The sequence below is a fragment of the Papaver somniferum genome, chromosome 6 (genome assembly GCF_003573695.1).
Source record: "Papaver somniferum cultivar HN1 chromosome 6, ASM357369v1, whole genome shotgun sequence".
NCBI classification, from domain to species: Eukaryota; Viridiplantae; Streptophyta; class Magnoliopsida; order Ranunculales; family Papaveraceae; genus Papaver; species Papaver somniferum.
Window position 1 is genome coordinate 119389921 of NC_039363.1, and position 72089 is coordinate 119462009.

Consider the following 72089-nt stretch of genomic DNA (forward strand, 5'->3'; position numbering starts at 1 on the left):
CATAAACAACTCTCTTTCATCTAATAGCACCATGCTATTCTCCGCGGGTCCCACGACCCACTTATTCGAGACATCAACCATGTCACAAACTGGGGGATGCTTACTAGGGTATTCGTCTGGCGGTTTACAACGTGCATCGTGCAACACGTCCACTACGAGAACGTGTCAGGAAAGATGGTCGGTTAACAATAGTGAGAGTGATGGAAGAACGTATGATCAGTTTTCCCTCATAACGGAAATGCGATGATCGCCACCTTCCGCACAAACCCACTCCTCCACTACTTCAGTTCCTCCACTTCCAAAGAGATCAGGGTGCTTGCGCTCAATGACTTGTATAAATAGATTTTTAATCTATTTCTAAAAGGGACAAGTGTTGTTAACACAATATCCAGAAAACACCCAGAACGGATAGCTTGCATTATGCAAGCCAGTTCCACATTCTGATACAAGTCATAAATAGCCACACCTTCAAAAATTCAACATTTTTGATCTCAACACCTTCTTCGCTTCCCTCCCTAAGATCAACCCTTCTCCTTCACTTTGTGACCGAAGCAAGTCTGGAACGACCATTTCTTGGTTTAGGCCAGAATTGTATAGATTGATCTATCGAATCTAAAGTATTCATGTGCAGTGCATTTGTTTAGGGTTTAGATTCGTTTCTCATCAACACACCCAAATTTACCCAAAATAGCAGAATCAGTTTTCACCCACAAACAGGTACATGTACCGGGTATGTGTATCCTTAAGACAAAAATGAGTTCAGGAACTCACAGAACTTTTCCGGTTTGTGTACCGGGTATGGATACCACTCCGGTTTAAAAACTAACAGTTCCTTTATGGTATGCATACTAAGTATGCGTACTGGTTCACGAGCAACAGACTTTTTATGGTATGGATACCGGGTATGCGTACAAAAAAATCGATGCCGAACTATAGCTACGCTGGTACATATACTGCGGCTCCATACCTATAACAGTTTTCCCAGTATGTGTAACTGGTATGCATGCTGTCCTGTATCCAGATTTACAGTAGTTATATATTTCTCTCTAAATCAATTCGAAACATTCTCAAATAACATCAATGACACATATCACTATTCGAGGTTATTTTCGAATGATATTTTTGAATCACGATCTAGTTTATGAACAATAAATTGTTCTTAACCGAAATTCATCAAGTATGAAAAAATGTTTATTAAGCTTAGTCATATATATTTCGAGAATGATATTACCAAGATAAACTTGACTTGAAATTCTTGATATGCTTGCAATAGTCTAATTAGTCATGCGACATAGTCTCATAGATAGAAAGACAAATATAACTTTATAAATAGGTGGTTCATTGTTCACTTACCTTTTGTTAAAGAAGTTCTCCAAAAGCTTCGGTTGATCTTCGCCTTCAAATGATAGAACGCGGTGATGTCTGATTCTCAACTACACACTTCTATCCTAATCCGAGACTTGACTAATTGTATACTAGAAATCAAGATATAGTTTTGATCAAATAAATTTGACAACAATCTTGATATAGCAACACTTGTAAGTTCGACCAATCAATGCTCTAAAAATACATGTATCTTAAACCCTAAAAGGATATGGAATTCTAGGTTAGCTAACCCGAATAAATACAAATGTAATGCATATATCAATGAAATCTCTCCCAACGGGATGGATTCCATCCGTGGACGTTGGCATCATTTTCAGAACCACCTTAAATTCTTGTCTCCTTTATTTATCTTTAATATGTAACCTAACCCTAGTTTATATCATCATCACCAAATCAATTGTGTTTTTTTTCTTAAAAGTAATTTTGGTACAAAAAAGTGTAAACAAAATAGACTTCCTTAATTAGGCCTTATATAAATGCAGTTGCGAAGCTATTAAAAGTTGACATCAAGACAATTGTTTTTGGATGACCACATCTGATCGGTTAGGTTCAACTATATCAACCGCTGAGGTTTCAAATTTCACCGGTGTCACATATGGCATATGACATATAATCATGATGCATCTCAGTTCAATTTGGTCCCAAAAATAAATAAAATGAAACCATCCTGTAGTATGCCAGCATTGAAAGAATAATATAATACTGATACATTACTAATCAGGGTTAAAAGTAGGTGTTCTTGTCCACTAATTCACAACCTAGAGGTGATTATATTGTTTTTTTCTAACACAGAATCAAGCATCTATTAAACAAACAACTTTGATACATTAAAATTTGTGTAAGGATTTAACAAGTCAAGTGGTTGATACCATTAATCTCCACATAAATAAAGTTTAGGAGATGCTTTAGCTAAGGCATCTGCAACTTTATAACAACTTCTATACACAAACTTACACGACCACGAAAAATTAATTATATATATTAACACACCTTCTAAGAAGAGTAGTGCTTTGCCATTAAGAAATAGAAAAAATGTTGTTGTAAGTTCAAACTAATACCTAAGTTATATGTTTCGAATATAAGATAAGTCCAACCATTTTCTGTCGCCATTAGCATAGCTTCAAACATTTCCCAGGCTTTAGCTTGTTGTGCATTAATATCCCGTCTTACAGTTCCCCTTCCCATAACATATGCTGATGCAGACTTTCTAGTTATAATTCCAAAACCAGGTAACATGGAATTATTGTTATAAGAAGCATCGATTTTGATTTTCAATAAGTGTGTAGATGTGGTACCCAAGGAAGATTCAATAAGTGACTAACTATAATAGCATGATTATGAGCAACATGAAAGTTATCAAAATGATGATATGAAACATATGAATTTACTTGATGAATGACAAAGCTAAAGTTGGGGTTGACGTTGTCAAAAAAAAAAAAAAAAAACATCTACGTCTATGTTTCTAAACAAAATGCATAATTCAAATAATTAAGTGTATGAAATGAGGAGTCTTTAGTATGTCGCAGATAAAATCCGAAAATTGCCAAGTATGAACCCAACTTTTTTTTGTAGAATGTTGCATCATAGAAGTAAACTGTTGAGGGGAAAAGTTCTCCCAAATTGATTGAGAGAAAGGACATTGAAGTAACATATGGTCCAGATCTTCACTCTAATTCAAATTACATAACACACAAATTCGATTAGAGGTATTCATGTGTTTAAAGATTTTAGCTTTGGCATGAATTGCATTACAAATACCTTTCCACAGAAAAATCTGATATTTGTAAGAAATTTTCAGTTTACAAAAATCCAACCAAAATTTAGAAGATAAACTGCTAAACATATCAATATTCAAATCCTTATAAAAAAAACTTGTAAGTTGATGCAGTCGTAAAGATACCAACATTTATAAATGGCCAAACCAATTTATCCTCTTGATTTAATTGAATATGTATAATTAGAATAGAGTTCACCTGATCTGTAGACAATAATTTTCGAAGAAGAGGAATATTCCACTGCTCAGTGTGAGGATTAATGAGTTTAAAAACCCATCGATAATCAAATATTCAAATCATTCCACTGATGAATAGCATGTTGCATAAAAAAGTATCCAATTATCTTTCTAGATATTGATACAAGTACCATTACCCACTTGCCATTTAGTATTTTCTAAAATTATAGCAAGACAAAACATAAATTTTTCTACAATCAGCTAGAATTATAATTTGTCTGTGGAGGGAAAAATTGCAGATCATTATGAGAGAAGTATTTACCTTTCAAAATCTTCGCCCATAACTCCTCTTGGCTATGTATAAGTTTCCAATCTAGTTTTGCAAGAAAAGCTAAGTTGTAATTCTTTAAGTTCTTTAGACCTAAGCCACCAATTCTTTTAGGTAAACATACCCTTTTCCAAGTAATGAAGTTCTAAGAATGATGATCGTTGAAATTGTTCGACCAATATCTTCTCTGAATGTTTCTCATTTCATGAATAGTAGAAGAACTAAGCACAACATCAACTTGAGTAGTTCTACCTGCTTGATTGAAAATTTTACTCTGCCAACCTTACTACGTATTATCATCAATGATACCTTGATAGTTCTTTTGTATTGATCTATGTGATAGAAGAGGTATGCCCAAGTGATTTTCACCAAGATCCATCATTTTCATATTCAGAGTACTTGTGATACTAGATCTGTGAGCATTTAAAGTGTGCTTACCAAAAAGGGTACAATAAATCACGATAAATAACTTTTGTACTAAATAAAATTATTATTTTAGCAAAATTACTAATTTATCGAGTTAAAATTTAGCTTACACAAACTTGTTTGGGACCAAATTTTTTTATTATTTTAGCAGATAATTAATTTATCGAAGCTCTACTGTAATTGACTTCTGCATGTTTACCACCCGACTTGAAGCTTGACCATAGATATAAATTAAGTGTTGGAGATGCCTCGTATGCGAAGGATTTGCTTGAAAGAACAACAAACAATGGTGTTACTTTCGGAAGAACATAATAAAACAAAAGTTGATTGTTGGTTTCTTCCTATTAAGCAGGAAAATGTTTCTTTTAAGTTAAAATAGATACTACATAATAATTGTGCATTTTAAAGTGTTATTGTTGCAAGCAGGCGCGCCGTACACAGACACATGATATCTAGGCGACCGCCTAGGGCCTGTAGATGAATGGAGATCCCAAATATGTAATGTTATTTGTACAAATTATTGCATTGTGTATTTCATAATTATCACCACCAGTTACTTTTTAACAATTTTGACACAATACATTTTTAACAGTTTTATATGTGATACATGTGATTTCGTATATATATCCTGAAATAATTTTTTTTCTTGTTATTATATATTGGAATGAAATGATGTCTATTATAACAAATCGCCTTATTTATTTACCGAAGCTGAAAAAATATCATGTAAAAAAAGAAAATTCCTTAAAAGAAATGAATTGATGAAAAAACAATAATTTTAGGTAGTTTTTAATTTTTTCAACAATCTGATATGAATTCACTTATATTAATTTTTTCTATGAAACAATATGATAATATATTTTTAGATCCCTTTTTTGGTGTTTCACTTAGAACCCTTTAAAATTTTGGTACATCTTTGGTTGCTATATAAAAAAAAGACTATAATATCTACTCATGGAGAAAAAAAATGACTTAAAAGCATTGGGGTGTTAGTATTTAGAAAGAATTCAATTTTGTGCACCCCTTAAAAACCGGGGTGCACATTCCGGCTATTACTATTGGTCCAAATGACGTAAAATTTTAATAAATAGTTTTATCTTCCATTTTATTTGGCAGTGACTAAATACAACCCACGCTATAAATAAGTACAACCCTTCTAATATAACTTAAACCTTATTTAACATGAGGAAACAAAACTCAACTCACCTTTGTTTGATCTTTCCATTTTCTACGTTGTTTTAGTTTTAACCTACATTTGTTTTCAATGACTATATATAGAGAATCAAAATAATTATATCATCATGATCATGATCACTAGTTGGAAATCATATACACTAAAATCAGCAATGGTATTGATCTAAGATGTTCCCCTAAATTTCAACCATATGTGTTAATTAAAATATACATTTTATTCTTGCAAACAAGTAACTATAATACACTAATTATAATATACTTTTTATTCTTGCAAACAAGTAATTATAATACACTATTTTTGATCCTAACATATGATCGACAATAGGAATAAATAAAAAGATTACTGGGAGGATGATAATCTGTTAAGACCCTTTACTTTAGGAACCTAATGTAGAGATTTGTTGGGGATTAAGGTTATGGTTGATTAAGACCGGTGGTTATGGAGATATAGGACAAAACTAAGACAAAGTGAAAATAAGAAGATGATGAAGGTGAGTTTGTTTTTTCCTGCGACAATAGTTTAGAACGGTTGCATTTAGTTATAGTGTAGGTTGTGTTTAATGTTCTCATTTTATTTTTGTTTATTTTTTACTTATAGTACACTGGAAAAATAAAAGATAGTTTTCCACGATTTCCTAATCCCCAACAACTGTGAATATCTGAATTTTGTTTTTTCTTTCGCTCATTTTGTGTCTCCATTATCTTTAGATGTGCTATATGCTGTTTAATAATAGAAAGTGGATAGGTAAAATCAAATAATAAACCGGAAAAAGCTTACATATTTTTCAATGATGTTTTCTTGTTTTGGTTATTAATTTCCAAAGTAAATGGCAACCGAAACAGAGTAAAACCTATAATCAAACTAACTAGTAAATCACCATAATGTATTAGTATTATTGGTGGATGTTTGAATTTAATATGGCAATGATGAAATAAGAATTGATGCCCAAGGTGGACTTGGTGGTTGTGTTGGTTATAAATTGCTGGTTTAGATTAAAAACTAGCATCAATTAGATTTTATGTCTCATCAATATCTGATTGTGATGATGGATGTGGTGGTGCCGTATCATTATGAGGATTTTTTCTCTTTCCTAATGCTAGATTTAACATTTTCGATTTAGAAAATAAATTACTAATAAAGGTATGATTGGATGAAGAAGTTGTGGTTCGTTTCTTAAAATTTAGTATTCATTGAGATGAGTTTTGAAGGAAACTCCGTAGAGGAGAGAGGGATAGAAAAAGAAGTTATTAACAAAAGTTTACCAAATTTAGGGATGTCAATGAAACTTATCAAAACGGAAACTGGATCAGCCGGTTCCTTTGCGATAACTTCTATCGGATATCCGATAACTCTTGACGAAATTCTAAAATTTCTAGTTGGACCCGTTTCGTTAAGCTTATCGGATATCAGATATTTGTCCGATGAATTTTATAAACGTCTCGACAAACAACCAGTTTCAGATGGATGATGAAGATGAAAACTTCAATCATCAAATCCATATTCAATAACGACCCATCTCTTGAAACATTGATTAGGGAAAAAAATTCAACAACTCAATAAATTTTAAATGAAATCATACCCATAATCTGAAATCTCCAATCATCAAATCCATATTCAGTTATTAACAATACGAGATTAATAAAAACGTATCTTTTACTGATTTTTATCTGATTTTGATGCATCTAATAAAATAATAATAGTTCACATACTCCTAAAATTATGCATCCCAAAACCAGTGTACGATCAGAGGGAACATGATAAATCGATACATTCTCTTTTCTCCATCTTCAAAATCTCTGAAAAACCAATAATTACCAGATAGGTTTTGATATATGGTTGATTAACCACTCAGAGAGGTATTATTTTCTGATTTTGTTGAGAGAAAATACTCTAATTGTTGACACGGATATTTTGGATTAACGATGGAAGTGATGAAGTTATGTTCATGAGTTTTTTTGGAGGGTTCAAGCTTGGAAAAAGAAGAAAAATAACGAATATGAAGGAATATGACAATGTAACTGGGGTTTCAGACTCAACAGTGAAGAATATTCAAAAGAATAATGAAAAGCCATCAGCTTCTTCTAGATATAACGGTATCAGAACTTATCGAAATGGAATGCGACTCCTCCAGTTTCGTTTCGATAACCCAATAATTTCCGATAAAATTCCATTTCCGAAATCCGATATCAGCTATGTTGTATAATATCCTGTAGGGTTCCGGATTGTCATAACGAATGTTGGTTTTTCGGAGATGGATTTATAATCCTATCCAAATTTATTTTTATTTACTCTTTCTCAAGGAATTTTAGGAATTTTTTTTAAAACCAATTAGTAAAAATTTCAACCAAAAACAGAATGCCGGAACGTGCATCCCGGATTTTAGGGTGCCCAAACTTTGACTCTTTTGGAAAGATCTTCTAGGAAATGCATCTAAACACAATTATCTTGGTGCACCAGCAGTCACATTTACATTCCCGTTTGTACCCAAAATTACTTTTAGGCGCTGAACACGATGATTTGATGATGATTGCGTGAATTAGGGCTAGAAGACGATAGAAAATAAATAAGAAGACAACAAATTAAAGGTGGTTTGGAAAGTTGTTCCTACATCCACGGAGGAACGGGAGATATTTTGTAAATGTTTTTGATACAAAATATTTTCTCCGGGTTAGCTAACCTAAAATTCTATATCCCTTTAGGGTTTATGATACATGTATTTATATAGTTTCTGCAACCATAATTCTAACATAACTTGATGTGCAAGCAACTTGGGCAACAAGATTTCTGGAAACTTCTGTCACGGGCCGGCTAGACGGGCTTGATTACGGGCTCTCCGTCTATAAAATACACGGTACAAACATCGCCCCCTCTTAACCTACAACTTGTTGGGGGTTAAGAAGTTTGTTTTTCCTTCTGCGTCGACCATTGATGCCGTAACTCGCCACCAAACGTGAGTAGAGATATTTCCAAGACGCCCCCAACTGTGATAACCTGCAATGAAGTTTTCTCACGTGCTAGGCGAGACTTTTTGCCACATAATGTACTTTTGTTGCTCGAGATCTAGTCGAGTCTTGAGAGGAATGTAGTGTGCTTGCGGCTGGGGCAAGACTTTTTGCTCGCAACGTAACAAGGATGAAGCGCTCGCTGCTCGGGCAGGCTGGCAGTTGCTTGTGTTGAGTACGAGTCTTTTGACCAATATTGGGCATTGGGCTCGTGGTTCGACGAGAATTTGGACCAACATCGAGCGTTGGGATTGTGGTTTAGATGAGACTTTGTGCTTGCAAAGGTGCAAGTCTTTATACTCGCGTGCAAGGTGAGATTTTATGCTTACGATAAGAGCAAGACCTATGTGCTCACGTGCAAGGTCAGGATTTAGGTGCTTGCGATGTGATGCAATGCTACATATTGAAGGGTCTAAGCAATCCTCGTCTCGAACTCTATCATGTCGCTATCCGCGAACCTCGAACTCATGTCGCTATCCGCGAACCTCGAACTCATATCGCTATCCACGAACCTCGAACTCGGTCATGTTGCTGCTCCAAGTGCACATCAAAGTTTCTCGAACACTGGAATTTTTGATTCAATATTGTAGGGAATTAAAAGACTATTCCAATGAGCCAAAATTCACTCAATTCATACTTAAAACGAAGAATTTATTGACGAAACAAGTTTTCAACTAATCGCGCATGTTGTTGCATACATTGCAGTGTTGACTGGATCAAAAGGCTGACATGGCATTGTCGACAGGGACGGCGTCGCTGACGTGGCACCCGAAAGTTGTTGACGTGGCAACATGAAACAAAACAGTCCCTACATATTGCTGACGTGGCAGTTATGCCGACTAGACAATGGTATCTGATGACTGTACATTCGCTGCTGATGTGTCATTCGCTAATTGGTTCTCTGGTTCTGACGTGGCAAATGGCAACGACACGTGTCGTTTTTGGATTAACTAGACTTGATTGAACCAGATCATTGATCTGACAGACGAGATTGGCTAGATCTGAAGGTGTACATGAGGCTGGATGAAACAAAACTTTCGGCAAAGGTTGCTGCAATTTTTATCGCCACACTTTCTTCAACTGTTTCGCAACAGTTTCTTCATCTTCACAACGATTTCTTCAACGGTTTCGCAACAGTTTCTTCAACCTTCGTAACGGTTTCTTCAACTATTTCGCAACAGCTTTTCTGAACCTTAACTTTTACTTTTTTGGCTGATTTTTAGATGAAATCGCGTGCACGATTTCTGCCCCACTTTTCTCAATGACAATTGGCTGATTTTTAGATGGAATCTCGTGCACGATTTCTGCTCCACTTTTCTCAATGATAAAACATGATTGTTTTACACGAATCCCCTTAGTCGGCACCAATGTTTGTACCCAAAATTACTTGTAGGCACTAAACACGATGATTGGATGATGATTATGTGAATTAGGACTAGAAGACGATTGAAAATAAATAAGAAGACAAGAATTTAACGTGGTTCGGCAAGTTGTGCCTACATCCACGGAGGAACAGAGAGATATTTTATAGATGTATTTGATACAATAGATTTTCTCCGGGTTAGCTAACCTAAAATTCTATATCCCTTTAGAGTTTATGATACATGTATTTATATAATTTATGTAATTCTAATTCTAATATAAACTTGATGTGCAAGCAACTTGAGCAACAAAATTTCTGGAAACTTTTGGAATCTTCTGTCACGTGCCGGCTAGACGGGCTTGATTATGGACTCTCCGTGTATAAAGTACACGGTACAAAGAATTCCTACGGCTGCATATGGGTCATTCGGTCAAGGTACTCCCAAGGCGACTAATACAAGACCGTGCAGCGCATAGGTATGCCACTAGTTAATATTATCCGGCTATGAAGTTTGTTTTACAACTCCATCCCACGAGCTACACGTTTATTAGTGTTCATGGATATCCCACGCGCTTTTTGCTTGAATTCTTGATTAAGAGGGCGAATGTTTAACGTTAAACAAGTCGAAAATGTTAATACCTAACCCCAAGCTCATAATTTACGGTAATACCACTCATTTTCGATGAAAATTGATACAGTATTAACCTACTTCCACATAATCTCCAAAAGACAAACCTTTATGAAAAGCGATCTAAAAATCAAATAAATATGGAATCCAGGGTACTGCCTTTGAACATATATTGAAAAGATTACCCCAAAATACAATCAATCAGGGACTTAACAAGGCTTCAAAATGTACTCTAAAACTATCATAATGTGCAATTAATTCTTTAGATATCGCATAATCTTTCACAAAATTAACATAGTAGACGGATAAAAAAAAATAGATCAATTAAGTTAAATTGATTGGACAAAAAATAAAAAAACATGCAAACGGGACTGAAGACATCGGATTTGACGATTTTGGGCAGCAAACTTCACTTAGTTGTGAGATTAGGTATCACCGATTCCACCCCACGCCGGTAAAAAGTCAGGGTGGAAAGTAGTCACGTGGATGATGGAACCATGAATTCCCAAATCAAAGGGTGATACTGTAATTACAGTCGACTGATTTCTTTCTTTATAAAAACACAATGACGTTAAGACACTGATATAAAAAAGGAACTGAATTACAGTACAGAGTCATCCGAGAACTGAGAAGAAATGGATCAAGTAAAACATTTTGTCTCCACAGCCACAACACCCGATCAACTAAAACTCCATGTCGCTACCGCAACAACATTCATCTCATCACTTCCTCCCACAACAATTGCAGCAATTATAACATCCACACTAGCAGTTTTCCTACTCAAAATCATATTCCGTCGCAGAAACTGGAGAAATTCACCACCAGGACCAATCGGATGGCCAATTTTGGGATATCTACCATACCTTACCGATCGTCTTCACGAAGATCTATTCAAATTATCGAAAATTCACGGCCCAATTTACAGTCTGAAAATGGGTCAGAAAGCAGCCATAGTCGTCTCATCACCTGAGATCACAAAAGAGATTCTTAAACACCAGGATACGACGTTCTCCAGCCGTACAATCACTGAAGCTGTACGGTGCGTTACTTATGATGCGACGTCTTTGGTGTTTGTGCCGTATGGCGCCAGATGGCGTCTTCTCCGCAAAATTCTCACCACTGAACTTTTCTCTACTCGTGCTCTCGAGCTCTTCCAACCTGCTCGCAAGCAACAGGTATTTTTCTGAAATTCTGTGACATTTCATCTCTGAATCTTACACTTTGCATCTGAATTGATTGTTCTTGTTGACCGGAAAAATAGATTCTACAGATTCTTGTTTTAATTATTGGTGTGTTTTTGTCGAGTCACGTGCGTAGTAGGTGAACGGGGTCCTTAAATTTGTTGCTGACTTTTTTTTCCGGCTTTGAATTGTAAACATTTAATAGCAATCCGGTGACGGATTTGTAATTAATGCATTGCCGTGGGTGTCATTCTGAGGATCATACTTGGTTTTTTTTTTGATGAATGTTTTCAGGTGAACAAATTGTTGCTTTCACTGTATTCAGCATCAAAGACAAAAACCAAAGTGAACTTAGCAGATTCAACATTTGTGGTATCAGCAAATCTCATAAGCAATCTTGTCTGTTCAAAGAATTTGTTTGATCCTACCAAGAAAGAAGGAAGGGAAGTAAAACAGATGGTTTGGGAAATTCTAGAAGTTGTGGGTGCACCGAATTTAGCCGATTTAATACCATTCTTGAAACTACTTGATCCACAGGGACTCAAAAAAAGGGTTTCTAAAGTTGTGCAAAGATTTGATGATTTCTTTGAGAAATTAATTGATGAGAGATTGGATGAGAGGAAGAGAGGGTTGAAGATGAACGAAAATGGGAGGCTAGATATGTTGGATGTGTTCTTGGATTATAAGAGTGATAAAAAAGATGATGGATTGAAAGAGTTCTCCAGGGTTGATATCAAAGGCATGCTCTCTGTAAGTTCCCACTAACTTGACCATCTTAAACTACTTTAAAATTGGCACAGAAGGTTGATTCTGAATCTGAACTGAGCTCTTTTTGTTTGTGCAGGACATGTTTGTTGCAGGAACAGACACTTCTTCCAGTACTGTGGAATGGGGTATGACTGAAATCCTAAGAAAGCCAGAAGTTTACAAGAAAATACTAGCTGAGCTAGACGAAGTTGTTGGTAAAAACCGGTTTGTAGAAGAATCTGATATCTCTAAATTGACTTATTTCCAAGCTGCCGTAAAAGAAACCTTCAGGCTACACCCAGGTGTTCCTCTCTTGATCCCTCGCCGAACAAATGAAGCAACTGATATATGCGGTTATCATGTGCCAAAACATGCAATAGTTTTTGTCAATGTATGGGGAATGGCTAGGGATGAAAAAGTATGGCCTGAACCATATGAGTTCAAACCAGAACGCTTCCTTGGTTCCGAGCTTGACGTAAAAGGTCAAGATTTTGAGATTTTGCCATTCGGAACTGGAAGAAGATCTTGTGTTGGTATGCCATTGGGTCACCGTATGGTACATTACTCTTTAGCATCGCTGCTTCATGCTTTTGAATGGGATTTTTCAGCTGATATCTTGCAAGACATGACAGAGAAAGTTGGAATTACTCTTCAAAAAGCTAAGGTCTTAACTGGGGTACCAAAACCTCGCCTTTCTTTATCTGTTTACCAGTAAAGTGTTGTCTGTTAAGCTTTTTTTTCATAATGCACACCGCAGTAAGTGAACTGATGGGAACATACTATGTGGTTCTAAGAATTTATAATGTTAGTCGCTTTTGTGTGAAAAATTTATATTGAACTTACTTATGAATTGTGGCAAATTTTGAATTTTACGGGGACTCTATCCGATCATGGATGTAGAATCTAGCCTAGAAGTAGAACCATGTCATGGGTGCGGAATTAGCCAGGTCAGGGATGACAAGGTGATTCTTCTTTCCCAAAAATACATTTTTATCTTACTGCACCTACTAAGGTAATAGACATAATCTTGGACAAGTTCTACATGTACACTACATTAATCTGTCAGCAACCAACAGAGGAAAAACAGTTGATGGTAACTAGTCATTTGGTACTTTTCATTTCTAGTCTACACGTTAGCCCCGAAAAAAACCAACCAAAAAAATTTAAGAGTGGGCACAAGTATGTACAGACCACAGTGCAGCACAGTATGAGCAAGAAAGCGCAAACATCTCTTAATGCAGAAGAAGTAGCAAAAGTGTTGCAAAACAACCAAGATATCAAAACAACAGGTGACAGTCTCGCAAGCACTGCTATTAAACTCTGCAGCCTGTCAAAAGGAGATATCCACTTCCCTGCAATCAGATTATACGTGTCAGTTAAGTTGGAGAATTAAAGAGATCGACTCAATGGCTAGTCTTGCAGCAAAACAAAATAACCACAAATGTAATAAGAATGACCTGGTCAAGTCAGGAATCTAAGAGCGATAAGACAATATCATTGAAAATCATCCTTAACAAGTGCAGCTTCATCTAGGAAGAGAAAAAAAGTTTTAGTGAACTGTTAGCTAATTGTCCACCACAATCAACATTTTACCAATGAGACATACTACGACACTATCATCTGTTATCACTATAAAATTAAAAGTGTTCAAGCAATAGCACGCAAAATAATTTATGAAGGAGAACGGTTTGAAAATTACCCAAAAAATTTATACATATCCACTCACTAAGTGGGCACAATCCAGGATGGCGGCGGCCAAAATAACTGATTATAGCTAGGAAAAGATCCAAATATTCCAATTTTTTTATCTCCTAAGCTGAACAACCCTGTATTATGAATGTAAACCTCTCTATCATCTTCAGCCCCATATGAAGTGTACAAGCCATCCATGAACAAAATGGTATTCCCTTTAAGCCGTGACAAATCCCTTGGCCATACCGAAAACGAGCTCCTTTCCCCTATTACGAAAACACGGCCACCCAAATCTTCGACTGGAACCCATCTCAGATTACATTCATCTAACTTATACACTTCAAATGGTATAGCTTCATAATCTAATACCAACGGTATTTCTTCATCATCACTTTCAGTCTGATCACCATTTTCATCCCCATCCGAGTCATCAGAACCCGAATACATGTACACATCAACTAGAAATAAATCTCCATCTGAAATGACTAAACGTTTCTCTGTTCCACCTCCAACGGTCACCGGAGGTTCTGCAACTACATTCAATTCCAAATTTGTATCAACAACTACAGCTCTACCAGCAGCATCAACAGCATAGAAATTTCCATTATACGAAATAACATCTCTAAATCGATAATCTTCGTCTAACACATCCCATTTCTGATTCTCCTTGGGCTTAATAAGTACTAAATTTCCCTCTCTAGAAAGAACCATAACTTCATAAACATCATGATTTGTTGGTAAATTTGGGTTTGATGACAAAATTACAACTTTCTTAACATCTGCTTCCCCTACATAAAGTTCTTTAACTTCAACACTATATAGAGAATTTGGAATTTGAACAAGATATGCTTCTTGTAACTCAGAATGATGATGTTTAAGAACATATTCTTTACATAATTCAACAACATGGAAATCTAATAACTGAAATACCTTTGGAAAGTTTCTTGGTAATGGTTTGATTTGAACTCTAGACAAAGGGTTTACCAATTGAACAATTTTTTCTTTCCCGATTTTTCCTTGAACTTTGATTACCCATACTTGAGAATCATCACCACCACCACCACCATTGCCATTACCAGCTTCATTACGAAGTCGAACAGCGTAGATTGCTGTTTCTAACAGAACACAAAAACGAGATGGGGTTTCTTCATTGTTAATGGATTTTATAGGAGATGGGAGTTTAAGAGCTAACGTTGAAATTAAGTTTGCAGAAGATCGGAATGTAGTACAAACTGCACGGAATCGAAGAACATTAACTTTGTCGTTTAAGTGTTCGGATATCTCTGTTAATAACTCTCTGGGTAATGCAGACCAATCAGGCTTATACATTTTTATTCTCTTTTGGATTTTGAAAGCAGAACAGGATAAAGCTTGAAAATCACCAGACTTTTTCTGACTATGATTAAAAATACTGAAGATCTGAGGTGGTAAAGAGGGTTTTTCAGACTTCAATCTTTGTGCCAAACTGCCAAGTGTTCACTTCGTTCGTGCATGAGCGCCATTTTGTCTGTGGATGCAAAGACCGGTTCTGATTTTGGTCTAGTTTGGTTCTGGTTCCGTTCTCATTGTAAATTTATCATCAGACACATGGCCTTCAGGAAAAGGACAAAATCGTCTTTTTATAGACAAAGTGCTCCATAATCCATATATAGAGGTTGAAAAAGTTCCCTCTATTTAATTCTCCGGACGGGAATACGATGAATAGATTCAGTGGGAATTGGGTCATCCAAAGGTAATATATTGATCTGATTTTTTTCATTTCTTTATTGATCGTATATTTATGATTCTATAAGATTGGATTTCTAATGGAATTTTGTTTCTCTTGATTGAAATTGGTATAATTGTAGAACTTGGTAATTGGGTTATTTCGTAGGCAAAATCATGAGATAGATAGTTTTGAATTTTGATTATGTAGCTCAGTTTCTTATAACTGGATTCAATCACTTTTAGCAAACATGCCATTCTACCAAAAAAAAAAAAAACATGAAGAGGATGATCAAGATTTGTGATAATTTGTACGGTGATGGAATAAACCACATTGCTTTGTTTCTAGGAATTTTTTTGATAGTGTTTGCTCAATATAACTGATCTGAATTTTTTTGATATTAGATCCCCTTTTCAAGTTCTGATAAAAAAATTTAGGTACAGTTCTAGATAATGTGAATTTCGTTTCTACTTCACTTTTGTCTTCCAAAAATTGAAATTTTGTTGGAGAAAAACAGTAGTCAATTGACAAAGCGTAGATTCCTCATGATTTGAATAAAAATAATTCTATATGTCCCTATTATCTTAGCTTCATGGGATTTGCCACGGACCTGTTAATCTCTCCTGGGGATGCAGGGCCTATGAAACTGTGACAAAGCCCGGAGAAACCCCTGGGTTCTCCCGGTACGTCTAGCATCATTGTTTGCATAATTTGAGTTTCTCTTTGCTCAATTGTTGTCGTTCCACAGAATAATATGTGTTCTAGTTTTAGACGTTGCATTTGTTGCTAAGCTAACTAAAGTTGTTGCTAGACTGATATGTCTTTTGTTTGACATCCACTATTTTCAAAAAGGGTTCGTCGTTACCTGAATTAGGCTATAGTGTTTGACTAAGTGTACATAGACCAAGAATAAAAAACACCATCTTTTTAACAAGAAAAGTAAAATATACGAGAGTCGGGCCTGCATGTTTTATAGCGTTATCAAGATGTTTTAAGCACAATTGAGTGAATGTTTTGAAATTGCTGTTCTTATTGACGGTCCGGTGCTGATTAGATGTCTCCCCCATCAGCACCTAACTTTTTCATAAGCTAGAGTTTATGTAGCCTCCTTGTCTTTCGAACTTCCCTTGGATTTGAAAGGGAAGAAACACAACTTGGCTTACATTCCGTCTAGCCTATAGTACCCTTGCAGTGAAGCTTTTATAATTGACCGGATCGTCCACTCTGGCTCATGACCGAGGAGAACTAGGGAGGAATTAAATGTGTTATTGGGTGTCGGGTAAGGTGTTTCACGTAAGGTCTGTTAATATCTCCCAACGGCTGCTGCCTCTTGAAGTCTATTTAATCCTTTTAAGGTTTGATTTTTTTGGTCAATATATGTACCCTAATTTCAAGGGTATACTTATGAACAAAGAAGGGAACTAGCCTCAGAAGGTCAAAATAGGCTTTGAGGGCCAGCACCAAAAGAATAAGTTACTTGTGGCCTATGCCGGCTCTGCTACTGGTTCAATTGGGAGCAAGTAGTGTTTGACATGTTATTGATTAGCTTTGACATGTTGTTAATATCTCCCGACGGCTGTTGCCTCTTGAAGTCTATTTAATCCTTCTAAGGTTTGATTTTTTTGGTCAATATATGTACCCTAATTTCAAGGGTATACTTATGAACAAAGAAGTGAACTAGCCTCAGAAGGTCAAAATAGGCTTTGAGGGCCAGCGCCAAAAGAATAAGTTGCTTGTGGCCTATGCCGGCTCTGCTTCTGGTTCAATTGGGAGCAAATAGTGTTTGACATGTTATTGATTAGCTTTAAGTCTGAAACTCCTAGTAACTAGGGGAATTTGGTAACTATATTGGTTTTTTTTGCTGCTTTTGGTTGAGCTGATGGCTAAGAAATCCTTCATATGAATAAATTAACAAGGAAATAAATCTCAACCGAGCTGGGGATTCTTGCGCCACTTTTTCAAAGACCGGATGCTCTAGTCTTTGTACTTATTAGGATCATAGAACTCATTCTCCAACAGTGTCTTGTTTCACCAATTTCTTATGTTCTGTTATTGTTTAACAGCTTAACCATATACTACCAGTTCCCTCATACTTATATTTCTTTTGTTTTTTTATTAGAGAAGAGAGTCAATAATGGCCGAGTGGTCGCAGCTTCTTAGAGAACTGTTATATAATATTGCGAAAAAACTGAACTCTGATATTGACGTTCTTCGAATGCGGTCTGTCTGCTCATCATGGAGATCATCAGTTTCATATCCTTTGTTCTACTGCTTCCCTAATTGTATTCCCATTCACCCGAAAGTTACCGGTACCAGTATGTCTAACCTTGGTCTATTTTATCTCTCTAGAAGATTAATATTACGTCTTGGACCACCAGAGAGTCACCAAACAGGAACATCTTGGCTTATCAAACTTGAGCAAGATGGTCCCGACATGCTACATCTTTTGAATCCTCTAACTGGAAACCTAGTTCACCCATCATATCCTACCTCACCAAAGATTATTGATTCAATCAACTTTCAAATCTTTGAGTTGGCTCAAGAGTTTGTACTTCGTTTTACTGATAGCCCACCATATACCAATCCCTCTGCATATACTGGCGATTTGTACATGGAGAAAGTTGTCTTCTCTTCGAATCCTCCTTGGAGTGTTGGCACCGATTATGCGATCATGACCATACACGTGTCAGGAAAATTAGCTGTCTTCAGATCTATAGACAATTCGTGGGCTATAATTGATGAATTTATATCTCCTTTTGATGATGTTGTATGTTACAAAGGTGGATTCTATGCAGTGGATAGCCGCGGCAGAGCTGTAGTTGTTAACCCATCTCTAACTATTTCAGAGATTGCACATCCTATATATGGTGGTGATTTGAAGTGTTTGGTGGAATCAGATGGAGAACTGTTAATGGTTGACAGATATCTAAGCACCGGTCTTGATGAAGAACCTGGTAATGATCACAATGATGACCCTCTTGTTGCGCTGAGTGATCTTTGTATTACCGAGTCCACAGTCTGTTTTAAAGTCTACAAGCTAAATCAAGACTTGCAGACCTGGGTCGAATTAAAAAGCTTGGATGATTGTGTTTTATTCCTAGGTGACAATTGCTCGTTTTCTGCCTCAGCTCATGAATTTTCAGGATCTAAAGGAAGTTGCATATATTATACAGATAAATTTGCCCGCTCAAGCAATGAAGAAGACGGTACATTTGCCACTGACATTGGCGTATTTAACCTAGAGAGTGGCAATATTGCTCCTCTAGTTTCTAATTCAGGGTGTTCACAGTTATTCTGGCCTCCACCAGCTTGGGTTTCAAATATAACAATCTAAGAATATTTTCTTTCTTTCTTTTTGTTCTGAACATCTGGAGTTTTTTTATCTTCCAATAAATCATTATGTTCTTATCCATTTGGTTTATTTGAGTTCTCAAAGATTTATAATAAATTAGATTCTGCAGATATATGACTGAATTTCTCTAAAAGTGCTGTTCACATTTGCTCATAACAATAATCAGAAGAAAAAAAAGAGGTTGGTTTGTTGTAGGGACTTGTTTCTGTGTTTCTTGCATAGTTGCACTTGCAAGTGAATCAATTGTGTAGGGCTGGTAGATGTCAAATCCTTGCCTCATTCTGAAGATAGCATCCCAAAAAAAGAGGTCGGTAACTATAAATATCCTCTTTGAGATACACAAGGATGGGATCATCTTCTGAGAGAGACATGTGGTTGTGGTCCGGTTAAAACTTCCACACAAAGTTGTGGATGCAAGTGACAACGCTGTAATGACACCATGAACCGTGTGTTACGTATTATCACCATAAGATCATGTTGGGCAGTAGAAGTTGAATGTTTGATAACTGTCTTACTCCTGTGTACAGCAGTTGCTTTAATTCACCATGACATTTAATTTCCTATTTAAACCGCAGAGAAACAATTCATTTACTTAACAAACTTTCAAAAGCAACAGAAAGAAGAAAAAAGAAAAAGAAAGACAGACAAAACAAAGCTCGACACATTAACAATGGCAGCCATCAGTTTTGCAAAGAGTGCTGCAGTAATGAACATCTCCGGTTCATTCCCTCAAACCCCATCTACTTGCATTCCTTCATCATCTGTATCATTCCGCAAAGCCTCAAGTGTTAGCTTCTCCTCTATTCAAGTCTCAAGTTTCAATCCCAACCAAGTAAGTAGTAACAAAATCTACAATAATTTCCAGATTTCTAATCATTTCTCATATACTAACAGTACTTCTTCTTGGTGAATTTAATTGCAGGACAGGAACACAGTAGCTAGAGAAATGAAGTGCAGAGCTAAAGATCCATTAGCTGAACAAGCAGTAGAGAAACTAAACGAGGGCATTGCAAAAGCAACAGAACTGTCTGACAGTGCAATCGCTAATGTGACAGAAAACATCGAAACAGCCAAAGCGAAAGCAGGAGAATTACTAGACCAGTTGAAAGATAACACGTCGGAATCGATAGAGAATGTCAAAGGAAAGGGTGAAGAATTGAAAGAAAAGACTGAAGATGTGGCAGGATCCGTGAAAGATAACGTAGTAGAAGGAACCGAGAAGGCAACTGAGACTGCATCTAATTTAGGTGAGGAAGCTAAAGAGAGTGTATTAGATGTGGGAGAGAAAGCCAAAGAAATTGCCAAGGAATCTTGGGAAGCTACTAAAGACACAACACAGAAAGTCAAGGAGGCTGTTGTTGGTACAGATGTGTTAGAGATGTAATTAGAGTTTCAGTTCATCTCTGGTCAGCTGAGCAAGAGGAACAAATTTTCAATTTGGTAGAAACCAAGATCCGACACAAAGACCCAATACAATTTGTTTGTGTTTTTTATACAATTTGTTCAAACTGATTACAATTCAATGTGCTTGGAAGCAATACATGCTGTTGTAAAATACTAGAAATCTTATCTGGGAAATTCGGTCAAGAGAAAAATGTTATTTCTAGTCATGAATTCAGTTTCATAGTAGTTGATGGCTAGAATATATTGCTCATTTTCTGCATCAGTTCGAGATTTTTCAGCACCCAAATTATTATTAGCTTCATCTTTTTTTTTTACTCGGTCAATAAAAAAGAATAAAAAAGCGAAAATGTACAAGGATCAGGCTAATTTAGTGCTAAGCCAAGGCCGCACACTAAAAAGCCTAAAAACGATAGTAAACCTCTCCAGGCCATTCAACAGAATGAATAAAACCTGGCCTACCCTCGTAAAACTCATAATGATCCTCAGCTAACAAACATGCTTGTTTGGCCGAGACATCTGCTGAAAAATTAGCCTCTCTGAAGCTATGAATATAGCTAATATTGTTATAAAAGCTCTTCGCTATTCTCCACTTCTGCATTAGCTGCCATGGCAAATCGCCTTTTTGAAGAGCATATAAACAACTCATCGAATCAGATCTGACACATAGGTTCTTCACATTCCATCTTTGAGCAACAACAGCACCATAGATCACCGCACAAACTTCAGCATAGAAGTTAGTCTGCCAGCCCAGGCCAACGCACAGAACTCCCAAGACTACCGAGCTAGAATCACGGAAAACAACACCAGAACCAGCCTGCCCCGGATTACCAAGAGAAGCACCATCACAACAAATCATAATCTCACCAGGATTTGGTGGGCTCCAAGTAACTTCAACTGGGTTAGAGTGATCGCAAGATCTATGCGTCACTCTAAAGAAATTAACAATACGCAAATCATCCAAAGTATTATGCATATGGCCCTTCAATCTAACAGAGTTATCACGAATTACCTGATGAACTCTGCCTTTAAACTCCAGCCAACGAATCTGTTTGTTCTCAAAATAAGCTTTATTACGCATCTTCCACAGCTCCGTAACTATTGCAAGATTTGCAACAAGCCACAGATCCTTAATCATTCGACTCCTGCCCTTTGCAGCCTTGTAGGAGGCTACCAGGTCCTCATTCGGCGTCAATCTGAAAATTTCAGCTGCCCACCTCCAAATTCTTTTGGCAATTTTGCAATGCCAAGTAATATGGCTAACATCTTCACAATCTTCTCTACATAAACGACACATAGAAGGCATCTCCCTACCAGTTTTCTTCATAACATTATCATCAGAAGCACAACACTGTTTATAAAATAGCTTCCAATACTGCACACCCAAAGTAGGATGTATAACACTTCTAGAGAAGAGAGCTGCAGCTGGCAAAATTTCAGCTGGACCACGAATAGCAGCCTTGGCCGACTTGACAGTGAAACACCCTTACTGTCCAAGTCCCAAATTTTATAATCATCTCCACCACCAATAAGAGGCAAATTATCAACATCAATATTGCATCGTAACATCAATTCTTTAGTCTTTGGAGGAATAGCCCAAGAGCCATCAACAATAATATCACTCACCTTGGCCTTAAAATCATTAGGGCCTCTTGTGTGATGCCAAGACGTGAGCAATTGAAAAATCAGCACACCAATTATCAAAAAATAAGGAAGTATTAGCACCGTTACCTATAATTGAGCGCGTGTGTTTTTGAACAAAGTTATGCACCAATCTAATGCCAGGAAAAACCGAGGAACCCAGCTTATAATCAACCAAGTTGCCATTAACTTGAAATATTTTGCCTTCAAAAATCTAGCCCAAGTCTTATCAGAGTCGCGAATCGAAATCCACAACTTCATAAGCATGGCCCTATTAACATCATTTAACTTCTTGAGGCCAAGCCCACCTTCACGTCTAGAACGGCATAAGACATCATAAAGAACCGTGAAGTGTTTGCGCTTCTCAGCATCTCCAGACCACAAAAAATTGCGAATGGCCCTCTCAACAGATTTGATGGCCGTGCATGGCCATTTGTAAACAGCCATTGAATGAAGCAAATAGCTAGAAATAACTGATTTGATCAAAACTAACCTGGCCTGAAAAGACAAAGCTTACCCTTCCAACCTGCCAGCTTGTCCATAATCTTCTCCATTACCTGACGAACATGAATATGACGCACAATGCCAGGTTTCAATTGGATTCCCAAATATTATCCGGGAAATGCGCCCTCTCCATGCCCATAAAGTTTGCAATAGCAATAGCACGAGACTGCCTATCTCCACCATAATAAAATTTGCTTTTGGCGTAACTAACATACTGACCAAGCACGTTGATACATGCCAAGCATCTCCTTCAAGTTCCGCAAGCTATGAAGATTACCCTTACAGAAAATAAGAATATCATCCGCAAAGAGTAAATGGGTTGGAGCCACACCTTTCTTACTCACCATGTGATGCATACTTCTAGCAGCAAACAACTTAGAGAGATTGCGGCTCAAAACATCTTCAATAAGAACAAAAATCAAAGGTGAAAGAGGATCACCTTGACGAAGGCCTCTTGTGATACTGAAAAAACCTTCAGGGCTACCATTAATCATAATAGATATACGGGCAGAGTTAAGAATACTCAGCAACCACGAACACCATGCATCAGAAAAGCCATATTGACGAAAAACTTCAACCACAAACTCCCAACTCACCGTGTCAAAAGCCTGGGCTATATCCAATTTAAGGCCAACGTTACCATGCTTCCGTTCAACGCTAATCTCATTGATCAGTTCCGAGGCCAAGGCTATATTCTCATGAATGTTTCTTCCTTTCATAAACGCCACTTGCTCTTCAGAAATCAATTTGTTCAACACCGTGCCAAGTCTGGTCGCCATAATTTTGGTAATGATTTTGAAGAAGAAGTTGCTTAAACCAATTGGCCTATAGTCTTTAATAGCATCAGACTTATTAGCTTTTGGAATGAGCACAATAAAACTAGAGTTAATGCCATTAGGAATCTTCCTCATCGCCCAACAGTTTGCAATAGCATTAAAAAGATCTCTAGAAATAATGTTCCAACAGACTCGAAAGAAAGAACCTGTAAATCCATCAGGGCCAGGAGCAGAATCCGCTCCAAGATCAAAAACAGCCTCTTTAACTTCATCCAAGGTAGGAATAGCATCCATACAAGCACTCTCAGCAGCTGATATGCTTTCATGCTCATAATCAAATAGTCTCGGATCAATATGAACAGCTCCACCGTTGAACTTTGCACGATAATGATCAACAATGTAATCTTTTATTTCATCCTGCAAAAACAAAGTAGAGTTAGTAGAAATCTTCAGCTCGGAAATTGTGTTTTGGCTCCTCCTCATTCTTATTGAATTGTGAAAAAAACGAGTGTTCTGATCACCATCCTCCAACCAGCTAGTTCTCGATTTTTGCTTAAGCATAGTGGCCAATTCATACCGCACATCATCAGCAGCCTTCTTAGCATCGGCAACCTTCAAAAATTGGACTTCACAACTAACATTATGGTCCAAAATATCATTCTCCTTATCAAGATTCAATTCCGCTTGCTTTAAACGAAACTGAACATCTCCAAACACCAATCTATTCCAAATCTTCAAAGCCTCCCTCAACCGCTTCAACTTTGATGAAAAACAAAAGGAGGAGCACCATCCAGCCTAACACTCCAATTGTCTTTGACGAAGTCCAAAAAGATGGATGAGAAAGCCACATCTTCTGAATTCTAAAAGGAGCTCTCTTCGGCCTAGGACTGTCAAAAGCAAAACCAAAAAGAGGAGAATGGTCCGAGCAGATTCTCGGCAAAGCTTTGCACCTCCAGTTAGCAAACTTATCAAGCCACGCACCATTAATCACGGCCCTATCGTGTTTAGAAACAATTCTATGCATACCACTCCGACAATTGGACCAAGTATACTTCTTCCCAATAGCATCGGCCTCAACCAAACCATTGTCAGATATCCAACTTCGAAACTCATTTATATAAATTTCTTTGATCGGCCTACCACCCTTCTTCTCATCAAGACGCAGAACACAATTGAAATCCCCCAACACCAACCATGGAACGGAAATATATCCCAGACCCAATTGCGCCAAAGAGATCTCCTTTCAACCGCATCAAAAGAAGCATGCACAGCCGTGACAAACTCCCAGAAAAATCCAAAGTGATAGCCTGCTTAGACGAAGATAAACATCGGCCTTGCAGAGTATTCCTCCAAAAGACCCAAATATTACCTTTCTGACCATGCACCTCATTAGTAATAACATCTTCACAAAAATCAAGCAAATTAAGCTTCCTAACAAAACGTGTAGTGCAACGAACCTGAGGCTCCGCAATACAAATAACGTCAGGTTTGTGCAAGTAGTAAAGCTCATTCAACTTGGCCCTTGCACCATCCTTGGCCAAGCCTTGAGCATTCCAATAGAAGACACGCATTAATTAACTCTATTCTTTGAAGGGCTTGCCGAACCCTGTCTAGAAGATTTTCCACTTCGAGTTTGAACTTGACTCACCGTAGCCACAGCAGCAGCTGTCTTCTTCTTAGGAGCTTTAGATTTTTTCTTCTTGTCCGCCATCTCCTTCTTCTCATGATCAGCTAACTCCTTATTAGCAAGAATCTCCAAATCTTGCATCCTCCTCAGCTATGCTTGAAGTGTTAGTTGCAACACATCTTCAATCACATCATCAGCTTCAACAATCACCTTATCAATCTCCTCGGTCCCAGTTTCAAATCTATTAGAAAGTGTTAAGTTTTCTAAAGATCTAGCTGGTGAAGATCTTCTTGAAGTCCTAGTGGCCTCACTAAAACTAGCTTCCTCGGTAACAGCACAATTGGAATTTAGCCGGAGATGATGCAAGTCCAAAACCTGCTTCCTCAAGTTCTCTAGCTTAGCTCTAGCAATATCTTGTTGAATTTTGGCAGCTTCAGCATCAGCCTCCCGTTGCCTAGTTGCCTCCTTCATGGCCTCATAATTTCTATAAGCTTCCATCTCTTGATCTCCAAATCAACATCATCTTCCTTAGATAAATTATCATGCACCAGCTCCTCAAGTGCTGCACCAACACTTCGCAAAACCAACTCCGCATCATCATTGCGGACATACTCCGCATCTTCTTACGCAAACCAGGTAAAACTTCTTCACCAGCATTAGCAACATCTCCTCGGTGCTTAGATAAGCCACCATCCTCCATTAGCTGCACGGACTGGATATCACTGCAGCTTCAGCAGTTGCAGCAATATGCGGCACGGACAAGGCATCACCTTCTGTGTGATCCGATATAGAATCATCATCTTCTAATGTAGCACCAGCACTCTCACTGTGCTCAGAAAAGATAGTACGTGTTCCAGTGCCATCTCAAGGATAGATTTCTTCTTCTTCAACGTTATGGCCTCCTCACCATGTTTAGATTGCTCGTTTCTATTGGAACATCCGATGGCATATGCTTCTTACCTTTAGGGATTCGTTCCTTTTGCCAAAAATTCTTAAGATCATCCATATCCGCCTCAATTGCTTTTTTAATCTCAGGATCAGTTTCAACTTCAGCCCTATCCTTCAAATCATCAAACTTTTTTGTTCTACAATCAGATTTTTTATGGCCAATAGATTTACAATAATCGCAAAAGCTAGGCCTGTTTAAAATTTCATATTCCTGAACAAAAATTTCATCATTCTCTTCACCATCAATCAAAATTCGTCTCAAAGGTTGAGAGAAATCTATATCAACCAGGCTGCAGCAAAGTAACCATATTCATGGCGCAAAGTACGCGGATCAACCGAAACCGGCCTACCAAGCCCTCTTGCCAGCCTAAAAATCGTCTCTTCATCCCAAAACTCCATTGGCAAAGCTGTGAAACGAACCCAAACTGCAGCTCTAGTAATCTTATCTTTCCCAGGATCAAACATAGGTGTCCATGGATGAATTTTAAGCTGTTGAATTCCGTTTGGAGATGAATCTTCCATGGACCATCATAGCTTACACGTTTACGATCATCTTCATTGTCTAGTTAATAACAAAATATCCCTTCTTCCATGGAATAAATTGAACCGAACCAGATAGCTTCCATTGATTCAATAATTCTCTTTTAACATCATCAAATTTTAGGGTTTTGAAAAAAACCAAACGACCAACCAAGCTGAATCTCCACACAGCCTTAATCCTTGTATGAGTGTCTCGTGGGATCTTGATCAAAACATCATTATTTGTTGAAGAAAAATTGGAGGATGAGAAAGTCTCGGCATCAATCTTTGATAAAACATGGGTTCTTCTCTTTAATATAGATGCATAGGATCCTTCCATAACACCATCATCACCCGGTTTCCTAAACGAGTTAGATTTCCATCTTCCTTCCTAGACGCGCCTTGAATCTCCGTCCCCATCACCTTCCTAAACGCTGTAGGAATAGCAGCGTTAGGGTTTGCACCATGATTCCTAAACGCTTCAGGAATTGAAGCGTTAGGGTTTGAAACTCCATCTTCTTCGAGCTGCCTTCCAAACACGGAAGCATTAGGGTTAGCAGCAGAATTCTTAGGGATATAGATAGTTTTTGATTTTGATTGATTCCCTATCCTTGTTGATTGTTTATCATAACTATTAACAAAAACTGGTGGATTATTGTTTTGATTTTGCGCCATTATAGCGCAAAATCAAGAGAAAACTTGTGAACGCCAAGAAAAATTTGAGGGAGAGAAAACCGGAGCCCAACCACGTGAAACCCTAGCTTTTTCGCTTTTATTATTAGCTTCATCATCCGACATTATCAGAGCGGTTAGGATATTATAAATAGTCTTCAGATTAAGTGGGGAATTCGCTGTTTGCGTGAGTCAGAAAAAAGAAAACAAAAAATGTGACAGCTGTGGGATTTGAACCCACGCCCTTTCGGACCAGAGCCTAAATCTGGCGCCTTAGACCACTCGGCCAAACTGTCTTGTTGTACTGTACAGACAGTACAAAAATTTGTATATATTGATTAATAACGTGACGAGCGATGAAATCAGTATCCACGACCACAACGGGGACTCCGTGGGATTTGGAAAGATTGGAAATCGGAACACTATTTTTACCATAGAAGTTGATAAAATTGAATGAATTATATCAATTTTGATTTTGGATCTAGATCGTGAACTTGTAATGATAACTGGTGTATGAAATAGTTAATCTTATTCACATTGGAAATGTTGCTCATATCCGGTTGACCTGAGCTGTAGCTAGCTCTGGGGGTGAAAGGCTTATTATTCGCATCCAAGAATGGACTACACATCCGTTTGACCTGAGTTGTGGCCAGCTATGAAAGATAAATGCTTATTCTCATCTATATGCTTTGATAGGTTAAAGATGGCCCACTTTAATATGTTTAGTGCAAAAGAATCATGTTTTCACTCTAATTAAACTGCGTTCTATTTCGGTTCCTATCCTTTTAATTCGAGTATTGAACTAACTTCTGTCACTTTTCTGTCTGACATATGGAGTATTGAACTAACTTCTGTCATCTTGGCTGTTGTTTTGGCTGTTACAAAATGGAGACACTACCTATTGGTCCATCATTTTTTCATCAACACAGATCAACAGAACATTAAATACTTCATGGATCAAAAGCTCACTACACTTTGTCAGAAAAAATGGTTAGTCAAACTTCTGGGATTTGACTATACAGTACAAAAAAGGTGTAGAGAATACAGTTGCAGATGCTCTTTCAAGAATGCCAGCTATCTGCAATGCATTAGCATTGTCAACACCTATGTGGGCACAAGAAATGATTCAAAGTTATTAAGATGATCCAGTTGCTACTACAATTATTCCTCAGCTCTTACTACATTCCACTGTTGTCCCTAACTATTTTTATTCAGAAGGTGTTCTCAGATACAAGGGCAGACTATATATTGGAGAGAATAATGCACTGAGAAATAAACTTCTAGAGTCTATCCATTCTAGCTCAGTTGGTGGTCACTCAGGTGTGCAGGGAAGCTATCAATAAGCCAAGAGGTACTTTTACTGGAAAGGGTTAAAAAAGGACACTACACTCTTTGTTAGTCATTGTGATACTTTCCAAAGGAATAAGGGAGAATATGTCCACCAGCAGGTCTACTTCAAACTCTACCAATTCCATGTCAATCCTTGCAACACATCTCAATGGATTTTATAGAGGGACTCCCTAAATCCAACAAAAATGATGTTATTATGGTAGTAGTTGACAGACTTACTAAGTATGCCCATTTCATTGCTTTAAGTCATCCATATACAGCTCTCACAGTGGCTCAAGAATTTTTACATCACATATTCAAACTTCATAGTTTACCAGCTTCTATTGTCTCAGATAGAGACAAGGTTTTCACTAGCACCTTCTGGCAGGAGCTCTTCATATCCTTGGGTACAAGACTTTATATGAGCACTTCTTACCATCCACAGACTGATGGTCAAACTGAAAGAGTAAATGCATGCTTGGAAGGGTATTTAAGATGTATCACAGGGCATAAACCACAACTTTGGAGCAGGTGGCTTTCACTAGCTGAATGGTGGTACAATACAAACTATCACTCCAGCCTGAAAATGACTCCCTTTACTGTACTATATGGATATGTTCCAACTCACATGGCTTTCCCTGTAGAAGTTACCACTTAAGTTGTTGTTGTTGAGGACTATCTTAAGGAAAGGAATGCTTTCCTGGACATCCTTAAGGAAACTCTCACCAAGTCACGGGAAAGAATGAAGATTTTTGCTGAAAAATTGAGATCTAACAGATCATTTGAGGTAGGTGATCAAGTATATCTCAAACTGCAACCTTATAGACAATCCTCTTTGGCCATCAGAAGCAGCATGAAACTCTCTGCCAGATATTTTGGGCCGTATCAAGTACTTCAGAAAGTTGGAGAAGTTGCTTATAAACTATCTCTTCCAGCTAGCTCCAAGACTCACCCTGTTTTCCATGTATCTCAATTAAAAAACAAGATTGGAGCTACTGCAACTTTTTCAACCACCCTACCCCCAACTGACTCAGATGGTGAAATTGTTCTTCAACCTGTTGCGGCTCTGGCTTTTAGATAAGATTTTCGTCATGGTCATGCAGTATCTCAGGTATTAATTTAATGGTCTCATACATCTACAGCTGATGCAACTTGGGAAGATGTGGCAAAACGTGGAAGCACACTTTCCTAAATTCAATCTTTGAGGACAAAGATTGTCTGAAGAGGAGGGTATTTGTTATGACCCTTCAGCTGCCCTTAAATGACAACGAGTATAATGATCTGACAATCATTAGTGAGCCGCTAAAATTTATTATTGTTTCTTTACTGTTTCTTTAACTTTGTAAACCAACGTGTACGCAAACTACACGTGTTGGTTCATTATTAGGTAGGGTTTTTGATTAGGGTTTCCGCTTCAGTATTTAAGAGAGTTATATTGAGATCTGTTTTGGTCATGAATGAAAAACTAAATTGAGGCTGCGCTCATTGAGTGTGGAGGTTACCAAAGCTATCGTCCTTCTCTGTTACTAATTCAATCAGTTAGTCTTGTCAATATCACTTGGTACTAGACACATCAGCACCTCCTCTACTTGTAACATAACTGCTAATTACGGCCATATCAAATACAATGAGGAGGGATACTGGACCATGTTCAATACTTCCATGTTCGACTGTTGATAACTTCAGAAACGCACGGTTTCTTGGGATAATCACATGATGACATCCCCTACACCTCCAGAATGGATCGTCTGGGGGAATCACGGCTGGATTCACGTAAAGCACTCTTACAGCCCAGACCTCTATATGATGAGTACAAAGCGCTGGCATCTCCTGGAGAAGTAGAATACTGAGCGTATAAGCTACTTACTCTGTGAGCGTATAAGCTATTTCTTCATTTATTCTGATCTTCGTATTCTTTCTATTCTTTTAACATTTACTCTATCTTCATCACCTCATAATTCGGGATTACATGAGCTATTTCTTTGTACTTCGGACCCCTGCAGATAGTTTGTGTTCTCTTACTACTTTATTTCTAATTGCTGCTGAAAGTAAAAAACTGTTACATGTAAACTGCTGAGTTCCCATATTCCTCTTAAATGCTTAACATAATAAACTTCATGTATAGAGGACATTACATCTATTCTTATTTATCAATGGTTGTTAAGCTATTTTCATCCAGTTGTTTAAATTTTTGTTTCTTTTACATAGGAACTTTTGAGTAAAGATATAAACTTGGCTTGGAGTTCATCACTAAACGTTACCTCATGTTAGATACGGTCCCTCCTGCACATTAACCTGCGATATAACCTTGTTCGAGTGATAAAATGATGGGCTACAAGCAAGGGAATATGTATCGGCTGAGCCGAGTTGAAGGAGTAACTCTCCGAGTCAGTGAGGGATCGGTCTGGAGTAGCTCGGTCAAACTAGATAATAAGAAAGAGAGGAGAAGAAACCTATGTTGCACGGACACGCCAAGAAAGATGTCGTAACCGTGTCGGACACACGAACGGACACGACACGTGATGGACACGCCACATCACATGTCGCATAAAAATCGACATTAGACACTTTGTGAACGCTAATTAGACACTTTCGGACACACCAATAATTAATTAATTGTGGCTTAGGAAATTAAAATAAACGAAATGTGACACTAATTTATTATCTTTTTAGTCAAATCCAAGCATTATTCATGAGAAACTTTACCATTATTTCGTTATTATTAATTTTATTTAATTAGCAATTATGTATTTTACAAATAAAAACAATTATTTTATGGAGCATATTGTCGTAAAATCTCATTTTAATGGTGGAGATAATACATCTAACGTGTCCCCGTAACCCACTTTTTAGAGATTTGACGTGTCCCCGTAACCGTATCGTGTCGTAACCGTATCACGTTCCCGTGCAACATACGAAAAAACGGTAACCTCAGTGACTTATTAAAAGAGAGAAGATTCTGAAAAGAGAGGAAGGAGTACTTTGGTTTCTGTTTTATTTATGATAACAAGGGACAGTTTTATTTATAGTAACAAGGGACGAGAGGAGGGAGTATTTTGGTTCAATAACAAGGGACAATTTATGTTTTATTTGTAGATAAAAAGAGACGGTGGGTGCGGAAAAGAACACCACTTAATTTAAGCGGAAAGTTAAGTGAGGGAAAAGTCGGTCAGAATCGTGGAATAAAAGCCATGGGCTTTTGCCACATCCTTGTAGTGTACTCACCTTGGTACGACTCTTTACTCATTTTTTGACCCCAGATATCAAATCTTAGGGCATTACTCGGAGAAAGACAAAACCAAACTAAACAAACAAGATATAAAACCTTATTACTCAGAGAAAGACAAAAGCAAACTAAACAAACAAGTTCGGCTCGCTAATTAATAAAAGGTCGCGGAAAAAGAACACCATTTAACTGACAAGAAATCGAACAGTTTCGATGCAAATGAGCACCTTACATGCTAATTAAGGTTCATACTTGTAAATTATTGTTCCTAATTGTTTTTGCTTGTTGCATTTTTCTGCTACTACTTTATCAGGGATCAAATCTGTTAATTCTGGAGTTCCTTGATCTCACCCTCCCATCTGAATTCTGCATGAAAAAGGGAAAATATAAAATGAAGTTAAAATCTGTAAATGAAATCCCGAAGTTCTAAATCACCTACTACAGTTAGCCATACCAAATTGAAATTATCTATCAGTGGGCAAAACACCAAGAAGAGAGCAAGATCCAGGGATTAAAGAAGACAGGTAAGTATGATTGGAACTTATTCGAATAAAACCTCACTATCTTAACCATAAGAAAAAATCACGAACCTGCAGCGCTGTGCCTACTCAAGCATGTTGATGAACAAATAAGCTCGTATTGACGGGTTGAGGAAGTATAGCCTCTCAAACCCAAGGCAAGGCCTCGAGGGGCAGTCACACTCTAACGCAGTCTCTAGAAAAACTCCAACAGGAGAAGCACCAGCACCACCTCTACTTGTCACGTTACTGTTGATTACTGCCATATCCAATACAATGAGGAGGGAGCCTGGACCATGTTCATTAACCCCATATTTCACTGTTGATACATTCAGCAAGGCACGTTTTTTAGGGACAATTACACGATGACATCCCCTACACCTCCAGAATGGATTCTCTAGGGGAATCACGGCTGGATTCACGTGGAGCACTCTCACAGCCCAGACCTCTATAGGATGAGTAGAGAACGTAAGCATGGCATGGAGAAGTATATATAGAGTTTATAATCCAAACTTGTGAAGGAACTTAAGATGCATGAAACTTATTTCTAAACGGAAGGTGAAATGCAACCAATTGGAAAACGATAACGGCAGGATTTACTTATTCCCTTCTCATATCTAAAATTAAAAGATGAATCCATACAAGTCATATAAACTAACAAGAAAAACTACAATCACAGTGAAAGACTTGAACAATTTTAAGCTATCAGGCTAATAAAAAAAACAACTAGAGAGACAGTTCAGAAAAACCTTCAAACTTTGTTTGCTGTCCTTGTCCGATAAACGGAAGGCACCATCTAATCCATATGTTTCAAATGTGTGATGAACCTGCAATCACACCATAACTCATGTTGGTTTCAATAGCAAAATCGAACCAAAAAGAAAAATGGTAGATAAGATTACCTGAGGAGGTTGTGTGGTACCAACAGCCATCCATGGATATCTGACGCGTAGTGAGTAATGTCCATTTTGGAGCTGTTGCGAATGGACCGGCGCTTGCTGCCTATATCGATGAAGCGAAAACATGCTATCCAGATTTTTAAAAAACTAGACTGCAACTGGAGTGCACTAATAGTCAAGGTTTTAAAAAGAGAAAGCTTGGAGCGAAACGCTCTCACATCAAAGAGTAAGGAAGGGCAAAAGTGTAGAGCGAAAGTGAGCTTTGCAAAATATAATATATATATATATATATATAAGAAGTTGAAAACATAGTAAAAGGAAAGTAAGAATTTTGAACATAATAAAAGGAACAATTAACCTAACTAAGCATACGACAAACTAATACTGCCTATTCTACCGAAGAGCTATTTAAAATACTAGTCATGAATGGCTGAATCATTCATATCATCTTGATCATCATGCCCCATAAAAGAAGAACCTTTCAATGTGAATATTAATATTCAGTTACAAAAACAGTAAAACATGCCCAACTTAATCGATCCTTACCTCAGAGAATAATCCTCGTTTGATGTAGCCAGAAGGCTCATCCCAGGTAGCCATGCAGCTTCATTAACGGCTTCACCCAGCACATGCTGACTTCCTGACATTAGTACCCATAGCATAACTTTACCACCAGTGAAAATGGTAGTTGCATCAATGGTGCAAGCGGAATCCGAAATCTACACAATAAGAAAAAGAACACGCAAGCATTCAACACATTAAGCGCAAATACATTTCAAACCAACAAAAATCACAAAAAACTATAATAAAACTACAAAGTGCTGAAGCATCGTAACTGGTTGGAAACAAGTAGTTGCTTTTTCTGGCACATTCCCAGTACTTATTTCTGGTTTCTTTATTTCCCAAAAGCAAATCTGCAAAAATTTTAAACAACACATTTTATAAATTCATTGTAAACAAACCCCAAATAGATTTAAGTGGTTTTTCATGACAAACCTGATAATCCCATGAAACGGTAACAAGAAAATTGCCTTCAGGACGGCGAGACACGTAATCACCATTGACTTTTCGCAATGTCCACATTGTTTCTAGCATGGATTAACATGAATTAAAGAATAATAAGAAGAAAGATACAACTTGCATTACTATGAATTAACATGAATTGAAAAAACAAATTAATGCATTAAAAGGGAGGGTTTTCAAGTTCCCAATTAGTAAATCAAGAACCCAAAAATTTGTTTTTAGAATCAGAAGAAGAGAGATATAGAAGGATAAAGAACAACTTACATTACTACTTTGATGAAGAACCAGGAGGGATGAAGGAGATATGTTTCTTGTGTCTCTTCAAGACTTCCAGGAGAAGTTATTTCTGCAGATATCAACCATCAACATCTTGTTATAACTATACTGCAATGAGAAAGAAGAAAATGTAATAAAATACTTCAAGAAAAGTGTTTTTAACAAAGAAACATGAATTGAAAAAGAAAATTAACGTAATTACAAGGGAGGGTTTTCAACTTCCCAATTTAACAACCAAGAAAACAAAATTTGTTTATAGAATCAGAAGAAGAAAGGTATAACATATCAATAACAACTTAAATTACTACTTTGATGCAGAACAAGATGATGAAGGAAGTCAGCAGACAGTATGGTTGATGAAACATGAAAGAAGAAAAGTGTAATAAAATACTTCAAGAAAAGTGTTTTTAACAAAGAAACATTAACTGAAAAAGAAAATTAACGTAATTACAAGGGAGGGTTTTCAACTTCCCAATTTAACAATCAAGAAAACAAATTTTTTTTTTAGAATCAGAAGAAGAAAGGTATAACATATCAATAACAACTTACATTACTACTTTGATGCAGAACAAGATGATGAAGGAAGTCAGCAGACAGTAGGTTGATGAAACATGAAAGAAGAAAAGTGTAATAAAATACTTCAAGAAAAGAGTTTTTAACAAAGAAACATTAATTGAAAAAGAAAATTAACGTAATTACAAGGGAGGGTTTTCAACTTCACAATTTAACAATCAAGAAAACAAAATTTGTTTTTAGAATCAGAAGAAGAAAGGTATAACATATCAATAACAACTTACATTACTACTTTGATGCAGAACAAGATGATGAAGGAAGTCAGCAGACAGTATGGTTATGAAGAACAAGAACAGGAACAAGATGATGATGATGATGATGATGAAGAAGCGTTCACGGTTAAGGTGAAGTAAGTCAGCATACAGTAGTATAATGTGTTATATGAAAATATTTTAGGGATATTTTGACTTTGGGTCACAACTTTGTGACCAGAGTTGCGTTTGGGTCACACCGAAATTTTAATTAGAGTTTGGGTCACGGACTGTGCTTGACTGTCTTGACAGTTACATAATCTGGTTAAATATATAAATGACTGAATAAAATTTGGATTTGAGATTATTTACTTTGTCATTTAAGCCCTAAATTCAGTTCAAAGAGAAATCTTTTTTCTTCTCTGGTTTTTTCACCTGTAAATGAAGCTGGTGATAAATCGAGTACAACAGAAAAACATAACCAAACCTCAAATTTGTCTCCCTGGAATTCAAATCTTGTCAAACTCTTAAAATTCTTCTTAATCTCGCCATTGCTAGCTGATTTTTAACGGCGTATAGTTCTTCTTCAGCTCTATTTTCCCGTGGAAGTTAACTTTTCTCAAATCAATAACAAATTCAAACCCAAACTTTGTTTACAACTAAGATTAAAATTCCTTGTGGTTGTCACTTTGAATTTAGATGCAAACCCACTTCTTTTAATTCTTTATAGATTCTCAAAACATGTAAAAAGGCGAACCCATGTTTCCACTCTAACAAATTGAGATCCATTCATCATACTTGACTTGATTCAACGTTTTCTTAAGACAATACCAACCCACCAGTTCAGTCCAACTATCACCCAAACATCTACATCGCCAGCATCGAAACCCTAATTTGATTCTCACTCCTCTAACTAACCAAATAATCTTCACCTGTAATTCCCAACACAGTTCATAATTTAGGGAAAAACATAAGAAATCCCTAACCCGTGATTCTCAATCTTCACAACTAAACCACAATAAAAACTCTATCTAACAAATTTCACTTCAAATTAAACAAACCCACCTACAATTCATCAATTCTTACTCAATTTTACATAAGAAGATTAAAATCAAAGAAACCCTAAATTACCTGGGTTCATTCGATCTCTCATCAATCATCAGTTCTTCAATGTTCAACAACATCAATATCTTCGATTTCAGTTATCATTACACAGTTCAATTGATCCATCTCATGCTTCCCTCGGAAAATCTCTCAACACCGCTCTCTAAATCGCTAGAGAGAAGTAGAAATTAGAGACGGAAATAGAAGAAAGAAAAAGACGGTTAATGACAGAATTAAATAAATTGATATTAATTTTTAAAAATAAAAAATTAACTAACGGTCAAGACAGTCACCCACGGTTCGTGACCCAAACTCTAATTAAAATTTTGGCGTGACCCAAACACAACTCTGGTCACAAAGTTGTGACCCAAAGTCAATATATCCCAATATTTTATGAAGGCGTTTTATATATCTAAAATAGCCTTAGAGAGTCAAAATTGTTTGACCCCCAACTTAGCCGTTTTATATATGAAAATAAGGGTTACTAAAATGTTTGACCCCCAACTTAGAGAGTCAAAATTGAAATATGAATAAACCTAACCTAATTTAGTAATGAAAAAAAATCAACATACCTATTTATTTTTCTTCACCTTCTTCTTCTTCAATTTCGTGTGTTTAGTGTTACTCTTTTTCTTTCTTCTTCCGATCAGTGTTGTTACCCATCTCTAATGTTACTTTTCCCGCTAGTGAAGCTTCCATGGTTTCTCCTCCCTCTCTTTTTAGATCCTTGTTACGCATCCCACCACCATCATCCATCTTCATTGTTAGTTTAACAACTCCCGCCGTTGCAGCTGGTGCTAGAGAAGCCTCCATGATTTCTTTTCCCTCTCTCACTCAAACAACAGCGAATTTCTCTCTTCTTTGTTCAATACTTGGACTGCGGTTTGAGAATGAGGGTTTGAGACGAGATATAAAAATGGAAAGGAAACTAAAAAGCCGCCTCCCTCTGGAGAGTTGTAGGATTTCATTCAACCACGTGATGGAGGGTTTCAATGTTTCTTCTACCAAGATGAAGCGATCTCTCACCCTACACGTGTTATTGGTAGTTTATACACTTGGTCGTCCGAATCAGTTTAAAAAATGGACATTTTAGTCCAAAAATACGGTATAGTCAGCCGCCTCAACTAGGGACAAATTAGTTCAAAGAAAATGTAAAAACATTAATATCATTTACACGGTTTTCGTAATGCACAATAGCTGCGAATTAAAACGTTATTCATCTTAATACTTGAATAAAAGCCGGAAAAAAAAAGAAAATAATCGTTTAATCGAGTGAAAAAAAAAAACAGAAATAAGTGAAGATTTAAATCAAAACAAACCGGGAGAAACCTAATTTATCATCAGAAAGTCTTCAACATTGAAAAGCCATTGATGTACATTGTATCAGCAGTAACATCATGGTGAAGAAGACGCAACAAAACAATTCAGAATTATATCTAAATTGAAATCAATGATTGGAAACAAATTAAGAGCTTTGAAAATAAAAAAACGACAATAAGCATTAGATTCAACATCTAATCAAGTAGCAAAAAAAGTCCGAAATCATTATCATCTAAAGAAAATCAGAGATTGAAGAGAAATCAAAACCTTCAAGAAATAAAAACAACAACAAAAAGAAGATCCAACATTTATTTAAGTAAAAAGGTAAAATCATCCTTTACTTTCATATATTGGACTGTTATGCATGTACAGTGTTATTTTTGTTAGATTTGTTGTGATAGTGTACAGATACGTACACGGACGTGTGGTTTCAGGAACGTATGTCATGTTATTTGTGTATGAATGCTACTTTTATTAGATTTGCTATTACAGTGTGCAGATATGTATACCAGCATGTTGTTTCAGGGATATATGGCATATTATGTGTGTACGGATGTTGTTTTTGTTAGATTTTTTTGCGATACGTTAAGATCGGTGAAAACCCTAGGGGTACCAAAATAGACCAGCAACTTTATTAGGCAATCTGTATAAACAAACTTAAATGCAATTCCGAGAGCTCAACTTAATGAATCTCGATCAAGGAATAATCTTTAGAGTTATATCTATTTATCTCACAATTAGAGTGTTTACAGAACTTCGTGAACCTAATTACCGTGAAATTACTTGGAGGGTACCAAAGACCAATTTCCAAGTATCAATTAATTCTTATCCAACAAACAATGATTGATGTATCTACTTTGATTGAGATATTTCAATTCTATGGATAAATAATATAATGTGGAAAAAGAAATAGCACATGCACCAGAAGTTTTGTTAATGAGGAAATTGCCAATACATAAAACAACGGGACCTAGTCCAGATTGAACACCAAACTGTATTAAGCCGCTACAGACACTAGAATACTACCAATTAACTTTGCAATGGAATGCCGTTGAGACCAAATTAAACACTCACAACAATTCAGTTACAATCGCGTTCCTTACGCCTCTTGAATCCCAACAGGACTCGAACAATTGATTCCCTTAGTTGACATCCTTTACATCCTAAGAGTTGCTTCAACTCAATTGAAGACTTTAAACCAATCTGCCTCCCAAAAATAAGCTTATCTATGTGATTTCCTTTTTTATTGTAGATCAAGGTGAGATTGAAAATCGATAGCAATAGACAAAGTCCAACTAACCTCAAAATCCGGCCTTATGCTTCCTGAAAAGCAGTCTAGATTATTGCTCACCTCACAAGTATTAAACTTGTGGAATCAACAAAGTCTGAGACGAAGAGGGCTTTGATGATTTCTGTCTATTTTGATTGATGGAGCAAGCTCAACAACAAATCAAGATCAGGATACACGAGCTATCAAGATAAAATATAGTTGGACCTGGCTTCACAAATCCCTAAGAAGTCTTTTTAGTTGTTAAACCCTATAAGGGTTTTAGGAAGAGGACGACTCTAGTTTATAACTAGGACACACAAGAAGTAGTGTCGGGATTCAAATATCCTAGTTGTTTGAGGTTCCCCTTTCAGAGAATCATGAACGATAATTATGAGACAAAACTAATTCATTAAACCCAAAATCATGTGATGTGAAATCCAACTATTCCATAACCAATAATAAAAACTTAACTCGTATTCATGGAGTTCATAACAAGAAGAAAGACAAAAGGTTTCATGTTTTTAAACCCTAGAACAAACGTAGAAAAGAAGATTTTTTTGAGAGATCAGAGAATAGTTTTCAATAGTTTTCCCATCCTTATGTAGCGAAGTTTTCTTTTTCTCTGGCCCTTAACCGACCAACTCCCATGTAAACCCACACAAACTCTGCCAAAATTATCCGCCTAAGCATCCCACATGTTGTTAAGCCCAATTGATATTTGGCTTCTCAGTTCTCTGGAACTGACAGTCTACTTTCTTTCCTGCTCAACAGTCACTTCCTCCAACTGCGGGCCATCTCTCCTGCAGTTCCAGCTATGGCTCATCATTATTTACTCAACACCTTGCTGCATCTGCTGCTATTACAGGCAACTACATGACCACCAACACTCCATTTTAGCTTCAACTGCAATCTCTCATCCACAGATTCATGTTCTTTTACTGTCTTCACTGCCTACAAAGTCACTTCGGTATCAGCTCATCTTCATGGCTTCAACATACCACAACATTAGCATCAGTCCTTTCCGGCATCAGAATCTCCTTGTATGCACACAACCTCTCCTGCAGCAGCAAACACTATTTTCTTCTCCATTTAAAACTACACAACCTCGCACAGCACCAGACCACTACCAGATTTGAGCATCACCTGAAATTCCACAATCCCGTATCAAAGCAGCAATCTCAAGCACACTGAACCCATAACTTCTCCACCTGCACACAGCCATCTGAATGCATATGCTCCATTGCATCCATCCCAGTTCTCAGTACCAGTTGAGAAACAACACTTCCTTGAAGTAGCACCATCAGTTCACATCCCTGACGAGCAGCAACAGCTACAACAACATCGACACTTCACTGCCTAACTGCATCTGTCACCAGAACCACCATGTCCATGGCTGCAACAGCATCATACCCATGACAGTCACCATTCTTCACTGTAACAAACTGAGCCTAACATACATCTATTCTTTTGTAGCCTCAAGATCGTTCAAGCACCAACCTGCAATCATAGCTAGCTGACTTAAGACCTCCATCAATTTGTTCTTGGCCATTTGAGAAGCAACCAATTCAGTTCCTCTTTCTTTCAGCTTCAAATTCTCAAGAACACCAACACAAACCCATTTATCCATTTCAATAACAGCAACCACCAGATCCAATTCCTTCTACTCTGCCACAGAACTAATTGCAGTTCCATCGATACCAGCTCAGGCCACTTCACCTGCAACATCACCAGCCATTCTGTTCTAGACTGCAACTCATACTATGACCTGCAATCTCACAACAAGCACTGCATCATAATACCACCAGCAAACCCATTTCAATCATCATATAACAACGGCAACAACACCACTCGTTCAGCTGCAAACTTGAGCCGCTTCTGTCTCATCACCAACGCCAGCTGCAGCTTCTTCAATTACCAACAACAATACCACCTGCAGTCTCACATACACAACCAGTACCATCTTAACAACACCAGTTCTTCCATTGCTTCATTGAAGCACAACCAGTTGATGCTTCTCTGCTTGTAAATACAGCTGCAACTCACAATTAGTTCTTCACTGCCACCACCATCTCACTGTGTACAGGCCTCCAATACCAGTAACCCCTTCATCGCAGCTGCACAACCAATTTCCATAGCACCAGTACCACCAACTCTGAAATCTTCATTTGCATCCAACCAATTCATGGTTCGATTTGTTGTTTCAACTCAAAACGCTGTAATCCTTCAATAACTGTACCTCCTAGCTGCTTCAGAATCACATTCCACCTCAAACCCATCTGCAGAAACATTAATCAAATCGACCCATCTTCTCATGAGCTCAAACACTAACTCGGATCTCACTTCTCCATTCCTGAATCCATCAAAACCCATCTTCTACAAACCCTGCTTGATTGATTGAGGTTCTTAAAACTCCACATGAATCTCGACTGCAAATCGCCAGAAGCAACAGAACAATTCTCTAACCTCCTTTAAACTCACCTCAAAACCCATTCTATTCGCAGACCCAGCTTCTAATTCATGACCAAAAACCCATTTCAACTTCAGATCTCCTTCATTCTTCAAGAAGCAGTAAACATCAAATCCCTCTTTAATTGTCACCAATTCTCTTTAACTTTCTACACCATCTTCCATCTCCTCTTCTTAGTCTCGAATTTGTCTTGAATTTGACCTCATCCCCATGAATATCAACAACCCTGAATCGGCAGCAGCTGAAAAATGGAAAAGGGGAAAGAGAAGATTTGGGGAGACTGATTTCTTCTCGAGCTAAGTAGTGAACTGGGTCTGTTATTGACACCCGGTATTACAATAAGGGCCACCTGAAATTACTTGGCATGTCAGTTTCAGATAACTGACAGCCTATTCGCCTTCTTGTTCACCTCGTTCGCTGCATACCTTTAGCTGACTTCAAATGAACGTTTTCTCCTTCGTTTGCTCATAATGACTCCAAAGTACCTATAAAGGTAGTCAATATCGGTTGTACAGTCCGATATTAAAGGTTTTTATAGGATATCGGAAAAAACCTTTACGATACTGAAAATATCGGCGATACGAAGGAGAAACGATAAAAACACGGGTATCGTCCTGTACGGACCGATAAATCGGTTTCACTTGTACACTGATAATATAGGTTTCACTTGTACATTGATATATCACTAATGTATTTTGTCTTTTGATTATGATTTCTTGAACTTTTAGTTCAAGAAAATAACTCCACTAATTTTGCTAACTTCATATATGATTATGGTGGATGTAATTACTGTAAATGTGATATTGATGGGCGAACAAACATTCAATGCTTGGTTTTGTTGCTGATAATATAAAGCTCTAATCAACCACCTCTTATTTTGTAAGGTTGAAGTATGTTTACTACAATTATTATTCTCTATTATGGTTATATCAATATAATTTTTTGTTTAATTAATAATAAATATTAAAAAAAAATCTTAATGATGTATCGCTATAAAACAGATATTATCATTTGTATAGGTGTATAGGACCCGACCGATGCGATACCGATACACGATATTAACTACCTTGGTACCTATAACACTCAAAAGCAAACATGAGATACAAATCACACGACAAATAACAAAGAAATCATAAATACTAGATATAAAATTAGGTTTTTAGAACCTATCAATAAAAGATATACACTCTGGTTAGGGTGGACCGTAACCTAACCGTGTATGAAGACCACTTTTATGAATGGTTAGCCGAAACTATCCAACTGATCTATAAGTTTGAGCATTTTCATATGACACTTAAGACTTTAATCTTGAGTCACAATCATGTGATCAAATATGTTATATGCCTTTAGAGAATTATTCAAATGTTAATCATCTCACAGAAATAATTTTATTGCATTTGAAGACATTCGACATGGTAAGTAGGCATACTAGGTACATATACTTAACCTGTTCGTGGATCAGTTATGTCACGGTACATGTACTGATATGGATACCCTTAAGACATAACCGGGTTCCGGAGTTCACAAATGGGTACCGATTTGGATACCACACCGGTTCCAAGACCACGATTCTTTTCTAGTATGCATAAAGGTATGCGTACTGTTCCGGATTCACGAGTTCACAAACGTCTTAAGGTATGCATACTAGTATGCGGACCAAAAACCTATTGTCGACATATATCTACTCTGTTACTTGTACTATGTACATGTACTATGGTTTTGTACTTATAACAGTTCTCTCAGTTTGTAAGACTGGTATGTATACTATCTTGTACCTGAATATAACAGTAGTTCTATAATTTTCTTTAAATCAATCTGAAACATTCCCGAATAACATCAATGAAACATATCATTGTTTTAGGATATTTTTGAATGATAATCTTGAATCATAATTTAGTTTACGAACAATAAATTATCCTTAGACGATATTCATCAAGTATGAACAAAGAGGGATGATCCATGGACACTCTTAGATGGACAAGGTCGGACAAGATTTGCGTCATTTTCTCCGGCAAACTCAAAAGACAACGGATTTAAGTATAATATTTTAATGATATATTCTTATTATAATATTTTATATTCCTACCAAAAATGAATGCTATTCGAGATAGCAAACCTGACCATCTACCGATCTTAATTTCAACCGTTAATTTTGAACGACTGATATTCAAAGGGGTAGATGGTGGTTTTACACATTTCGAATTGTGCTCATTTTTTGTATGAATGTAGAGTCTTATAAGAAGAATATACCACCAAAATATTAGACTTAAATTCATTATCGTTTGGGTTCTGTGGAGAAAATGGCGCAAATCTTGTCCGACCTTGTCCATCTAAGAGTGTCCATGGATCCTCCCTCATGAAAAAATGTTCATTAAGACTAGTCATATATTTTGAAAATTAATTACCAAGATAAACTTGACTCGAAATTCTTGATATGCTTATGATTGTCTAATTAGTTATGTAACAATGTCTCATAGATAGAAAGATGAATATAACTTGAGAGACAGATGGTTCATTCTTCACTTACGTTTTGTTGAAGAAGTTCTCCAAAAGCTACGGTTGATATTCGCCTTCAAACGGTAGAACACAGTGATAACTACGGCGATTTCCTTTTCTTAACTACATCTTCTATCCTAATCCGAGACGTAACTAAGAGACTAGAAATCAAGATATAGTTGTGACAATTAAATTTGAAAACAAGCTTGAGATAGCAACACTTGTGAGTTTGACCGAGTATTCTCTAACATTCGGTTCTACCAAGTCTCCAAGTATATGTAGGGATCGGTTCTACCATGACTCCCAATAAAGTAAGGATCAGTTCTACCAAGTATCCTAATATATGTAAGGATCGGTTATTACAAGACCCCAACATAAGTAAGGATCGGTTCTACCATTTATCCCAAGTCTCAACATAAGTTAAGTTCGGTTCTACCAAAAATCTCACCCAGGTTCGAATTGGTCATCCAATAGATCTGCAAAGAAAAACCGGACCAAAACGCCTATTGATTCCTTTTCGATTAAGAAACAAGTTTCATATGTGTACTTCCTTTAAGCATATGTAATAAAACATAGTTTCCTAGGATGAAATCAAACTTATATCCAATACATAATCAAGTAACGAATTACATAGATTATATCGATGTTGCATTTACGAAGTTCAAAAGATAAACGTTATACTTCGTAATTAAATATTTTTCCTTAACACAATACATAGAAATTTCAATCACGGCAAGATTAACAATCTCTAACAATGTTTTTATGCCTTATAGAACCAAGAGTCTTTACCTCAACAGAGAAAGAATCTCGAACACCTCCTACAACACTACCACGTGCGTCATTGTTGTTGTTATTATGTGTATGCACTGTTTTTGGCCATAATTTCTTCACTACAATCACTTCATTATTATCCATTTATGCTTTGTAAACCATTCTAGAACACCATTCAATCACATTAGTCAATTAGGCATCTTAATATTTAGTCTACTTGGAACTTAAGGTTTTTAAATGGAGTGAACTACCAGGGCCATGAATATCTTGCACCCAATTTGGATTCATCGTCATGTTTAATAACTTTCCTTGCTCGAATCACTGTCATGGTTCCTAAAACTAGCATTTCCACTGTTAATATGATCAATAAGGCAATATCCAACTTCAATCTTCGAGACCTAATAACACCTTTTCTCATTGACTCCATCCTAGCAACATTTCTTATGAAACATGACTTGTGCCCCCAAGAACAAAGACATTTCAACCTAGTTTTGTTTCAGATAATTGATGGAATAGTTTGTTATCTAGGAGATAAACAGTGAAATTATTGAAAGAAATATTCAAAGAGACGATATTTTCAAGTGGCACGAGCAGTCTCAGATATCCTGTAAGGTTATTGTGTGACATGTCAAGTACTGCAAGCTTATTGAGATCAGTTATTTCATTTGGGGTCGGTCCCAAAAGCGCAATTCCACTCAAATTAAGTGCAATACTAAGAGCCTCAATCTGGCCTGATTCAGCAGGTATTCTACCAGAAAAAATGTTGCTGCTCAAATCAAGTAGTTACAGGTTTGATCACTGTCCAAGCGATTAAGGTATCGGTCCAGAAAATGAATTCTTGCCAAGAATAAGCTTATTTAATGATCCTAGCTTCCAAAATCTCGACTGTATATTTCCCACAAAATGATTGAGAAAAACATCTAACACATGTAATCCATCTATAGATGATACAGGAGAAGGCAAAGTCCCGATGAGAGAGTTGTTAAAAAGATCCACCATTTGCAATCATACACAATTTCTAATCTCATCAGGAACAGAACCCGCCAAACGATTCGCAGACAAGTCGAGGAAGTTAAGATTCAGTAGTCTCCTAGTTTCCTTTGGAATCTTTCCTCCAATTCGGTTATCTCCAAGCCGAACTAAGAAACTGAAATCACCAACTTCATGTGGTACTGCACCAGGAATATCATTTGAAATTAAGAGAAGCTTCATAAGTGTTAGAGCACTGCTCGGTCTAACTCTCAAGCGTTTTTATCTCAACCGTTGTTATCTAAAGCTTGTTTGTAAAGTTTAGGTGTCAAAATTATTAGTCTTGAATTTTAGTCTACTTATAGCTATGTCTCGTATTAGAATAAAACGTATAATTGAGCTTTAGACTTCACGGAGTTCATCAATTGAAGTCGAAAAACTACTAAGGGGATATTGTGGATCTTCATCAACAAAAGATATGTGAAGACTTGAACTCATCTATCACTCAAAAGTCTATTCTATTTTATCTATTATTGAGACTAAGTCGTATATCTATATAGACTTTTACATTATACACATTTGATATTTAGAGCCGATTTTATCTTGCTTATCTATTTCTATAAATATGTGTTGGAAATCTTTTTGCTTTAACTACGTTCATCATTATTCTTGACGAAAATCAAAAGATGATCATGTGGAAAATCGCCTTGAAACATCTTACATGATTTGTGTGAGACAGTCATTTGACGTTGACTTGGAATGTTTCATATTGATCATTCGATCACTTGAAATTACTTATAATCTAATGGTATGTGTGAGACAGCCATTGTCGTATTTTAAGGATGTTTCATCAACAAAAGATATGTGAAGACTTGAAATCATCTATCACTCAAAAGTCTATTCTATTTTATCTCTTATTGAGACTAAGTCGTATAGCTATATAGACTTTTACATTATACACATTTGATATTTAGAGCCGATTTTATCTCGCTTATCTATTTCTATAAATATGTGTTGGAAAGCTTTTTGCTTTAACTACTTTCATCATTATTCTTGACGAAAGTCAAAAGATGATCATGTGGAAAATCTCCTTGAAACATCTTACATGATTTGTGTGAGACAGTCATTTGACGTAGACTTAGAATGTTTCGTATTGATCATTGAATCACTTGAAATTACTTATAATCTAATGGTATGTGTGAGACAGCCATTGTCGTCTTTTAAGGATGTTTCAATGATTGAGATGGGAGTTTAGAACAATTAACCATTGTATGGATATATCACAATATCCATACTAGTGTGCAAACTGTTGTAGTGTGATTCAGGTCTGCAAACCAAGTTTGTGTACCAGTATGCGAACGATTTTAATTGCTAAAGTCCTGGAACCAAGTTCGCATACCCTTTTGCGAACGGTTTCACCTAAGTTCTGTGTGGAACGACAGTACGCGTACCCGTTTGCTAATTTTCGGAAAAGATCAAACTCTGGAACTTAAGTTTGCGTACCTGTTTGCAAACTTATGTGGTTAAGTATGATCTCATACTCATGAAAAAATTAATACATTTATATATTAAGGAATGTGATCTTTGCAAACCATGGATAAATGAATTGATTCTCTTGAATCAAATCCGATTTTTCTTCAATTGTGTCTTGTATACTTCTATGAGAATATAAACAATTGAACAAATCTACGAGTGACACAATTATATTCATTTGATTCTCATTCATGTTTGATTTTCTGTTTTAAGAAACTACCCATGACAAAGGCACACTGGGTAGCAAATTTTATTAATAATCAGAAAAAAAGGAAAAAGAGGGGAACTAGGCCTTACCTCCAACAAGCAAAAGAAGAAACAAAAAAACAACAAAGAAAAACAAATTACATATTGTGAAAACGGTAAAGCGGAAAGATAGATTTATCAATGAATAGTTTCCTCCTTGTGAAATCTGGAGGCTCAATCCACCAACGAGATTCAACCATCACACCATGCTTGGCTAAAAGGCTAGCCACCAAGTTATCTTCACGGTATATATGAGTACACACAAACTGAATAGAGGATGCAAATTTTAAGCAATTTTTCCAGTGAGTAAATAGAGTCCAAGGGACCAATTCCGGATTATTGAAAGCATGTAAGACGAAAGTAGAGTCACATTCAAGCCAGAGTCGTTGTATTGTCTTTGTAAAGGCTATACGAAGAGCATGAATTTCTCCCCATAGCTCGACACAAGAAGAGTTATCAAATCCCAAGTTATGAGCTAAGCAGCCTTTAACCAAGCCATTAGAGTCTCGAAATATCACCCCACAACCAGAAGGGCCTGGGTTTCCCATAAAACATCCATCAATGTTAGCTTTAATCCAACCAGGAAGAGGAGACTTCCATTTAACCATGATGGCCTTTGGAATCTTAGGAGGTAAGCTTTTAATTCCCAGGAGATCAAGAATGACCTTGTCTGCTGAAGTATAAAAGGAGAAGCCACCACTATGTCTACTCGATTTAACAATTAATTTTTTCAGATGAGTAATGGCTTGATTGGAGGAAGTAAGGAAGTGCTCAAACCTTAGTCTATTACGACAATACCAAATGAGCCAAAAACAGCTAACCATAGCTATCCAGAGGATGTTTTTTGTTTGAGAGCATCCCCTGAAGCTTCTAACGGATGTAAAAAGCAAGCTGACACTTGCATAGTCCAATTGATGTCTGAAAATCTGCATAATCCAACTCCATAGAGAGTCAGCAAAAACACAGTCAAAGAAAGAGATGAGATTGAGTTTCGCTACAACAAGGAGAGGGACATAAGTTACAGCAGTTTGCTGCTTCAATTCCTTGCGTTTTCACATTATCATCAGTGGCAATTATTTTGTGCATAATTTTCCAAGCGATGCAGGCACGTCTAGGACGGACCTTTACAGCCCACAGATCCTTGAAATCCAGATTTACCAAAGCTCTAGGCCTATGATAGATATAGGCATTTTTCATAGTGATGCATCCCGACTTACTAACAGTCCAAACTTGTTTATCATCTTTGTGAGAAGCAAAAGTTGTCTCCCTTATAAACTGTTGTACATGGCCTTCCAATTCAGGCATGTGCGAAGGTATCTGCCACTCTCCATCAGTGATAAAATCTGTAACAGAGTTGTGCAGATTTGAATTATCAAGCTCCAAGTAATCTGCAATGGAAGAACCCATATTTACGCACCAAGTATCATTCCAGAAATCAATATTGCTAACATGACCAACTAACCAGATCAAATTCTCTTGAATGATACTCCACTGTTCTTTAAACCCATGCCACACAGAAGATTTTTTATAAGCAACGCCTCTAAAATGAGCTTTGATAAAGCTACCAAAAACTGAATTTTCAGTCATCGTCTTCCATGTCATTTTCATAAGAGCAGAGTCATTCAGACTTCTCATAGATTTAATGCCAAGACCACCTTCCTCCTCAGGTAGACATACTGTGTCCCAAGCCACAGAGTTGTGATGAGTCGTGTTAATATCACCAGACCACACAAAATTACGAATCTACTTCTCAAGAGTTTTAATGCAAGAAATAAGCCATTTATAAACATGAAAACTGTACAGGGAAGAGCTAGCTATCACAGTTTTAACCAGCTCGACGCGCCCCATCATAGATAAATATTTACCCTTCCAAGCCGCAAATTTGAGATTGATTCTGTCTATAATCTCACTAAAATGAGAAGTCCTTGGTTTACCTTGAAAAATTGGAACTCCAAGATAACGAAAAGGGAGAGTACCCATCGGGATATTATAAGAAGCAGCAATATTAGAGACTCTATCAGAAATGTGCTTACTTGAATAGATCGTGCATTTAGCTGCACTAATAAACTGCCCAGAATTCTGACCGTATTCTTAAAAAATGTTCATCAGAGCTTACACATCTCGCTTAGTACCTCTTCAAAAAACCATGATGTCATCTGCATAAATAACATGAGAAGGAGCATTCGTACCTCTTGGAGAGGAGATGTAATGCATTATACCTTGCGTAAAAGCATTAGAAATTGCACAACTTAAAGACATCTTCAGCCAAACAAAAAATAATGGGAGAGAAAGGTTCACCCTGACGGACTCCTCTAGTGCACCCAAAGTAACCCATAGCCTTGCCATTTACCACAATAGACAACTTAGATGAATGAAGGATAGTATGAATCCACCCTACAAATTTCTCACAGAATCCATAGCCCACCAGTGATTGAAGAAGAAACTCCCAATTATGAGTATCAAAAGCTTTATGAATATCAAATTTGAGAGCAAGGTTTCCTCCAAAAGTCTTGTAGTCAAGCATATTGATCAATCGTCATATTTGATCTAGAAGTGTTAGATGAATGTGGTTAATACAAAAGTGTTCATATGGCTAACTTCGGTTGACTGTTATTGTGCCAACTCAATATACACGTTCAGGTACAATTACCCATATCTAAATGAAGGTATATTTCATTTGTGCATAACAAGCTAAGACCATCTAACGGTGGAGAGATATTGCTTTTGTTTTAAGCAAACTTAGCTTGAATCCTAAATTAGGTTTTCATATAACGATGAATATCGGTTTCTTTGTCTCTAAAATATCAAACCCTGATTTGAAGACTATATATGAGTGAACTCTAGCAACTGGAAAACCTAATCCCCACACTCTTGTGTGATACTAGTTGCTACTTGAGTCGATTCTCCTTTAACCTAGGTTTTTCCTAAAACCATTATAAGTTAACGACTTGAAAACTTCATTGCGATAGTGAAGCTAAAACCAAATATTTTCTATGTAGTTGCGTGTTTTGATCTTGCTTGTTCTATCTTATTGAGTATTATCTTCTTTAAGAAAGGCTCGAGATTTATCTCTGATAGGTAAGATATAAAAATTAATTACAAATCTCTTCATCTCATTCTTTGTGATTCCACAATAACTTGTTCTACTACCATATAGTAAAGTTATTGTGAGGTGATTGATATTTCTAGGCCGTTCTTCGGGAATATAACACCGGATTATCAATTGGTTTATGTTCACCTTGATTTATCAAAAGATGGAACAAAAACTTCGTAGGTAATTTTGTGGGAGACAAATTTATCTATCAAGAATAGACTTTTCTGTGGGAGATATATTTGTTTATAAAGTCTTCGACTTTGGATAGTAGCAACTCTTAGTTTTGGGTGAGATAAGCTAAGGGAATCAAGTGCGTAGAGTCTTGTTGGGATTCATAGGCATAAGAAACGCGACTGTACCTTAATAGGTGTGAGACTTAGTTAGGGCTCAACTACATTCCAGTCTGAATTTAACTTGTAGTATGCTAGTGTCTGTAGCAGCTTAATACAGTGTGGTGTTCAAATCTGGACTAGGTCCCAGAGTTTTTCTGCATATTCGGTTTCCTCGTTAACAAAACTTCTGGTGTCTGTGTTATTTCCTTTCCGCATTATATTTGTTTATATAATGGAAATATCACAGGTTGTATGTAGTTCAATCAATTGGTAAATCCGACCTTTGGTTGTTGATTGAAATTGATTAACACTTGAACATTGGTCTTTGGTACCGTTCAAGTTATTTCTCATAATAATCAGGCTCACGGATTCCTATCTGTTAGATTTGCTGATTACATTGAGGAACATAGATACAACTCCTGGATATATTTTCCTTGATTGAGTCTGACTCTCTAGTTGATTCTCTTGGAATTATATTGGAGTTAGTCCATACCAAGGTAGTTAATATCGTGTATCGGTGCCGTATCGGTCGGGTCCTATACACCTATACAAATGATAATATCTGTTTTTCTAGGCGATACGTCATTAGGATTTTTTTTAATAGTTATTATTTATTAAACAAAAAAATATATTGATATAACCATAATAGAAAATAATAATTGTAGTAAACATACTTCAGCTTTACAAAATAAGAGGTGGTTGATTAGAGCCTTATACTATCAACAACGAAACCAAGCATTGAATGTCTGTTAGCCCATCAACATCACATTTATGGTAATTACATCCACTATAATCATATATGAAGCTAGCAAAATTATTGGAGTTACTTTCTTGAACTAAAAGTTCAAGACATCATAAGAAAAAGACAAAATACATTAGTGATATATCAGTGTACAAGTGAAACCTATATTATCAGTATAAAAGTGAAACCGATATATCGGTCCATACAGGACGATACACGCGTATTTATCGTTTCTCCTTCGTATCGCCGATATTTTCAGTATCGTAAAGGTTTTTTCCGATATCCTATAAAAACCTTTAATATCGGCATGTACAACCGATATTGACTACCTTGGTCCATACAGATTGCCGAACAAAATATTGGGTGTGGTTGTTAGATCTCGTTCTTGCGATTGGTATCAGAGCAGGAAAACACGTTAAATACCTCATAAGTATGTGTTTGTAGCAATCTGACTCTATGGAAAAAAGAGATATCTCTGTAAACGTACAACCAGTCTTCGATGACTCGAATTACTTATGTTGGAAAATTGCTATGCGTGCATTTCTTCAAGCGCGTTATTTTCAATCATGAGTTTATGTTGTTGATGGCTATAATCCTCCAATGATTATAGTAGACGGTGTGACTATTGCAAAGGATATTGGTAGATATGAGCCTGAAGAGATTCCCACAACAAAGAAAAACTTCGACGGCTTAAATGCTAACATACATGCCATTAACCTAGATCCTCAGCACCATGTGACTATTTACACTCGGTCTAAAGATGCTTGAGATATCTTAGAAATCATATCTGAAGGGAATACCTCTGAAAAGGAATCTAGGCTTCAAAACCTAAATTCTGATTGGGAAAACCTTCATATGGTTGATGAAGAGTCATTTGATGAGTTTAATCACAAAGTGTATGAAATTGAAAATGCATATTTTGCATTAGGTAAGACTATCCCTGAAAAGGATATTGTGATGAAAATTCTCAGATCTCTACTAACCGAATACGATTCTAAGAAACATGCTATCGTTGAACGAAATAACCTATAAACACTTTCCTGAAATACTCTGGTAGGAAAGCTAAAGATTTTTGATCTTGAACTGAGTAAAAGAGAAAAACTTCGCATGTCTTGTTGCTACATCCGATGTAAATTCTCTATGTCCTGAATTAATTGATACAAAGGATGAGAATTGCTTTAATTCTTTCTTTTTTAATACGAAAGGAAATTATATTGAATAGAAGGTAATTACAATATCTTCTTGGAAATATAAAGAAATCCAAGAAGGAAAGTGATCACTCCATTCTTCCTCACTAGAAAGATTTCTCGCAAATTTCGCTATAGAATTTGCAACATGATTTGCATCTCTATGCACATAAGTGCAAAGTCAATCCTAAAAATCAACTAATAATTATAAACAATCCAAAATAATGTTTCTGGTTGTCTACTTTACTGAAACCAAACTACCATTAATAGCTCTAATAACATTAGAGAGGTCTCCTTCTAAGTGAAGCTTTCTGACTCCTTTCCTTTGCGCCCAAATTATTTCCCCCATGAGTGTGAAAGCTTCAACTTATTATGGGTCTATAGCTTTTGAGTGCCAGCATCTACCTCCATTACAGTCACCTGCAAAATCATGCATTATCCGTCCTATTGCAACATCCTTAGTTAACTCTATAAATGAAGCATCAAAGTTAATTTTAGCAAAATTATTTTTCATGATTTTTTCATTTCTTGGCATTCTTATTTGAATCTGTAACAATCTCATTGTGGGTAATGTTTATTCTGAACCAAGTGAAATAATCCGTCTGGATACTATAAGAAACTTATGATTATGTCAACCGAACATTATCAAAAGTTATTTTACACCTGGATTTCCGAATGTGTCATAAAATAAATTGTTAGAGCACTGCTCGGTCGAACTCGCAAGTGTTGCTATCTCAATCTTATTTGTCAAGTTTAGTTCTTTTGATACATGAAAATAATTAACCCTATAAGGGGTAGCCCCTTAGCCTACTAAGGGTTCCTCTTAAGAAGAAGGAACTTGGGGACTAGGTCCAACCCATATGATAATGGATGGACCTATCCCAAGAAGGAGAATCTTAAAATAGTTGGGTATCATCCCTAACAAAATGAGCCTTTTTCCTAGTTCCTTGATAACTTGCAAAAGAGGAAAGTGGTAGCGTTGTAATATATTATCCTTATGAGTGTTTATTCATGAGGGGAGGAAGGATTATTATAAAAGGGAAAGAAAGGATACTTAATGATCGGATTCATCTCTTCTTCTCTCTTCTTCTCATTCTCCCTCCATTCACCTCTATGGGGATGGGCTTGTTGTGGCTTGGACTTGGTTCTCCTTCCCACTTTTACCCTATCAACATTGCGACCACAGTGGGAGAGGTGTAGTTTCTCGCCCAGCAAGACCCGTCCGCCCTGATTCTCACTTCACATTTCTCTTATCTCGCCCTTCCTTGCTTTTCGCGCTCAACTCACCTCTCGACTCTCATTTTCCATTATCCGCCAACAACCTCTTTTTCTTCTTTAGAGCTTCTTCAATGGTCATGTGGTCAGTTTCATATGTGGCATAGTGGGAAGAAATCCTCTATCTTATTTGGTAACCAATTTTCATAACTATAATAAGGGGAAAAAAATATCTTCTCCAACCTATCTATGTTTTCATATATATTTTTGTGTAGTTGTCGCTTATTTTCAAATTTAACCAAATTTTTTATTTGACATATGTACAAGGAGTTGAACTGCATATCTTGGATAATTCTTCTCCACCATTGACAGTGATTGTTAGAGCATTGCTCGGTCGAACTCGCATGCGTTGATATCTCAAGCATGTTTGTCAATGTTAGTGATCAAAACTATAAGTCTTGATTCCTAGTCTATTATAGCTAAGTCTCGGACTAGGATAGAAAGTGTAGTTGAGCTCAAAGACTTCATGGCGATTCATCATACAAGAATAAGAACTACTCAAGGAACCGGTGGAGCTTCTCGACAAAAAGGTATGTGAAGACTTGAACTTATATGTCACTCAAAAGTTTATCTATTATATATCCTACTCTTTGAGACAAGAAGTCGTATGCTATATATATAGACTTGGATTATACACATTTGGTATTTCGAGCCGAGTATACCTCGCCTATCTATATCTCGAAATAAGTGTTGGTAAGCTTTTCGCTTCGATCAAGTTTATCTTTACCTAGTGACGAAAGTCATGATATGTTTCAATCACTTTGAAAATTGCTCTGACGAAAAACAGTCTGTGAATAACAACTATATAATATTCTTTGAGAATGTTTCAATGATTGAAATGAGAGTTTAGATTACATAACCAATGGTGGACATAAACATTTTTGTGGAAACACATTTACGTATAAGTCTTATTTCTTGAACCAAAGTTTGCGAACTTTGTTGATCAAGAGAAATCAGATGGTAAGTGCCAAGTCCGCGAACTCAGTCCACGAACTTCCGAAGTTCTCAAACCCGAGAATTTCTGTTGGAGTTGACAAACTACTTGCCTAATCCAAGTTCGCGAACCCAGTCCGCGAACCGGCGTAGTTCTCATTCCGAGAATTTCTGCTGGAGTTTGTGAACTCTATCCGATTGCTTAAATCCGCGAACCTAGTCTGCGAACTTGAGAAGGTTATATATCTGAAGATGATTTCTGAAATTAAACTTATAAAGACTAAGGAATGCAGTTTGCAAACCGTGGCTATAAAGTTCATGAACCGATTCGAGTGAATCAAATCATCTTTGCTTCAATTGTGTCTTGTGTGGTACATGAGATTTCCTTGCAATTGAACAACTCTCTTAACTAGTTTAATTGAGTCATTTGAACTAGTTATGGTAAAGAAGAATAGGGTTGATAGGAAATGCTCATATGGCTAACCTTTTGGTTGACTATGTTTAAACCAACAATGCACACGTTTGGGTATGGTTAACAAACCTAGAAGCGTGCAATCCAAGAGTGTATAACAAGCTAAGTTTTCGATCTAACGGTTGAGAAATATTAGCTTGAATCTAAATCAGGTTTTTATCCAACGGTGAATATTGAATGCTTTGTTACTAAGCTAACATTGATTGCAAACCCTGATTTTAAAGACTATATAAAGGAGACATGTAGTATTGTGCAAAACTAATCCTCACACCTTACGTGTGATACTAGTTTGCATACTAGTGTTGATTCTCCTTTAACCTTATGGTTTTCTTTTCTCAAACCGGGTTAAACGACTTAAAGACTTCATTGGTATTGTGAAGCCAAATCGATACTACTTTTATCGTAGTTGTGTGATCTGATCTTGCATCTTCTATCGTACGAATACAATCATATTTATTGGCTTGAGATCGTGAGAGTTCTCCAATAGGAAAGATATAAAAAGTAATCACAAACACTTCGTCTCATCGTTTGTGATTCCGCAACATCTTGTTTCGCTACCATACGATTAAGATTGTTGTGAGGTGATTGATTAATCTAGGATGTTCTTCGGGAATATAAGACCGGATCATCAGTTGGTTCCTGTTCACCTTGATTATTATCAAAAGACGGAATAAAACCTTTAAGGTTTATCTGTGGGAGACAGATTGATCCTTTGATAGACTTGTCTGTGTGAGACAGATTTTTTTATTGTTAAAGCCTGCGATTTTGGATCGTAGCAACTCTTAGTTGTGGGTGAGATCAGCTAAGGGAATCAAGTGCGCAGTATCCTGCTGGTATCAGAGGCGTAGGAGCATAACTGTACCTTAGATCGGTGGGAGACTGATTGGGGTTCAACTATAGTCCAGTCCGAAGTTAGCTTGGATTAGGATAGTGTCTGTAGCGGCTTAATACAGTGTCTGTTCAATCTGGACTAGGTCCCGGGGTTTTTATGCATTTGCGGTTTCCTCGTTAACAAAATTTCTGGTGTCTGTGCTATTTCAATTTCCACATTATATTGTTTTATCTTTATAATTGAAATAATACAGGTTGTGCGTTTAGATCATCAATTGATCCTTGGATATTGGTCTTTTGTACCATCCAAGTTATCTCTCTTTAATTGAGACTCGCATCTCGCTTGACTAAGATTAAATCGAGAGATTAAGATATTAACTCCTTTAATATACTTCTATCTATATTGAGTCTGACTGTCTAGTTGATTCTCTAGTAAAGTATATTGGAGTTAAGTCCATACAGATTGCTAAGTGAAATATTGGGTGGTGGTGTTGGACCCCCGCTTTTTTAGTGATGAAAATACGCTGTACAATACCATATGTATTTTTAGGGTACAAAATTATCGAATGTTGCAACACTAGAATCAAACACCAGATTCATGATTAAATCAAATTTACAAATCATTTTATAACAAAGACATGGGATCCTTTAAGATAAGTGGATTATTTGGATAGTCATTGATCATGGACTATTGTATTGATGGGGTACATTAATTGAGTCTGATGTAATTCGAGATTATGTATGTGTTTGTACCCTTAAATATTTTACACCAAAAATAGGTTAAATTAGGCCTACAAAATTCCTCCTATAGGCTAAGTATGGCTAACTAGGCCTTACAAACACTCCACGTGCAAGCCCATGTGCAAGAACCTCCAAACTAGGGTAAGAAATCAGCCTACAATGACATCAGCATGCCACGTCGCAAGTGTTGACCAACCCGCGACCACCACGTCAGCAAGGTGCCACATAAGCAATGCCACATCATCAAATGCCACGTTAGTATATACCACGTCAGCATATGCCACGTCAACGTCTTCAATCGTTCGGAAGTTTCCACGTCATCAACATGACACGTCAGCTTGCCACGTCACCAGAACGGACCAACCAGCGCCGACCACGTTATCAGCTTAGGCACAGTCAGCAGTAAACTGTGCACTGACGTCAGCAGATGCTAATACTGTCGGAATATTCCGTTAATGTTAACGGCGTTAGCATATACCTAGAGTATTTCGTTCGGTTAACAGACGCCGTTAGTATCTTCCGTCATGATATCAGCACGATGTCATCATCAGCAGCGGTGGCTGGCGTCTTGCTCTTCTCAGGCAGTGGTGACGGAAATGCAGCAGCAGATCGCCGGTGGCCACAACCGGCGGCATTCGGCGACGACAGTAATCGGCGGCACAGCGGGCGGCAGACCGTCCGGCCAGTTGGATCTTTTATTGCGTAGCACGACGCAACTTAATAACGTAGCCCTGATTCAGTGCAGCGCGACACAACTTAATTCTGTAGCCCTGATTCAGTGCATCACGACGCAACTTAATTCTGTAACCCTGATTCAATGCAGCGAAGCACAACATAATTCTATAGCCCTTGATTTTTCAGCCCCATGATGTATGCCTAACGGATTTCTAAGACCCACTGTTTCCTTGAATGAATTATTCCTCTTGGGCTAGGCATGTAAGCTTACTTGTTGGGCCAACCTTTTGCACCATTTTTCTTGGCTAGTTTCATAACCCTAGAGGAGGTTTCTGGAACATTACAGGAGGCATGCAGGCCAGTCATGATGGAGGGCATGCATGTCAATTATGGGAGGAGGCATGCAAGGGCCAGTTATGGGAGGAGGCATGCAGGTCCAGTTATGGCAATTGATGCCTACCACAAAATTAAAGAAAATGAATGGAAATTCACACCATATAAATGCAGGGGTTCACAACCCCAAAAAGGTATGCAATCTTCCCCATACAATTATCTGTGAAAAATCCCTAGCTAACTTAAGTGTCAGATTTTTTTTTTTTGCAGGTACCCCCCTTAACTGTTCAATTGGAGATTAAACCAACGGATCGATCTTCGACAAAATCATCGTCAAATTCGTCTTTGGGGTAGAAGTAATTTTACCATTCAAACATTGGCGCCGACCAAGGTTTTCGAGAAAAGATAATCGTGTTTTACCAAAAATCGAGTTATGGCAGTAATCAGACAGACTGCACGAAGGGACGATTCTGATAGCGATTCCCAACAGTGCAGGAGACGCGAAGCAGAAAGGCATGAAATTGAGGTTCAGTCATCTCCAGCAGTACCTATTGGAAACAGACAGGGTCAAAATCGTGCTCATGATAGATCCCTAGATCATGATCATAACAGATCTCTGAATCGTGGATGAGATCGAGATCATTTCCGTAACATAACTCCAGATGTGAATCAGAGAAGGGAAAAACAACCAGTGTTCGATAACGAAGGAATGGATTTTGATGGGGAAAACCCACAAGTTCGAAGAAACATAGGGAGTATTCGGCAGCCCATCTAGGAGGAACGACGATCGACATGACCTGCAAGATAACCGCACCGCCACTCCTAGTACATAGGATGAACAGTTACTAAATCGGCTGAATGAGTTGGAGAAGGAGAACGCTCTCCTAATATTAGAACGTGAAAACCAGCCTCGACCTAGGTCTGGTAATCTGAAAAACCAGAGGGGTAGGTCTGTATGGCAGTGCCTTGGAAGTCGAGTTAGCCCGCAAGCTGCAGACCAAGAAAGAGAAGTGACCGATCTTGATCGACCAACGACAAATCTGTTGGTCACTGGAGATCTACCTAAACGAAGGCGTGTGCGACCAAGGCAAATAAATAGCCCACTGGACCCCAAAGGAAAAGAATGATATCTAAAGCTCATATTCCACAGAACCGAGATTATGAACAGGAAGACAGTTCCTCAGATGGCTATGTGGACGTAATAACAGAAGCTTTCCTTTTCAAGATGATCGAGAAAGTAATGTCGAAAAACCATTCTAGAGAGGAAAAGATGGACATACTGCATCGAGCCGCTGGGGCTCCGTTCAAACTGAATATCAGAGGATTCCGCCGCCAATGAATTTTCAGGTTCCCAAGCTTCCAGAATTCGAAGAGAAAACAGATGATTCAGATCAGCATGTTTTACACTATGAAACTTCCATGACTCTGTGGCAGTTCATCGATGAGTTGATGTGCAAGATGTTTACTCAGTCACTGACTGGAGGAGCAATAACGTGGTTCAATCAGCTACCGACACAGTCGATCGGTACTTACCATGAGCTGGTTGGAGCATTCTGCTCTCACTACAAGTAAAAAAAACATGATCGGAAGGTATGCCACGCAGTGTTCCTTCTAGGAACTCGGAAAGAATCAGACAATTCATTCGACGCTTCAAGCAAGAGTTGTCCGATATGGATGGAGCGAACGATCAAGTTGTTATTCCAACCTACACACAGGCATACCAACATGATCACAGAGGAGTGTACGGTTCATTGGTCAAGAGACCACCAAATACTTTGGAAGAACTATATGATTGAGCAGAAGAATACGCTCGAGTGGAGGATGATTCTAAATCTGGAGAAGAAGTTAACAGATCATCCAAATGATGGGAAGAAAGACAAGTCAAAGAACCATTCGGGTGGACAACATAACGATCGAGGTGAAGTTTGAGAGAAAAACCAAGGTGAACGCATGGAAACTGGGTATCATAAGTATCATGATATGAAGCTGACACCATTGAATATACGGCTGACAGAGTTGTATGAAAAAATAATCAAAGATTTGATCCCCCTTAGGCCTTTTCCAGCAGAGACACGTGATAAGAGAAAATACTGCAATTATCATAAAGACCATGGTCACAAAACTGAGAATTGCCGCTCTTTACAGATCGAGGTCTAGCGAATGATAGATGCTGGAAAGATACAAGAGTACGTGAAAAGGGATTTCGGGAAAGGTCCTAGACAGTTTGGCACAACACATGTGATTAATGCACACGTGATTAACGTCAGTCACGCCAGGATCCATTCGATGACCAGGTGGGCATCGGAAGATGAAACCAGGAGAAAGCTCAGGAAGTTAAAAGAATGGTACTTGACAAATCATATCGATTTTTTCAGTGGAAATGGAGCAGAAATTCGAGAGCTTGGGTGCACAAAGATCGAGTTCTCTGAAGCATACATGATCAGTGTATATGCTCCACACAATGATGCTATCGTTATAACTGCTTAGATTGGCATGTTTCGTGTACACCTGTTGATGGTGGTTTTTAGCTTAGGGTTAAAATCGTAAAACCAAGTCAAACAGTGATGTCACACTTGAGTAGTAATGTCGCCTCTAGCACATTTATTGAACCATTCAACATGTCTGCGTAAAATTACCGGCGTACCTTTTCTTTTTATATATATCCATATGCTATGTTCCATGACAGAACCCCCTAGTATCGATTGGAATTGTATCCGCACATGCCAGCCGCGCATGCTAGCCAATCGTGCCAACGACATACCATGTCAGCCACGTCTCCGCGACAAAGGCATGCCGACCATGACAGCCGCACCACCGTGCCAATGGTATACCATGCCAGCCACGTCTCCGCGCCAAAGGCATGCCAACCATGCCAGCCGTACCACCGTACCAATGGCATACCATGACAACCACGTCTCCGCGCCAAAGGCATGCCAACCATGCCACCCGCACCACCGTGCCAATGGCATACCATGCTAGCCACGTCTCCGCGCCAAAGGCATGCCAACCATGCCAGCAGCACCACCGTGCCAATGGCAAACCATGCAAGCCACGTCTCCGCACCAAAGGCATGCCAAACATGCTAGCCGCACCACCGTGCCAATGGCATACCATGCCAGCCACGTCTCTGCGCCAAAGGCATGCCAACCATGCCAGCCGCACCACCACGCCAAGGCATGCCAACCATGCCAGCCGCACCATTGTGCCAATGGCGTGCCATGCCAGCCACACCTCCGCACCAAAGCCATGCTGGCCCTACCACATGCCGCTGGTTGCCAAATGAAGGGTTGCAATAATCAACGACTACCCTTCCATCTGAGATGCAGATTTTAGCCGTCCAAGTTCGCTACCTAACGCATGGAAACTTCCGGCCCAAGGCCAAACATCAAGGTTTTTCCAAAACCCTAATTTTGGCCGCGCATAAAATATGCCAAAGCCATGCCGACCCTACCACATGCCGCTGGCTGCCAAACGGAGGGTTGCAACAATCAACGGCTACCCTTCCATCTGAGATGCAGATCTTAGCCGTCCAGGTTCGCCACCTAACGCACGGCAACTTCCGGCCCAAGGCCAAACATCACGGTTTTGCCAAAACCCCAATTTTGTCCGAGCCTAAAATATGACAAAGCCATGCCGGCCCTACCACATGCCGTTGGCTTCCAAACGGAGGGTTACAGCAATCAACGACTACCCTTCCATCTGAGATGCAGATCTCAGCCGTCCAAGTTCGCCACCTAACGCATGGCAACTTTTGGCCCAACGCAAAGCCATAATTTTGGCCGTGCCTAAACTATTCCCAAACCCTAGTTTTTGGCCGCGCCTAAACTATGCCAAAATCCCAACTTGGCCGCGCCTAAACTATGCTAATGCCGTGCCTGCCATGCCGCTTGCTGCCAAAAGAAGGGTTGCAACAATCAACGACCACCCTTCCTCCTAAGATACGAATCTCTGCCATACAAACTTGCCACCAAACAATTTGTGGCAATCTCTTGGCCATGCCGCCAATTCTTGGCCACGATGCCAAAACTCTAATTTGGCCGTGCCAAGAGCATGCACGCACTGCAACCATGCCGCTGGTTGCCAGACGAAGGGTTGAAACAATCAACGGCTGCCCTTCCTCCTGAGATACGAATCTCAGCCATACAAACTTGCCACCAAACGATTTGTGGCAATCTCTTGCCTACGACGCCAAAACCCTAATTTGGCCGTGCCAAGAGCATGCAAGCGCTGCAACCATGCAGCTGGTTTCCAAACGAAGGGTGGCCACAATCTACGGCTACCCATCCATCTGAGATGCAGATCTCAGCCGTCCAAGTTCGCCACCTAACGCATGGAAACTTTTGTCCCAATGCCAAGCCCTAATTTTTGCCGCGCCTAAGTTATGCCAAAACCCTAGTTTTTGGCCGCGCCTAAACTATGCCAAAATCCCAGCTTGGCCATGCCTAAACTATGCCAAAGCCATGCCGGCCATGCCGCTGGCTGCCAAAAGAAGGGTGGCAACAATCAACGGCCACCCTTCCTCCTGAGATACGAATCTCAGCCATACAAACTTGCCACCAAAAAATTTGCGGCAATCTCTTGGACATGGCCCCAATTCTTGGCCACGACGCCAAAAATATAATTTGGTCGTGCCAAGAGTATGCACGTGCTGCAACCATGCCACTGGTTTCCAGACGAAGGGTTGCAAAAATCAACAGCCCTTACTCCTGAGATACGAATCTCAGCCATACAAACTTGCCACCAAAATATTGTGTCAATCTCTTGGCCACGACGCCAAACCCTAATTTGGCCGTGCCAAGAGCATGCAAGCGCTGCAACCATGCCGCTGATTGCCAAACGAAGGGTTGCCACAATCTACGGCCATCCTTCCTCTTGAGATGCAGATCTTATCCGTACAAATCTGCCACCATACGACTTGTGGAAATGTCTTGGATGCGATGCTAACTCTTGGTCACGGCACCAACTTGGCTGCAATGCTAACTTTCTGGTCATGACACCAACCTGGCTACGATGCCTATTTTTTGGTCACGACAGCAACTTGGCTACAAACGCCAAATCCTTTGGCCACGCCACACGTAACAACATGCTACACGTTTTCCACGAAAACATTCGAAACATCAAAACATGTCACAAAGTGGGGGATGCTCATCAGGGTATTGGTCTGGCGGTTTACAACGTGCGGCGTACACTACGCCCGTTACAAGAAAGTGTCATAAGAGTGAGGCGGCTAGTAAATACAAGGAGTAATGTTGAAACGTTTCCTTAATTGTGGAAACATCAATTCCAGGCGTTACCCATTACCGCTTTCTTCCATTTACTCAACCGTTTTCAATTTTACGAGACCAGGGTACGTTTCGTTGCGACTTGTATAAATAGGTCTCACCTATTTCCACCAAACAACAAGTTTTTGGTTCGTAGAATACAACACTCAGAAATCACTTGTTAGATTTCTCATCTGTTAGCTTCCCACTTTCTGATACAAGTCGTCAAACAACTACTCTTCCTGAATCAACTATTCTGGTCTCAACACTCTATTCGCTTCTCTCCCTAGACCAACCCTTCTCCTTCACTTTGTGACCAAAGCAACTATGAAACAGCTATTTTTTGGTTTAGGACGGATTTGTACAGATTGATCTCTCGAATCAAAGTACTCCCTTGCAGTACATTGTTTAGGGTTTAGACTCTTTTCTCACCCACACACCTGAAATTACCAAAATCAGTAGAGACTGTTTTCACCCTCAAACAATTGGCGACCACAGTGGGAGATTAATCTCTCGGTTGCAATATCAATTTTAGATTTCTCTTTTCAACTCCAACTCAGGAAGATGGTCGGTTTTAGGGATGAATCCGTGCCCCAAAGTTGCCCCCAGAAGAATGGCGATATTTACTTTCCCAACGCAACATCCAACAACGCGACCGACGGAGAAGTTCCATGGCTGGCCAATTTTTCACGGGTTCAGGAGATCTACACTAGAAATATGGATCTGATGAAAGAGGCGATCAACAGCATACTCGAATTCCTTATCATCTTAATATCGGAGTTGAATGACCCACCTGCCCCGGAACCTCAGGGACTGGGGACTAACATCCCAGACGATCATTCCCAAGTCAACGGCTTCATTACCAATCAGAAACCAGTAGGCCAGGAAGCGGCCTCATTGGTGGAAAGTTTATGTGAACTTCTACATCTTTCAAAGGATCAACGGATGGAGACGTTCATTGCCATCAATCAGATAGTGTTAAATGTATCCCTAGTTCCTTCGCGTTTGGAAACGTCAAGAATGCCGGAGATGTCCATCAACAATGTCACGTTTACCGATGACGACATGATGGCAGAAGAAGGACACAACCGGGCCCTATATGTCACAGCCCATATCAAGGATGTGGAATTGAAAAGGGCCCTCATTGACACAGGAGCGTCCTCCAATGTCGTTACCCTCAGGACACTCAGAACATCCAGGGTGCGGCCAAACGAAGTCGTACGACAGTCCACTACGAAGACCGATTTCGAAGGAAACCAAACCAGCACGTATGGATACATCAACATGAATCTATCAGTAGGACCGATCCAGTCAAAGGTAACGTTCGAAGTAATCGAAAAGGAGCCAGATTACCATATGATACTAGGAAGGCCATGGTTCCACGATAACAGAATCATTCCTTCGACATATCACCAGTGCCTGAAAACCATGCTAAACAGAGAAGTCATCCGCATCTCTGCATCGTTATCTCCCTATGCGCCGATCAGTGGCATGAAGATGTTTGAGCCGAGGAAGAACCCGCGGGGAACAACCAACAAAACTCACCACACTCCATTGCCAAAGTGGGCGTCAATTGAATAAAGTGATAGGCTTGCATCGTTTCACGGAGAAACCCGATCTCACACCACCTCTTCGGAAGGGAAGTGCGCCAGCCTCACCTGCCAAACCAGAGTTTGGATCGCTCCCATGCCAAGCGAGATCGGGATTTTATCATGAGTCATGATGAAAAAGGGAAATCCGTATATCAGCGCCGTTGTTAGCAATTATCAGGGGAGGCTATCGCGCAGTCTCTCCACCCAGCAAAATGCAATCACAGTAACGAGACGCAAGAGGAAGTACCGGATGCACCACGACAGCTACAGGGCGGAACCAACTCTACCATGGACGAACTTGAGGTTGTCAATATCGGGAGTGAGGAATATCCGCGACCCGTCTAAATCAGCTGAACTCTGTGCGCAAACGAACGCACAAAGCTAGTAGACCTTCTCAAAGAATATCAAGACGTATTTGCATGGACATATGAAGAAATTCCTGGCTTGGACGAGAAGCTGGTCACCCACCATATACACGTTATAACCGGATCCAAACTGGTCAAACAAACCCCGGGACAGTTCAGGCACGACGTGGAAGAACATATCAAGATGGAGATTCAAAATCTACTAGATGCTGGTTTCATCAAACCCATTCACCATCCTACTTGGTTGGCCAATGTGGTTCCGGTAAAAAAGAAGAATGGCCAAATCAGATGTTGTGTTGAAAAATGTTGGCACCACCTACCAACGCGCCATGACTACCATTTTTCATGACATGATGCACAAGCAAGTCGAAGATTACGTAGATGACATAGTGGTTAAATCAAAAACTCGGACGACCCATGCGGAGATTCTGCGGCAGGTGTTTGAAAGGTGTCACGAGTACAAACTTTGATGAATCCATTTAAGTGTTCTTTTGGTGTCTCTTCGGGCAAGTTCATGGGTTTCCAGGTAAATGCCGATGGAATTAAAGTCGATCCGGTCAAAACCCAAGCCATCCTCACAATACCGCCACCGCGAACTGTTAAAGAACTCCAGAGTTTCATGGGTCAAATAAACTACATTCACCACTTTATACCAGGATTGGCTCAACTTGTTGCTTCGTTTACCCCCTTGCTGAAGAAAGGAGCGAACTTTTTCTGGACCATGCTACAACATGAGGCGTTTCGGAAAATTCAGCAAATACTGTCTTCCCCAGCCATCATGAAGTCTCCCAAACAAGGAAGACCGTTGTGCCTTTACGCTGCTTTTAGTGACACTGCCGTCGGAGCTCTCCTCGCCCAAGAAGACGACGAAGGGATTGAAAGTCCCATATACTACTTCAGTCGAACTTTAAGAGATGTCGAACTCAGATATCCCAAAGCATAAAAGGCGTTCTTAACCATGATTCACTCCATCCAGAAATTCAGACATTACCTGCTTTCCAACAAAGTGGTGCTGATATCTAATTCTGATCCCTTGAAGTTCCTCCTCTCAAAACCGGCCCTGATAGGAAGGACATCCAAATGACTCCTTCAAATGTTAGAATTTGACATAACATGCGCTTCCCCGATAGCTATCAAAGGAAAGGCAGTTGCGTACTTGCTAGCAGCGTTCCCGTGAGAGAATACCTCAACACTAAATGAGGACCTCCCTGGAGATTTTCCATAAATATTTTTTATCGAAGAAGAAGCGTGGATACTATTTTTCGACAGCTCCGCCACCCCTAACAACGGTACCGGAGGAGCAGGCGTGGTTCTAGTATACCCGACCGGTGAAGTATCCTCACACTCCTTCAAGCTATACTTCCCTTGCACCAACAACCCAGCAGAATATGAAGCCTTTCTCATCGAACTGTCATTAGCTAAACAAGCTGGAGCCACGCGCCTAGAAATAAGAGGGGATTCTAAATTACTCGTCAACCAGGTGAATGGAGTATACGCACTGAAGGAAATAGCATTGGCCCTGTATAGAGCCGAGGCACAAAAGCTACTAAATTACTTCGCCGACACGACCGTAACACATGTTGGCCGCAGCGGCAACAAACATGCTGATTGTTTAGCCACACTAGCATCAAAACTTCAATTCGAAGGTTCTGAGGAAACTATGACAGTGAAGAGACGAACCGTGGATTCAACATGGCTTTCACAACCTGAGGAAGCCGAAACCAGTGATTGGAGAACACCAATTATCCAAGATCTTAACAGATTTCTTTCCCAGGGAAAGGTCATTCTCAAAACTTTACAAAACTTCTTCATGCTCTGAAGAGTGTTGTACCATCAGAACCCAGACGGTTCCTTGTCAAGATGCCTCGGAGAGGAATAGGCGCAAAAACAACTCAACCGCGTCCACGGTAAAGTTTGCGGGCTAACTCTAGTGGTAACACTCTACCGCCGTTTGCAACGCCTTGGCTACTACTGGCCAGAAATGGAGGCTCAATCTCGATTGCTTCAAGGAACCTGTTCCAATTGTCAAGCGCCGCCCCATCAATTGGAAGTCTTCAATATTGTCTACGCCAGGGACTGGCAGGAGCCATACATTAGTTATCTTCGCGACGTCGTACTCCCCACCAATAGGAAGGACGCAGCCAAGATAAAACAAAGCTCCAAGAGATGCATATTCCATGAAGGAATCTTATATCGTAAAAGCTTTGGAGGAAGTTTGCTGAGGTGTTTGAACGAGGAAGAGATCCCGATCATGCTGAAAGAAATGCACGAAGGCGAACACTAAGGAAAACGGAAGTTATTTCTTCAGATACACGGGAAATACTACTGGCCAACCACGGAGGATGATGCAGCTGTTTTTGTTCAAAGATTCCAAAAATGTCAAATCCATAGAAACCTCATCCATGTACCATCGACTCCTCTGCACTCAATAAGCATTCCGTGGCTCTTTTATAGCTGGGGACTCGACATCATCGAAAAGATCAACCCGACGTCTTCGAAACATCATGAGTACATAATAACGACGACCGAGTATTTCACCAAAATCGAAGCCATACCTTTACGAGGAACTACTGGAACCGCAATCACAACGTTCATTAAGGAGTACATCATCTGTCTATTTGGCGTACCTAAACATATCATCACTGACAAAGACACTCCTTTCGCCAACAAGCAAGTACGAGAATTACTTGAGGAATATGGTATTAAGCAAGTTTTTCTCCACCGTGTACTATCCTCAAGGAAACGAACATGCTGATATCACTAACAAAACTTTGATCTGAATCCTTAGTCGGAAAGTGCACGATAATCCTCGGACATAGCACGAACAATTGCCAATGGCACTTTGGGCGTATCAGACATCACCAAGAAGTTCCACTGGCGCCTCTCCCTACTCCCTCGTCTACGGCGCAGACGCCATCCTCCCAGCAGAAGTTAAAATCCCATCGGCCAGGATTTCCGAAGCAAGCGAAGTTCGGTGGAGTGAAACTGAAACATTGAACGCCAGGGTGGCAGAGCTGGATACTGTGGATTCCATAAGATCCAGGGCGGAAGAGCACGCGCAAGCGTACCAAAATAGGGTTTCCAGAGCATATAACAAAGCCGTGAATCCTCGGGTTTTTCAAGTGGGAGATTTGGTAATGAAGATTGCCAAACATATCCAGCAGGATACGTCCGCATCAAAATTCTCCCCAAAATGGGAAGGGCCTTATATCGTCACGAAAGCGTACAACAGTGGGTACTACAAGGTCATTAAAGAAGACGGAGGAAAACTGGAAGCGGTCATAAACGGAAAGTGGCTCAAGGCATACTACGCCTGACTGTCACCTCACACCTGCCATATCATAACACGATTAGCCAGGCATCTTCCCACTTCCTTTCACATCTCAGTTATCAAGTTTCTTTTCCTTTGTTTAAATCGAAGCAAATCAATAAAATTCTCTTATTTCTTCAAAAAAAAAAAACGATGCAAAAAAAAAGAAGAGAAAATTACACGATCAAGACCCAGAAAGAAGCCAAACGCGACTACACAACTCATAAAAGCCCATCCAACAGATTGTAGTTCCTCGAAAGCATCATCTTTAACCGGATTTGATACCTTTCAGTCCTGCTCTTCAAGTTCTGGATTGACTCTTCCACCTTCTGTGACTTCATGGCCAGAGCCTTCTCCTCTTCCAAAATAGCCTTCGCGGCAGGAATAACATCGGTGAGAATACCGGCTCTGTCGACCTTCACGATGTCAAGATGATGTCGCAACCAACTCACGTTGAAATGCAGGGATTCACAGGTAGACACCATGTTCTCCCACTTTTGAATAGTTGGTTCCACGACGGCGCGGATGGAAATACTTTCCATTTCAGCGACCATAGGAAAGAGACAGTTCACTGTGGAAACCAAGGCAGACGAACAATGTTGCGCCACACTCCTGGTAGCGATGTGGCCATATCTTTTCCATATCTTCGTGTAAAGGGTCATGAATTCCTTTGCACCAGAAATCCACCAACATTCTGGTAGTTAGAAGATAAACACTTCATGCGGATTTCGAACGACAAACCTGCATTGGGATACTCATGGAAAGAAATGCCTAAATCAGCGTTTTCCAGATCTACAGTGGTTGGCAGGATCGGACTCGAATGAAGGGGGGAAACCAAGGAATCCTCATCAACGATAGTCACACATGCTCCAACTGGATATCTCTGCACAAAAGAAAATCTTTCGTCACTCGTCAGTAAACCATGAAACATCTATTGATCAATGAAAGCATACCGGTATAATCTTCATGACTCGGACGAACCGGGTAGGAGAATTGTTAGGGAGTCAGGCCTCACACGCTTGACCGAAGAATCTAGCTGGCTCGAGGATGATCCACTTCTGGTTGACATAATAAGGGAATATGAACTCGACAAGAAGAAACCTTTGCATTGAAAAGAGAGAGATGATACAATTTCACCGGCATGTATACCGCGGAAACCCTAAAGAGAAAGAGAAAAAGAAAGAGAAATAGAAACGGATGCTCAGCGGACAGGGTGGGCCTATATTACATCCGAAAACCCACCCTCAGTGAAATCCCCCGTCAAAGCACTAATCAGGAGTAAAGAAAAATAGAGATATGTACTGCGAACGCGTTTGCCAGCATTATTGCTACCACTCCACCGCCAGCACCGAGACTCGGAAGCCAAACTAGCGATATGACATGAGGAGGAAGAATCACGTCCCCTCTCGTAGCCACAACGCTTTTGGAATTTGAGTAAGGAAGGGATTTCCTATTTGAAGCCACGCATGGAAAGAGGCAACCAGACTCACAATAACAGGATGCACGGTGCTAACAGTCCGCGCCACGCCGTGCCAAGCCAATAGCCAGCTCTCACGCCATGTCAACGGCTTGCCAAGCCAAGCTGGCGCCAACTAATTGCATCTCGACCAGCAACCGCCCCTACCATTTCACGGTCTAGCCAGCAACACCACGGGAAAGATTCACGCAAGGTCGTCAATGAAAGAATCATGGATTCTCAAAACACTCCTGAAAAGGTTAGCCGGAGCTCCCTGACCATCTTTTCATGACTTGTCGTTTCGATTTTTTCCCTGTCTGTCACCATCTTATGCTTACCTCGCAACAATGCTCTTGTTCCAACACTTCGTTTCGATTTTGTCCCTGTCTGTCACCATCTTATGCTTACCTCACCATCTTATGCTTACCTCGAAACAATGCTCTTGTTCCCTGTCTGTCACCATCTTATGCTTACCTCCCCACCAAAGCTATGCCGACCTACCACATGCCGCTGGCTGCCAAACGAAGGATTGCAACAATCAACGACTACCCTTCCATCTGAGATGCAGATTTTAGCCATCCAAGTTCGCCACCTAACGCATGGCAACTTCCGTCCCAAGGCCAAACATCACGGTTTTGCCAAAACTATAATTTTGGCCGCGCCTAAAATATGTCAAAGCCATGCCGGCCCTACTACATACCGTTGGCTGCCAAAAGAAGGGTTGCAACAATCAACGGCTACCATTCCATCTGAGATGCATATCTTAGCCGTCCAAATTCGCCACCTAACGCATGGCAACTTCCGGCCCAAGGTCAAACATCACGGTTTTTCCAAAACCCTAATTTTGGCCGCGCTTAAAATATGCCAAAGCTATGCCGGCCCTACCACATGCCGCTGGCTGCCAAACGGAGGGTTGCAACAACCAACGGATACCCTTCCATCTGAGATGCAGATCTTAGTCGTCCAAGTTCGCCACCTAACGCATGGAAACTTCCGGCCCAAGTAAAAACATCACGCTTTTGCCAAAACCCTAATTTTGGCCGCGCCTAAAATATGCCAAAGCCACGCCGGCCCTACCACATGTCGCTGGCTTCCAAACGGATGGTTGCAACAATCAACGGATACCCTTCTATCTGAGATGCAGATCTTAACTGTCAAATTTCGCCACCTAACGCATGGAAACTTCCGGCCCAAGGACAAACATCACGGTTTTGCCAAAACCATAATTTTGGCCGCGCCTAAAATATGCTTAGCCATGCCGGCCCTACCACATGCCGCTGGCTACCAAACGGAGGGTTGCAACAATCAACGGCTACCCTTCGTCTGAGATGCAGATATTAGCCGTCCAAGTTCTCCAGCTAACGCATGGCAACTTCCGTCCCAAGGCCAAACATCACGGTTTTGCCAAAACTCTAATTTTGGCCGCGCCCAAAATATGCCAAAGCCATGCCGGCCCTACCACATGCCGCTGGCTGCCAAAAGAAGGGTTGCACCAATCAACGACTACCCTTCCATCTGATATGCATATCTTAGCTGTATAAGTACGCCACCTAACGCATGGCAACTTCCGGCCCAAGGTCAAACATCACGGTTTTTCCAAAACCTTAATTTTGGCCGCGCTTAAAATATGCCAAAGCCATGCCGACCCTACCACATGCCACTGGATGCCAAACGGAGGGTTGCAACAACCAACGGCTACCCTTCCATCTGAGATGCAGATCTTAGTCGTCCAAGTTCTCCACCTAACGCATGGAAACTTCCGGCCCAAGGACAAACATCACGCTTTTTCCAAAACCCTAATTTTGGTCGCGCCTAAAATATGCAAAAGCTATGCCAGCCCTACCACATGTCGCTGGCTTCCAAACGAAGGGTTGCAACAATCAACGGCTACCCTTCCATCTGAGATGCAGATCTTAGCTGTCAAAGTTTGCCACCTAACGCATGGAAACTTCCGTCCCAAGGCCAAACATCACGGTTTTTCTAAAACCCTAATTTTGGCCGCGCCTAAAATATGTCAAAGCCATGCTGGCCCTACTACATACCGTTGGATGCCAAAAGAAGGGTTGCAACAATCAACGACTACCCTTCCATCTGAGATGCATATCTTAGCCGTCCAAATTCGCCACCTAACGCATGGCAACTTCCGGCCCAAGGTCAAACATCACGGTTTTTCCAAAACCCTAATTTTTGCCGCGCTTAAAATATGCCAAAGCCATGCCGGCCCTACCACATGTC

At 38.9% G+C, this 72089-nt stretch overlaps 5 protein-coding genes, 1 non-coding gene and 1 pseudogene across 7 annotated transcripts; 3 read left to right on the plus strand and 4 right to left on the minus strand.

The window, feature by feature from the left end:
* Nucleotides 1-10871: 10871 nt before the first annotated feature.
* LOC113289050 (geraniol 8-hydroxylase-like) lies at nucleotides 10872-13067 on the plus strand. The gene is made up of 3 exons (XM_026538208.1): nucleotides 10872-11454; nucleotides 11755-12210; nucleotides 12305-13067. Exons 1-3 carry the CDS (start codon nucleotides 10915-10917, stop codon nucleotides 12920-12922), a joined length of 1614 nt encoding a protein of 537 aa, XP_026393993.1. The 5' UTR covers nucleotides 10872-10914; the 3' UTR covers nucleotides 12923-13067.
* An 865-nt stretch (nucleotides 13068-13932) lies between these two features.
* Nucleotides 13933-15228, minus strand: LOC113291384 (F-box protein At2g17036-like). Its single transcript, XM_026540922.1, has one exon. The coding sequence runs from the start codon at nucleotides 15226-15228 to the stop codon at nucleotides 13933-13935; it is 1296 nt and encodes a 431-aa protein (XP_026396707.1).
* A 328-nt stretch (nucleotides 15229-15556) lies between these two features.
* LOC113289051 (F-box protein SKIP23-like) lies at nucleotides 15557-19025 on the plus strand. 2 transcript variants are annotated; one of them, XM_026538210.1, is made up of 2 exons: nucleotides 15557-15631; nucleotides 17724-19025. In XM_026538210.1, the coding sequence occupies exon 2, from the start codon at nucleotides 17739-17741 to the stop codon at nucleotides 18936-18938; it is 1200 nt and encodes a 399-aa protein (XP_026393995.1). In that variant the 5' UTR covers nucleotides 15557-15631; nucleotides 17724-17738; the 3' UTR covers nucleotides 18939-19025. The 2 variants fall into 2 exon arrangements, with proteins under 2 accessions (XP_026393995.1, XP_026393994.1); XM_026538209.1 differs by having other exon boundaries at nucleotides 15582-15631; nucleotides 17729-19025.
* A 511-nt stretch (nucleotides 19026-19536) lies between these two features.
* On the plus strand, nucleotides 19537-20622 carry LOC113286100 (late embryogenesis abundant protein 2-like). Its single transcript, XM_026534814.1, has 2 exons — nucleotides 19537-19788; nucleotides 19879-20622. The coding sequence occupies exons 1-2, from the start codon at nucleotides 19627-19629 to the stop codon at nucleotides 20338-20340; spliced, it is 624 nt and encodes a 207-aa protein (XP_026390599.1). The 5' UTR covers nucleotides 19537-19626; the 3' UTR covers nucleotides 20341-20622.
* A 6638-nt stretch (nucleotides 20623-27260) lies between these two features.
* TRNAL-UAG lies at nucleotides 27261-27340 on the minus strand. The gene has a single exon. It is a non-coding gene; the product is annotated as a tRNA-Leu (tRNA).
* Nucleotides 27341-32664: 5324 nt separating this feature from the next.
* On the minus strand, nucleotides 32665-33846 carry LOC113291385 (protein RAE1-like). The gene is made up of 5 exons (XM_026540923.1): nucleotides 33832-33846; nucleotides 33563-33735; nucleotides 33020-33119; nucleotides 32867-32944; nucleotides 32665-32784 (listed from the first exon to the last, which is right to left on the minus strand). Exons 1-5 carry the CDS (start codon nucleotides 33844-33846, stop codon nucleotides 32665-32667), a joined length of 486 nt encoding a protein of 161 aa, XP_026396708.1.
* A 10628-nt stretch (nucleotides 33847-44474) lies between these two features.
* LOC113291386 lies at nucleotides 44475-45719 on the minus strand (annotated as a pseudogene).
* Nucleotides 45720-72089: the final 26370 nt, after the last annotated feature.

Bases quoted from the DNA above. Each gene is read 5' to 3' on its own strand.
- LOC113291385 (XM_026540923.1), bottom strand. The intron at 33,120-33,562 runs GTAAGGATCGAT...TCATCGATATAG, and splicing joins AACGAGGATTATTCTCTGAG to GCAGCAAGCGCCGGTCCATT. The intron at 32,785-32,866 runs GTTTTTCTGAAC...CTGTGATTGTAG, and splicing joins ACAGCAAACAAAGTTTGAAG to TTTTTCTTGTTAGTTTATAT.
- LOC113289051 (XM_026538209.1), top strand. From the start codon at position 15,597: ATGAATAGATTCAGTGGGAATTGGGTCATCCAAAG. The intron at 15,632-17,728 runs GTAATATATTGA...TTATTAGAGAAG, and splicing joins GGGAATTGGGTCATCCAAAG to AGAGTCAATAATGGCCGAGT.
- LOC113289050 (XM_026538208.1), top strand. From the start codon at position 10,915: ATGGATCAAGTAAAACATTTTGTCTCCACAGCCACAACACCCGATCAA. The intron at 11,455-11,754 runs GTATTTTTCTGA...GAATGTTTTCAG, and splicing joins AACCTGCTCGCAAGCAACAG to GTGAACAAATTGTTGCTTTC. The intron at 12,211-12,304 runs GTAAGTTCCCAC...TTGTTTGTGCAG, and splicing joins ATATCAAAGGCATGCTCTCT to GACATGTTTGTTGCAGGAAC.
- LOC113286100 (XM_026534814.1), top strand. From the start codon at position 19,627: ATGGCAGCCATCAGTTTTGCAAAGAGTGCTGCAGTAATGAACATCTCC. The intron at 19,789-19,878 runs GTAAGTAGTAAC...ATTTAATTGCAG, and splicing joins CAAGTTTCAATCCCAACCAA to GACAGGAACACAGTAGCTAG.
- LOC113291384 (XM_026540922.1), bottom strand. From the start codon at position 15,228: ATGTATAAGCCTGATTGGTCTGCATTACCCAGAGAGTTATTAACAGAG.